The sequence below is a fragment of the Anabrus simplex genome, chromosome 1 (genome assembly GCF_040414725.1).
Source record: "Anabrus simplex isolate iqAnaSimp1 chromosome 1, ASM4041472v1, whole genome shotgun sequence".
In the NCBI taxonomy this organism is placed as follows: Eukaryota; Metazoa; Arthropoda; class Insecta; order Orthoptera; family Tettigoniidae; genus Anabrus; species Anabrus simplex.
Genome location: NC_090265.1, coordinates 1,090,491,929 through 1,090,564,017, shown reverse-complemented (window position 1 = coordinate 1,090,564,017; position 72,089 = coordinate 1,090,491,929).

The following is a 72,089-nucleotide window of genomic DNA, read 5'->3' as shown; positions in this document are numbered from 1 at the left end:
GACTCCCTCCCCTCTTAACTGCTGCCAGCGAAGTCATGCTCGGATTACGCAACAACATCCCCTCACCGACCGTAATAATAATAATGTTATTGGCTTTACATCCCACTAACTACTTTTACGGTCCTCGGAGACGCCGAGGTGCCGAAATTTTGTCCCGCAGGAGTTATGTTAAGTGCCAGTAAATCTACCAACACGATGCTGACGTAGTGCCACCGGACTGAGCTAGGATCGAACCTGCCAAGTCGGGGTCAGGAGGGCAGCGCCTCAACCGCCTGAGCCACTCAACCCGATTCTCTCCGACCTTGTCTTGCTCATAGCTACAGCTACAGCAGACTTAGTTTGCTACTGCTGTCGGAAGAGTTACTGAAAACCACAAAACATTGACTCCTTGTTATTTCATTTTAAATCTAAAGATAGCTGACAATCACTTCGCATAGGTTGTTTAGCATAGTATCTTCTATCACCTCCTAGACGCACATACCTCATTTCATTTACAACCTGTATAGATGCTCTTGCGTGATTAGCTGCCACCCCCGGAGGCCCGGGTTCGATTCCCGGCTCTGCCACGAAATTTGAAAAGTGGTACGAGGGCTGGAACGGGGTCCACTCAGCCTCGGGAGGTCAACTGAGTAAAGGTGGGTTCGATTCCCACCTCAGCCATCCTGGAAGTGGTTTTCCGTGGTTTCCCACTTCTCCTCCAGGCGAATGCCGGGATGGTACCTAACTTAAGGCCACGGCCGCTTCCTTCCCTCTTCCTTGCCTATCCCTTCCAATCTTCCCATCCCTCCACAAGGCCCCTGTTCAGCATAGCAGGTGAGGCCGCCTGGGCGAGGTACTGGTCATACTCCCCAGTTGTATCCCCGACCAAGAGTCTGAAGCTCCAGGACACTGCCCTTGAGGTGGTAGAGGTGGGATCCCTCGCTAAGTCCGAGGGAAAAGCCGAACCTGGAGGGTAAACAGATGATGATGATGATGATAGATGCTCTTGACTGTGCGTAATAGAAAAGTAGAAGTTTTCACTTTAGACGAAATCTTAGCAAAATGTTCTGGTTCCAAAAAGTATTTCTATCGAATTTTATATTAAAATTACTCAGTCACAATATTGGTATTGCTGTCACTCGTAGCAATTGTTTCATTACTGTAAATTGTTCTATAATATTAACAAAATTGTAACGTCCGAGCTTAATCTCTTGGTAGTTGATACTTGAGATAAGTGTAAGTTCCTCTATAAAATGACGGAAGTCAGGTAATAAAATATTATGAATAATTTTTCATTTACACGTTTGTTTTGTTTCATTCTTTTATGCAAAAAACGCATTCTACGCCTCGTGTTTACATGAAAACTGTTAACTTCTTTTCAGGTTTAAGTGTTTATGTAGTAGTAATGTTATTGTTCTTACGACCGAGATCGATAGCTGCAGTCGCTCAAGTGCGGCCAGTATCCAGTATTCGGGAGATAGTAGGTTCGAACCCCACTGTCGGCAGCCCTGAAAATGGTTTTCCGTGAATATGTGGTGTGCTCATACGACGAATCCGAGAAGACCAATTGCTATTATTGCATAAATTATTCCTAAAGTACCGAAAGCTTCCTTTTTTCCTCTTTCTTGACTAATAATATGAGAGACCATACCAAATCCTGGGAGAATTAGAATATAAACTTCAGGATTCCCAAAAAAATGGTTTTCCGTGGTTTCTCCATTTTCACACCAAGCAAATGCTGGGGCTGTACCTTAATCAAGGCCACGGCCACTTCCTTCCCACTCCTAGGCCCTTCCCGTCCCATCGTCGCCATAAGACCTATCTGTGTCGGTGTGACGTAAAGCAACTAACAAAAAAATGTTCTTACGTCCCAATAACTACTTTGGGCTGTTTTCAGAGACGCTGAGATGCCAAAACTTTGCCCCGCAGTAGTTCTGTTACGTGCCAGTAAATCTACCGACATGAGGCTGACGTATTTCAGCACCTTCAAATACCACCGTACTGAGCTAGTATCGAACCAGCCAAGTTGTGATCAGAAGGCCAGCATCTTAATCGTCTGAGCCACTCAACCTGGCTAATGTGGTGTAGATCTTCATATGTGGCCTCGCCTATAAATATGGTCCCTTCTCATATTGCATTTGCTAGGTGCTGAACTCTGGCGAAAAGTCTGAAACTAAACCACTTTGCTGTTATGAGTGAGTTGTGACCGTTTCAAAGACAAAGCTTCTCCTCTTTTAACATTGAAATTTCTTTGAAAAGGTGAGTTCTTTACACACATGAATTCATAACTACACAGTTAAAAAAATAGGGGAACATGTACTGTAACGTCTGGTATGTGAACGTTAATCTGGTAGATGGGGTTCCAAAGGTCGTACAGCATACCTTGAGACCTTAGCTACTCAGGGTATGTCAAGTCGAAGTTATACTCCATCTATAGGCGTAGCCATGGATTAAACTGTCAGGTGACCCCTCAAAACAAAGTGAATAGCGGTGCGTCCGTGTGCCGTTGTGATGTACACAGACTACTGCGGTCATTTGAGCACATTGTACGTCAACCAGCACATCCCATGAGACATCTTAACGAGGTTCAAGTCGCAAGGGCCGTCACTTTGATCCAGGAAGGATGGACATTTCGTCGTGTTGCTGTGGACCTCAATGTTTCTCCGTTAGTTATTCACCGCTTGTGGAATCGCTACAATGAGATAGGCCAGTTCACAAGGAGGGCTGGACAAGGTCGTGGACGCATGACAACCCCTAAGGATGACCGATATCTGACCATCCGTGCGTTGCGGCGTCGTTCAGCAACTGCCAGAGAACTGAAACAAGACCTCAGGAGGGTCACTGGAGTCACGGTGTCTGACCAGACAGTAAGGAACAAGTTAAGAGAAGTGTCCTTACGACCCAGACGTCATGTTCGAGTGCCCCGTTTAACGCAGGAACATCGCGCAGCTCGCCTTCTGTTTGCCCGTACCAACGTCAACTGGCAACTTCGCCAATGGAGACCTGTGTTGTTCACAGACGAGTCCAGATTTCCCCTGACACAGCTTGATGGACGTCAACGTGTATGGAGACGCCGTGGTGAGCAGTACATGCCAAATGTTGTCCAGGAAGGCGACTGATTCGGACAAGGTTCTGTGATCTTGTGGTGTGGCATCAGTATTGATGGCCGTACGAATCTTGTCGTCGTCCGTATTAATCTTACCGCTGCGGGGTACATCGAGCAGATACTGCTACAGCATGCGTTGGTTGCTCCATACGGTGGTGACCCTGAATTTGTATTCATGCACGACAATGCCAGGGCTCATGTAGCGCACATCACCAGAGCTGCCTTGCGAGAACTGGACATTCAAGAGATGGAATGACCAGCAGTGAGTCCCATCGAACATGTGTGGGATAGGCTTGACAGAAGTGTTCGTGGACGTCCTGTTCCACCACAGACTCTCCAAGACCTCGAACAGGCTCACTTTGAAAAATGGGACCTGATACCGCAACGTGACCTCCGTCGACTTATACGAAGCATGCCATTAGGTGCCAAGGTGTGGTAAATTTTCATGGAGGACATACACCATACTAAACCTCTCCAACTGTGATAAAAATCCACCCTGGAGGACTGTTATCACTTTGTTTTCGTTCCTATTTGGACATTACCGTTTGCTCTATGAAAATGAACGCGAATCCATCGATGTTCATTTGTATACTGTTCTTCAACGGTAAATAATATAGGTTTAGTTGGTTATATACCTTGGTGTGAGGTATTGTTTTGTGGAGCATGGCATACGTTCAAATACATGTTCCCCTAATTGTTTTGAACTGTGTATATTTCGGTATCTAGTTACTATGTTTTAAAGATGTAGTTTTATCTACAAGTACTCTCTGGTCTATCAGTTCAGATCATATTAAAGAAATGTGAAAACCGGTCGGGGTGGAGACATCTCGTCAAGGTTGCAACACGGAAATGATGGAGTTATGAGGTCACGACGCTCAGTAATGAGCATAACGACAAATGATGATGATGACTCTATGTACTGTATTTTCATATGATGTAGTAGTTTTCTTGTTGATATACACCATATGGTCGGTGCTATTTTCAGCCATATTGTAAAGTAAGTAATCCCCAGGTATAGCCCCCACCTACGCGCACCCAAGTACGGCCCCGGGGCGGTATTTGGGTACTGTACTGACCTCAGAATGCTGCGGGAGGAATGCTATTCATGTCATTCTCTTATCTTTCCTGATGTCGAAACGAAAATGTTGGGATAAACAAAACATGCCGAAACCTATTGAAAATGAAAACCTACAACCTGTTTTCCAGTCTTCGACCGGGTCAGGCATGTAATGAATGAGTCATATATAGGCCATAGTACAATGGGATCGCCACTCCCAAGGTGATTTATTAATGACTGATAGATGTTATGAAATGAGAATGGAAAGTGTCGCTTGAATCAAAGATGACAGGGGAAACCGGAGTACCTGTCCCGCCTCCGCTTAGTCCAGCACAAATCCCACATGGAGGGACCGGGATTTGAACCACGGTATCCAGCGGTGAGAGGCCGACGCGCTGCCGTCTGAGCCACGGAAGGTCGCCGAAAGCTATTAAGTGTATCAAATAAGACAAGATGTTAGTGAAGCAGGTTGTACTGGATTTAAACTACCTCACACAACTTTGAGGAACTGTTTAAGAAAAAAAAAAATCGCCCTAATGACCTGAACCACGAGGAATTGGTTAATGTCTCACTAGATCTAAAAACAGTTTTGCTGACTGAATTAGAACAGAAACTAGTAGAATATTGTCTACACATGGAAAGGAATTTCTACGGTTTGCATGCAAATGATTTAAGAAGAATGGCGTTTCAATTAGCCATAAGGAAAAATATTGTACATCCTTTTAAGAATTCTAAAGGGCAAGCAGGGAAGGAATTCCTGAAACTCTTCATGCGTCGTCATCCACATTTTTTCTTCAGAAAATCCCAACTGCTATCTGTAGCAAGAATTCAGGGGTTTACGCGAGAAAATGTTGCAATATTTTTCTCAATTATGAAGCCAGAAATAAGAAAAATTCATCATAATTTCACCAAAATATTTAACGTGGACGAAACGGGACTGACATTAGTTCAGCACAAGCATAGGAAAATAATTGCTTTGAAAGGTAAACGTCAGGTCCATCGATTGACATCAGCGGAGCGTGGGTCACTAGTGACTGCAGTAACATGCATGTCTGCTGATGGCCAGTGTGTTCCAGCCATGTTAGTGTTTCCGCGCAAGAATATGAAATCTGAACTGCTGGATGCAACGCCACCTGGAACAATTGCTGCAACTCATCCCTCTGGATTGGTTCAGCTAGATCTTTTCATAAGAAGGTTCGAACATCTTGTTGAGACCGTAAAACCTGCAAAAGAGGATCCAGTGGTCTTAATACTGGATGGACATTACATCCACGCCAGGAATATAGACATAACATGGTGTGCCGATAGTCTGCCTTCCTCCCCATTGTACTGATAGGATGCAACCATTGAATGTGGCTTTTATGTACCCCTTCAAAACATACTATGCACAAGAGGTCGGAAATTGGCTAGATCCCCACGAAAATAGAATTGTCAGCCATTATCAAATTGGTGACCTCAGTAATAATAATAATAATAATAGGCCTCAGCTACCGTGTGCAGGCATTTCAATTTGACGCCATCTGGCTGTCTGCTCGTCAATTTCGACGTTCCGTTTTACTCTAGGCCCACTAGATGGCAGACCGAGTAAACCGAAACTCTCTTGGACGTCTATGGCTGAGATTTAATGAATTTTGTCGGGTAAACACCAAATGTATCACCAGAAGATCTTTTACATGCCGACATCGTATGACATGGAGTGTCGAATGGATTTTTTTTCCGCCCTTCAAAAATCCGACTGCCTCTGCCGGGTTTGAACCCGCTATCTTCGGATCCGGAGGCCGACACTCTACCACTGATCCACAGAGGCAGCTGGCAACCTCAGCGGGACGTGTGTACGTTACAATGGCTACCATGACAACAGCCACCAATGTTTTATGGGCAACGTGGATTTACCCACTAAATGAGAACAATTTTACCCATGCAGACTGCTTAAAGAGATAGAGATAGAGAGTCCAACTATGGTAACGATGATTACGTGCTGCCTAGTGACATTCGACCCGAATATCATTGAACTCAGTACATCCATTTAGCGATGTTCAGCTGTTTTGGTCACTGGTTCACCATATAAATGTGCGGTTGAAACAACTATTTAGAAGAAACAGCAGAAGGAAGCAGCGGATGCGGCTAAGAAAGAAAAGAGAAACGCCAAACTAAAACTTCAGGTCAGTTCGTCTAGCAGTGGCGAAGAGGGTGAAGATGAAGTCGAATTTGCCTCAACCGACGATGACAATAGTGGTGAAGATGATGCTGGATGTCCCATCCGCATTAGACTGTACTCCGAGGGTCAGAAATGGATCCGGTGCACTGTTTTGTGTGGGGCCATGACAAGTGCAATGGCAAAGTTACAAAAACATTAAAATGCACTCTTTGTGAAAAACAATGGGACAATACCCGAAAGGAATACTTATCACAAGCAATGATTAATTTGTAACACTATGTATCTGTTTTAGGTGAAGTATTACACCAATATTTATTTTCCTTGAGTTAATTAAAATTGGGGCAATATTTGGAGCCATTATATGTTCAGCAAAACTTCTCTTTTCATGAAAACCCACTTTATTTATTTTTTCTTTCTTTCTTAATCTGCGTACCCTCCAGGGTTGGCTTTTCCCTCGGACTCAGCGAGGATCATACCTCTACCGCCTCAAGGGCAGTGTCCTGGAGCTTCAGACTCTGGGTCGGGGATTCAACTGGGGTGAATGACCAGTACCTCGACCAGGCGGCCTCATCTGCTATGCTGAACAGGGGCCTTGGTGGGGGATGGGAAGATTGGAAGGGATAGACAAGGAAGAGGGAAGGAAGCGGCCGTGGCCTTATGTTAGGTACCATCCCGGCATTTTCCTGGAGGAGAAGTGGAAAACCACGGAAAACCACTTCCAGGATGCCTGAGGTGGGAATCGAACCCACCCCTACTCAGTTGACCTCCCGAGGCTCAGTGGACCCCATTCCAGCCCTCGTACCACTTTTCAAATTTCGTGGCAGAGCTGGGAATCGAACCCGGGCCTCCAGGGGTGGCAGCTAATCACACTAACCACTACACCACAGAGGCGGACTTATTTGCTTATTAGTTAGTTACATCATGGAATTGATATAAGCTAGGGATAGAGAGATTTCTAGACTACATATGTTTTAATTTTCAAATTTTTATCGTGGATAGATCTTCACAAAGCTGCGAAGAACAAAATAGGGGCCATAATTGGGGACTTACCTTAATAGTAATGCTGTTCCTTTTCCAACAAGGTACTTTTATGAATGCTGTGAAAATGTCACTCATAGGGCCGATCGATGCGCGAATTTTAGTGGGCTTAGGAAAATATTACACAGGACCTTCTGTATCAGTCTGGAAAGCAACGGGAAACTACATCACTTCTTATTTTCCTAACACACCTCTTCAGTGATGCCTAGGGTACCTATAACGTAAGAGTAAAATAGTGAGAATTGTATATTGTAACAAGTAAAAGAAAAAGTATAAGTCATCTCCGTACAGATCATGCAGGCCCCTGGAGGAGTGAAAGATAAAGGCTTCCCCTATCCGTAACCTAGGCACTTGATGGGGTAGAGTGTTTACTCTACGCCCGGCCGCCTTTGACCCCAGAAATTAATCTGGACTCTTTTTTGGTGTAGGCTGAGTGAACCTCAGGACCGTATATATTTCCGGAAGTGGAAATCCAGTTTTTTAAATTTTCCAATTTCCTGCCGGGGAATCGAACCCACGTCCACTCGTGTGAACCGAACACTCCTTTACCGACTCAGCCAGGCAGCCCCTCTATTGTAACAAGTGTTGGTAACTGTATTCGTGGCAGGTTTATTGCGATAGGTTTATTTTCTGTTTTTTTGCATACAAAACAGGGTCACCACATTCACGTTGTTATGAATACAAACGGCGACATAACGAACTAGGATTTCTTCACTGTAACATTTGTACTGTAACTTAGGAGAGGATACATTTACATACATTTGTTTATCAAAACAACTGCTACCAAAATGAATTAAATAGGCAGGAAAACAAGAAAAGATAAAAGATCAGGAAGTTGGCTTGATCAGGCCATGTGAACGTAACGTTTATAGTGAGGTCTAAGAGGCAAGTAATCAGTTTTCTAAGAAACTCATTTATTATTACTTGAGAAAAAGTAACATTAATAAATGAAAATAAGGATTAAAGAAAAATTCCAAACAAACGCGTGAACGTTAAAATGTCTAGCCCCGGATCGAGTTTGGAGGTGGGGTGGGATGCGGAATGTACAGTGTCGAGTCCGTTATCCTCAAATTTACTGAAGTGTACTTGCGAGTACTTGTATACGCCACTGATCTCCACGATATTTGGTGTGCACATTCATAACTGCAAACGGCAGCATTTCAGATAGATTGATTTCACAATAATTTCTGAGGTTTTTTTAGGTAAATGTGTAGCAGGTTCAACAGTTAAATGAGGAGTAATATGCTTATACTTGTGATATTAAATATGTACCAAAAATACACAAAATTTAGTTTCAAAGACATCAAGCTTAGTATTTTTTTTTTTTTTGCTAGTTGTTTTACGTCGCACCGACACCGATAGGTCTTTGGTGACGATGGGACAGGGAAGGGCTAGGAGTGAGAAGGAAGCGGCCTTAATTTCAGAGCTGCCGACAGTGGGGTTCGAACCTACTATCTCCCGAATACTGGATACTGGCCGCACTTAAACGACTGCAGCTATCGAGCTCGGTAGCTTAGTATTTAAATCGACTGTTGATATTACGCTCATAGCCAGTTGAACATGCAATTCAAACCACGTGAATGTGGCTTTTCATTTCAAAAATCCCTCGAGCATTTAGCCGGGATTCGAACTACGATCGCGTTGCGTAGAAGCCAATGACTATGCCACTCGGCTATCGCTCCCTCACGAGTCATTATCATCAAATGAAATTGCAACCACCGAATTCTCATCAAACTGTATTACATTTGGACAGTTTCAAAGATAAGAGGGTGCCTAGGTAAGACTGTAAAGACATGTGCAGTTCACTTGGAAGGATAAGGTTTCGATCTCTCGTCCTAAAGTATAAAAAATTAGAAACGAGATTTCAACTTCTGGAGAGGCTACACTGTCTACACCAGAAATGATTACCCGATTAATTCCTCGGAGGAAGGGCGGCCAGACATAGAGCAAATTCCTCTATCCTACTTTCGACCGAGGTAATGAATAGTGGTAGCCTTTAACTTACATTCGTCCCAGGGTCTTCATCGCCTACACAAGGATGACTTTGGTTTGATTCTGGTGTGAGAGAAGGAGATAAAAGTATATACAGTATATCTGAGTCTTGAGCGTGAACATGCCTCATACAATAGTAAATTACATGTCAATTAGAACTACAGCATATCTCGATTAAAATATCTTAGGTAATTTATTAAATCTCAGAACACATTATTGAAGACTGATCAGTTCTGTTAATATTTCTTTACGACCACTATGTTGTCCAACGCACATTGAGTCGCTTTGAGTTTCAATGAGATACAACGTAACAATTCACTAGGTCAAATGGGTCATAACGTTTGCTTCAGTTATGGCAGCTGACACTGATTTTAAATATACGTTTGACTTCCTGGTTCGCAATGTTACCTTTCTTATCTTACTTTAAATAGCCAGGTCTGCATGCATATTTTTATTTTTGCATATTTCTTGACCTCAATGTGTATGCTTCTATCATTACCTTGGGATCTGCACCTAAAACAATGTACCACGTGATATAATGAGCATTTGGTTTCTCTTCCTGTTTGCCTTCACAAGAGTACGGTTTCCTTCCTAAATTTCGTATAACTCATTCAAAGACTTGTAAATTAATGGGACTTACCCGCCACGTAGCTAGTATTGTCTTCTCATGACCTGCTCGTACCACCTTAGTGCCTGTCTTTAATACTTTACTTCACATAAATATATCAGTGAGTTCTCTCAATGCTATTTAGCTTAGACACTCCGGAAAATGAATATTATTAATTGGTGAAGCCAAATAAGTCTGCGATTTTCTGTTTCTCATGGAAAGTTTTACCTGAGTTTTCTGACCGATCGGATCCCATGAATTCTCCGAAGTTAAGCAACAATGGGCGTTGTCCAGATTTGGATAGATTGCCACGCGCTGTTGGTGGGGGTAAGGGAATGGAGGAGCGGAAAGGAACTGGCCACACCACCGTACGTAAATTCCGGCTCAGGCACACCTCTGCGGAGGTTCGAATCTGCCTTCGGACAGAATACATGCTTATCGCACCTTCGGCCGATGGTCCGGTGTGGAAGTGAAACAAGTTATGGTTCTTGCATCATATAAACTCAGGATGCTATTTTATTGTTTAATGTTGAATGTTGAAATAAAATCTATAATATACATGTGATTTCAGTAGTTTTCCTCTTGTGCACACAGAAACTGCGTGATTTACTGAAGTGGTGGTGGTAGTGCGTGTGGAATGTGGTATGAGACGGTGAATGAATAGCATGCTAAGAAAGTTTCTCATGCACTCAGTGGATTGAAAGAAATAATATTCCTATTTTGAAAATGGACGTGTATTTTCAATAAATTAATCCATTGGTTAAAAAGTCCATTACTTCTAAAAAATAACGTATAACAATTACTCTGGTTTTTATAGATAATATCCTAGTAGCCATGCCTTTGCTGGCAAGATGTAGTGTTTACAGTGCGCTATGTCTTCTGGTATGGGCTAGAATAAATTTGTTACTTTCATTGCCCTGCCTCAGTCTCATCCTTGGTTTTGAAAATAAGAAAGTGACCGAGGTATGAGCGTTGCTAGTAATACCATTCCTCATGCAACCAGTCTCAGTTATGAATGGTATGAAAATATCGCTCATAACGTCGGTTGGTGCGTGCATTTCAGTGGGCTTGGCAGACTGCTATGTAATAGAAACTTCTGGCTCAGTGAGGAAAGCCACGTGGAACTACCTCACTCTTCATTTCCCTAGTATGCCTCTTCACTGACACCTAGGCTATCTGGCGGAGCTGTCGAGCATCAAACCAGCCTTCAGATTGAATACCCAACGTACAACACATCCTAGTAGTTTACTAATTACCGGGCGAGTTGGCCGTGCGCGTAGAGGCGTGCGGCTGTGAGCTTGCATCCGGGAGATAGTAGGTTCGAATCCCACTATCGGCAGCCCTGAAAATGGTTTTCCATGGTTTCCCATTTTCACACCAGGCGAATGCTGGGGCTGTACCTTAATTAAGGCCACGGCCGCTTCCTTCCAACTCCTAGGCCTTTCCTATCCCATCGTCGCCATAAGACCTATCTGTGTCGGTGCGACGTAAAGCCCCTAGCAAAAAAAAAAAAAAAGTTTACTAATCTACCAGAGAGGCTATGTGAAGAAAGAAGATTTGGAGGAGTCAAAAAGTGACCGAATAAGTGTCATGTGAAGCCAAATCGTTCGGCTAGAGACAGAATACGTTTTTACCAGCCATAATAAATATTTCAGGAAAAGTACGAGTAACATAAACTGGCTTAATGTCAAATTGGTATATATTACTTGTTTAGTTTTCACTAAATACAATATTTGGAGCCCCAAATACAGAACTTGTTAGTTTATTCTGAAGGTGATTTACATTTTCAAAACTAAATTAATCTATTTTCAAGGAATATCCTGTTTAATGAGAGAAACAACTCAGTGATTTTATATAACTAAGGTCTAACGGAGTTATCAAAATACGCTGCATTATAACACCCAGTTACGTATTTTGAGTTCTAGTCATCTCTTAGGGCAGTTTTGTTTGAAATTTAATATAACAAGATCAAAGAAAAATGGCCAAGTAAGAATATTTTAGGGCCTTTTGATGTTATATTGATGCACTTCAACTGAAAATAGGTTGGAGAATTTCCTGGTTTCCCACTTCAGTTTCATCGCTGATAATATTAAACGATTAGTAAAACTCTATTAGATATTCAGGACATAAATGTATTTATCAAAAGGATTAACTTCCCTCTTCCATAAGAAGTTGGAGAATTGCATCTACTCTTCTCATTCAGCCAACGGCCGTAGCCGTGTTGAAACACCGGATCCCGTGAGATCTCCGAAGTTAAGCAACATGGGGCGTGGTCAGGAGTTGGATGGGTTGCCACGCGCTGTTGGAGGGGGGTAAGAGAATGGAGGGGCGGAAAGGAATTGGCCAACCTACCGCACGTAAACTCCGGCTCAGGAACACCTCTGCGGAGGTTCGGACCTGCCTCCGGACAGAATACACCCTTACCTTACCTTCTCATTCATGATTTTAATGGCTTCACACCACGTAATCTGGTGATTAGAAATTGTATAATTATCACCATCTCTCTTACCCTGGCTGCCAACATTCTAATTATGAAAATGTTTTGCCCTGCCAACGGGATTCGAACCGCTAGCCACCGAGTCAGACCATAAATAATTGTTACATGGCCGCCTAACGGGGTGGACAGTTTTATGATATTCACACAGTGCATTCTAATGTTGCAGTCGCATTTTTCTACATATCCATTCCATAACCGTGACGTAATCTTATGGAATATTATGTGAAGTGCAGCTCATTAATTTCATTCAGATAATGACTAGACCTTCTAGAGTCACAATTTTATTTAAAGGGTGGCAAAAGGGCCGCCAATAGTAGGATTCAAGCCCACCACCTTCCGAATGCAAGGTAACAGCTTGACGGCGCGAACGCACAACCAATTCGCTCGCTAGACACTGATATCTTGGAAGTTTGTCTCTTCATGGCACAACAATTTGACGGGTTTTATGAACTCCGCAAGGTATTTCTAGGTCTTGAAGCAACTCTTTGCAAGCTTCACTCCGTGCTGAGGATACCACTTTCTTGGCTTCCACTCTAATTTTACGGTTATTCACCTCTCAAATCGGTTTTAGTTCCTGCGTCTGAACCTTCATACAATGAATGCGCCGTTCATGTTTTCTCAGGCCAATAGGTCATGGAATTAGTTGCAAGGCAAGTAAGCTAATCGAGGTATGAGATGGCCTATAGTTAGAATATAAGGAGGTACAGCAGAATGTTATCTGAAATGACATGACTTGAAATTTTAAAGAGAAGTTCAAACTTTAAACTTAATATTTGTCCGGCTCTTTGGATGAATGGTCATCAGTTCAGAGGGCCATGGGATCGGTTCCCCGTCGGACCGGGAATTTTATCAGGTATAGTTAATTCCTTTGACTCGGGACTGGGTATTTCTGTAAAATATAAATGTCTTCATCTACGAACAACACACCACTCTACCAACCATCACAAAAACATTGAATACATTCCTCCTCATAGGGTTGGTTTCAGGAAAGTAATCTGGCCGTAAAACTGGGCCAAATTCACGCTGAGTTCTGACATCAATAAATTGGGAAATGCCAAGAAGAAGGAGAAGAAGATGTTTTCGATGATGATATATGGATCTCAAAAAAAAAGAGATCAAAATCTTAAACATTCTATAATTGACTTGAGTCTCCAGCGCCTTAAAACTGGAACATCTTGACAAAGGTAAGGTAAATCTGACAGAAGAGTTACCTTACCTCTGTCAAGATATTCCAGAGACCCTGTGGGTCGGGGCGGTAGAATAACACTCACTGTATCCCCTGCCTGTCGTAAGAGGCGACTGAAAGGGGCCGTTTTGTAATAAAAGAGAATATCTAGCTCTTGGGAAGTTATTTTGTTTAGTTTTGTTAATTGATTCTTGCTAAATGTATAGGCATTTGGGAATGGTTAAATGTGCAGAAGAAAATGCGACAGATATCCTGAAAACAAAACAAAAAAGAAACTACCTCGTACGTCTGAAATCATGGCATAGCAGACACAACATTCACAGAGCTCTCTATCACGCTGGCATAGAAAAATAAGCAGAGACAACTTTCATAGAGCGATCTACCAGCGCATAGAGTGAACTGCAGTGACCTGATCATCGCATTATTTTAAGAAATTACTATTTTACGCAAACAAAGGACTTAATGAAATGAATAATATTTTTTTAGTAATCCTGAGTGGAAACCTTCCTTTTGATGTATATAATAGGCTTTAGTATTGCAGTTTTTTTTTTTTTTTTCAGAATATTGCGTTACACGTTTTTCGTCTTCACATCGATGACAGGCCATGAGGGCCCTTGGAGGGGTGGAAGGTAAAGACTTCCACTATCCGTAACCTCGGCACTTGGTGGGGTAGTGTGGTTTACACCCGGCCGCCTTTGCCATTGTTCAAAGACTGACGTACTAACCATTAGCCACGGAGGCGAGCCAGTTTCTTTGATGAACGGCGTGGAAGTGTAACTGATAAAGTCGGCTGGTGCGTGCATTTCATTAGGATTGGCAAATTGATGTTCAATTGCACATCCTGGCTTAGTGAGGAAAGCAGCGGGAAACTATCTCTCTTCTCATTTCCTTAGTTTGCTTCTTCAGTGATGCACAGAATAATGTGTCATCTGATGCTGAAGTTATTGAAGATTCGTCCAGCCTCCAGGCTGGGATCTCATAAGTTGCCCAAGCAAAGAAAAGAGCGAAGGAAAATAAAGAAGGAAGCAAGCAAACAAGCGAGTAAACATGTCTCAGTTTTGTGTAACTTCTTAAATATTGTGATCTTAAGTCATCGGCAAGAGTGGCATCACCTGAAAGTCAGAACCATTAGGACACATATTTCCATTTCTAAACAAAATCAGTGTCCCGATTGAAATTGTTTACCGGGTGAGTTGGCCGTGCGTTTAGGGGCGCGCAGCAGTGAGCTTGCATTCGGGAGGTAGTGGGTTCGATCCCCACTGTTAGCAGCCCTGAAGATGCTTTTCCGTGGTTTCCCATTTTCACACCAGGCAAATGCTGGGGCTGTACCTTAATTAAGGCCACGGCCGCTTCCTTCCCACTTCTAGGCCTTTCCTATCCCATCGTCGCCATAAGACCTATCTGTGTCGGTGCGACGTAAAGCATACGTGTAAAAAAATAAAAAAATAATGTTTACACAATCATATCAACTGGTTTTATTTTATTTATTTTTTTTGCTAGGGGCTTTACGTCGCACCGACACAGATAGGTCTTATGGCGACGATGGGATAGGAAAGGACAAGGAGTTGGAAGGAAGTGGCCGTGGCCTTAATTAAAGTACAGCCCCAGCATTTGCCTGGTGTGAAAATGGGAAACCACGGAAAACCATTTTCAGGGCTGCCGATAGTGGGATTCGAACCTACTATCTCCCGGATGCAAGCTCACAGCCGCGCGCCAACTGGTTTTAAGTTTAATACAGTACTCTATTTGGAATTCTCTGATATTTGCTTTTGAAGGAAAATAAATGCAGGCTTTTAATGTTTCAGTTAAAATTACCGGTACTGTTTTAATTATTCTTATTTTTAAAATTTTATTCAAGATCTGAAATAAGAATGCTTGATATATATTTTCTCTAAGTTTCACCTCAGGCTTTCGTCTGAGATGAGTACTCCGTCTCAGTCAGGTCTGTAAAGCGCTACCAAAGTAAGTTACATATCTACTAAATACGAGTAAACTGAGATACATCCATAAAATCCTCGTATAATGCGCTCCCAAGCATTACCGTTATCAAATAGTGACCACACAACGACGAAGATAATTAAAAAGCTTGTTGCGTGAGTTAATATGCATTTCTCACAGCCCTGTCTCGTAGAATTTGGACTGCGTATGTGCTCCTAATGGGGAACTTCCAATGTTCACTCTTTCATTCAATGGAGGCCTTTGGTAATATCCAGTCTTGTCTTTTGGAGCTAGTGGGAGAACACTGTCTTTTTCTCAATTGTTGGAATATGAAATGGCCATGTTCCAGTTCACTTATCTAACCGGATGAACATTGTTACCGTTCTTTGTGTGCGAAGCTTGGGAATATGAAAGCGATATCCTTATCCTGTCATTGTTCTTGACATTTAAACTCGCATCTCATCTGGATATTTGAGAGTATTCCAACAGTTAGAGCGTAAGTCCCCAGCTCCTGGAAGGAGAATTTTCAAGCAAGGGGACATACTGATATCGTTCCTGTCAATCTTAAATTTCTGACAGTACTCTTTGCGAGTAGAATAAACTCGATGAATGAATCTGTAAGCAGCTTCGGTGGTGGGATAATGGGAGAGGATAGGTTACCTAGGAGAATAATTGACTCGTCTCTAGAGAGTAAGAGAAGTAGAGGAAGACAAAGGTGACGATGATTATCCTTAATTTTCAATGATTTCAGAGATATGAAACTAAACGAGGACACCGGGTGAATAAGGCATCTGACAAGTATCAAAAAGAGGGAGTTATTCTACAATCCACAGCCTGTTTCCAGCCGTTCGACCGAGTCAGGAATTGAATGAATGAAGCCCCCATCTAGCGGTGAGGATAGGAATTGTGCCGGCTGCCGTACACTGTCGCACTCCTCTGAGGCAATGATTAATGAATGACAGATGTAATGAAATGATATTGGAGAGTGTTGCTGGAATGAAGTATTACGGGGGAAACCGGAGTACCCGGAGAAAAACCTGTCCCGCCTCCGCTTTGTCCAGCACAAATCTCACATGGAGTGACCGGGATTTGAACCATGGAACCAGCGCGGTGCCGCCTGAGCCACGGAGGCTCAGGGAGTTATTATCAACTGATTTTATAAGAGCCCGTTTACTAGGTCAATGTCTGGAGAAAGAAGAGGAGACTGCTTATATGGAATAGAAATTTCCGTGGGTCAGATGGTTTATGTCAGTAGCCGACATTACATAGGCAAAAACTCGCGCTTGAGTAAGGAACCAGAAGCCAGTTATTTAACCATTACTTGTGAAATGATTTCGTCAGGAAGAGTCTTGAACAGTTTCTGAGAGTATTGGTCATCTATTCAGCGCACTATTCAGCCTCTAATACCCGTGGATATGGCGCATACCAGATTGGAAAGGGGAATTTCTTTATATGATATTTGAGCACGGGAAGCATCACAGCTTCATTCTTCGCTTTTATCTCGTACGGGACAGACGTGTGAAGTTCCGAGTGTCAGTTCAGTACATGGAGGAATCTCTTAAAGTGGGTAAATAGGAGAAAGGACCTAACGCAAGTGATGTGGGAATAGAACTATGACTGAGAATATAATTGAGTGCGCGGTCGAATTATTTTGACGGTATTTGAACAATAAGTTTGAACTAACAGAATTATTATTATTGTTACCTTCCGTCACCCGAGGCAAAGAAGGGAGACGGTAATAGTATACGCGTCGCTATAATGAGCAGGGGTTAATTCGGAGTTGTGCTGTCAATAAGCTGTATGGATACTATTAAATATACCGTGTATTAATATTTGATTCCGGGACAGTGAATCAGAAATCGGGTCGGTTAGTGCGCGGTGACGCAAACGAACGGAAAGTGTATTAACTTCGTATGTATCTGTTCCATAGATACTGAAGATTTCAAGTGCCTAGGACTACGGAGTTTTGCAGTAGCATTTGCAACCAGCAAATGGAATCTAAAGCTATCAGTATGGACATGAGTCAACACTAAATCCAGGATGGACTCCCTGTTGCTGACCAAGGTTGTGTGGAGGAACAATAAGGCTGAGTAATACCATTCTATTATGGATGACGCATTTTAAAATGCTGTAGCTAGTAATTGATACTGATTGTTAGTTTGTTAAATTGTAAATGTGCAAAGGCATGGCACAAGTGTGAGTGAATTTATAGATACGTGAAGATTTGTTTGTGGGAAAGTTTTCCTTTTTCATTTTATTTGGAGAATACCGCTAGTATCCGGTTGGGATTTTCTTTGTAGTTTGATTTGGATAAAATGGCGAGTATCATTAATGCCTGGAATCGGTTTTGTAAGAGGGCTGGTACTCAACCGGCTGAGCTATCATGCTTGCCAAGTAATTTTAGTGTACATTATCCTATATAAAAGAAGAAATGTTGCAGTAAGACACCCAGAGAGCCAAACCGGTGACCTCCAATGAAATATAGAGCTAGATCCAATTACCTTTGAATTGTTAATGACTATAATGTGTGTTCTCGATAACAGTAGGATCCTAGTTACACTTAGAGTTGTGTGGAGTTACAATTGTGCTTGTTTGTAATTAGGGTGTGAATTTCTATCGTCATGCAGCAGGTGTAAAGTAAGGTATTGGTGACCATGTAAGCCACGTAAGCCCATCAGGTAGAGGTTAGGCCAATTTTGAAAATTAATAATAATATAAACCGGTGTATTGTTATTTAGATTTCTGTGTCTGCTGGGTTACCAGCGGTCCACCTGTGTGAAAATTGTGTTGAAAGAAGGAATGGTCTGTTGAAAAATGCGTCAGGCGAAGATGCCAAAATAGAATTGAAATCAGAACTCACTGTGCGAATTTTGGAAGTCAGATTGTGGATGCGAACGCTTATTGAATTGAGAAATAAGAAATGAATTATAAATCATCTCACTGAAATGAGTGCGTTATTATGTGAAGCGAATTGATGTTTGAAAATGATATTTAAAGGGAAGAAATTGGTCTTTCCTTGACAGCATAAAGTTCCTTGCCACACCTCCGGAAAAGAGAGGGAGTAAAGAAAGCTTGTCTCTAAGAGTGTGCTGTTTGTATTTTTGTGTGTCTGTGACCCCCACATCGTGAAATCGTGGTCCGTGTGTGACATGTAGAAGGTCTCTAGCATTGCTCCAGTGTGGAATGATAATTATTCATTTCCTCTGACGCCTTAATCAACGACATAAATCAATAACCCGTTCCTTTTTTAATTGTTTTCGTGCATCTAAAATCATTAGTAGAAACTTCAGCCCCTTTGGAAACGTCTAAGATCCCGGGTTCGGCTCTGGCTTGCAATCGACAGACTCACAAATGTTTGGACTAGGGTCAGTGTTCATCTGTGTTGTACACATCATTTCTTAATGAATTGAGTGTTTATGTGTTTATTGTATTGCGATGTCGTTCAGAGTCGATATTGTTTTCACAAATAGTGCGATCGGGTTCCTGTGTATATGGTGGGGTTCGGTTCGAAACTAGGGCTTCTGAAGTTTGTGTTTTTTACATTATATTACTTCAGATTATTCAAGTGGAAAATTTGTTAATGTTAGATTAGGTGTCACTCAGATTTTTTTTATATATTTGAGTATGATGATTTTGTTTTCCCAGTAAAAATGGGGAGTAGCTTGAGTGATTAATATTTAATCTTCCGTACTCGCAAAGTCATGAAATAGATTCGTCTTGAATAGTTATTCAGTCTTATTCCCAAAGCTTCAACAATGCCCAACGTATCCAGTGTTTAATGTTTGTGAACTTTGATTTTGTATTCGACATGTATATTTGTGTCATTTTCCATCATCATCAGAAATATAATAAACCCTTTTTATTTACAAATTTTAAATAATTTTCTCATTCGGTTTTAGTTAGGCCTAGATGGCACCCGAATTCTCCTACCATTTTAGGCGCTAATTTATACAGATATGTTTATTTATTTATTATCCCCATTAGATTAAAAGCCACTTTACGACCCTTTAGATATATCGCCGATGACCTATATGGGAAGAGCACGGGTGCAGTATGTATGTATGCATGATATTTTTGAGTCATGGCGCGTTAATGTTTGCTCACAAAACTGACCCTTTACTTGACATTTGAACTAAGGTCAAAGGACTTTTTCCACCTTCCAGTAGTTATGTTAATTTTAAAGCTAATGTTGTAAGTAAGAACATATTATATATTGACACAGTATTCAGGGGAATTATCCACCTCAGTCCACGGTAGAGCTGAACACTGGGTCCTCCACATCAAGTTGAACAAAGATGTGGTGATTAAATGTGGTCAGGAAGGTGTTTTTACGACAACCATTCATGTGGGACTTTCAAATATGTTAACATAACCGAAATATGAGAAAGCTTTTATCGGCCGACATGTAGTCATTTAAAGTGTTTTTACGTTTTGTGTATGTAGTACTTTAACGCGTTTTGATGTTTTAGATGCATTTTTTCTAGGTTTTAAATGTTTTGTATACTTGTATTAACTTGCCGATTTTAAATTACATGGCTAAAGATGACCATACGCAAGGGTCGAAACCGGTCCCATACATATGAAATGGTGTAATTTTTAGTTATTCCATTTAATTTTATATTGAAAGAAGAAGATGGATGATTCATCTCCTATTCTCCTGAATAACTAGTATACAAACATGTGTCAGCTTAAATTCTAACTAAACATTACAAGACTATGTTTCATTCCATTCTAGAACACCTTCAGCTTAAAAAAAGTACGTTAAGTACAATAATGAGAACATTAAAGGTGATAATGAAGTTAAAATGCTCTTCCGTTGAGAATTAAAACACAGAACACGTCATTGCTCGCACTGATGATATAGTTGGTTGTGGCATTCGTTTTTAAAGGGAAGAAGTTCTCCTTTCTTTTAAATATAAAAATGTTGTTGATATTATACAATATACATTCCATTAACTTCTTATATGTCTTGAATTTTTAAATATAACAATCGGGGAAAACTCCTTAAGATCAGAACCTTACTTGATTATAATTTTAGGAGCCGATGACCTTGCTGTTAGGCCTCTTTAAACAACAAATGATAATAATAATTATAATTATAATAATTTCTGTACATTGTACAATATCAATAACATTTTTATATTTACAAGAACCTCCTTCCTTTCCTCTTAAGGGTGAAAACATGTCAATCGTGTGTTCGGCACCGAACACACTTCCAATGAACAGCAATATGGTATTCAGTCACCAGTTCAGGCTACATCGTGTATTGCCTGAGGCTTAGACCATCAGTGAATAAAGCCAGCCGATATCAGTAATGTACAGTTCCCACTGAAAAAAAACACACTTCCGAGTCTTGAGGGAGAGGTAGAGGTCGGCCAAAGAACCCTGTTGCCCTACTAACGAGTTCTATATACAAGGAAGTCTGTATTGAAATATGAACTGAATAGGCCTACTGGAGAAGGCAAAGAAGCGAAACATGAAGGATGTTGAAGTAAGTAAAAAGACTCGTGTTCGAGAACACACGACAGGCAGAAGTACAATCAGAAACAGTCTTTTACTGTACAGCGTGTCTTCCCAACTCGTGTGGAATGTCTGAAATGTAACGTTCTGATGAAAGTAACGAAGATAGTTCTGAAAGAGATAATGATGCTTGTAATTTTACATAACTGATGATACCATGGTCATGCTACGGGACCTTCAGTTTTACGTGGAATCTGACCCTGAGAAAATAATACTTCGTTTCAAAAATACCTCATGTAATCACCGGAATTCGAACTGTAGTCGCCTTGTTGAGAAGTAAATGATTATGACATTAGGTTCTGTCCCCCCCATACTTTTGTGAATTTCCACAGAAACTAGCAGAAATCCAGAAAATGTGTCAGACTAGCATATCAGCCTCTCACCTGGAAGCCCTGGGTTCGATTCCCGGCCAGTGGACATATTTTAATCCGAGACTTAGGGTTGGAGAGGTCTTCGCTCAGCCTCTCAAGATCAACTGATACCAAAATAAGCTTCAAGTCGTCTGACAGAGCAGCAGTCGTAGTGGCAGGCTTCAATGGCCACAAGTGTGTTTGCTCTGAAACCTTCATCCGCATAATGTTGTCTAGCCTTTCAGATCGGTTCAGTGCATACTTGATGTGAAATAATACTGTATTTATTGAAAATAATTTCCGGAACATAACGTTTTTAATTTCCATCGTAATACATTTTAAGGCAGACGCATGCCAATACTGTGGTCTATCTACTATTTGTGGCAGACAGGTAGTGGCTGACTAAGAACACGTCCAGACTGATGAAACACTAAGTTTTGAATGAATGTAGTATTCTTTGTAATAAGCTTGGGGAGAGATAATAAAGTTGAGTTTTGATTAAAGAGAGGCTTTATACGGAAACAGAATACAAGGTGTACAACTTTGCTTCCGCCGTTTGCCGATGGATGGCGACAACGGTACGTAGCGGTCGAACGAAACAGATCGCAGACGTCAGGCAGTTAGCTTGGACCTCGGTCAACATAACCCCATTCAAACTTAGTCGATGTGTGTCTGCATCATAAAGTTGTTCTCGATTGAGCATGGCAGTGTACGAGCCAAATTCTCGGCATTTGCGGGAGGTGCTACTGTTTTATTTCAATATGAAGAAAACAGCGGCTGAGTCTCATCGAATGCTCTCACATACGTATGGTGTGGATGCTGTTAGTGGAAGAACGTGTCGTGAGTGGTTTCAACGCTTCAAGAACTGTGATTTTAACGTCGAAGAGCGCCATAGTGGTGGAAGAGAGAAAGTTTTCGAAGATACAGAATTGGAGACATTGCTGAGTGAAGACTCGCGTCAAACTCAAGAAGAATTGGCACGATCAGTGGGAGTGACATAGCAAACCATTTCAAAACGTCTCAAGACCATGGGCATGATTCAGAAAGAAGGAACTTGGGTCCCGTATGAGTTGAAACCAAGAGACGTTGAACGGGGACGAAAAATGGGTTCATTACGATAACCCTAAACGCAAAAAATCATGGGGATATTCCGGCCATGCTTCAATGTCGACTGCAAAACCGAATATTCACGGCTCCAAGATCATGTTCTGCATTTGATGGGACCAGCTCGGCGTCGTGTACTATGAGGTGTTAAAACCCGTTGAAACAATCACAGGTGCTCGTTATCGAACGCAATTAATGAGTTTGAGCAGAGCATTGAAAGACAAACGGCCGCAATACAGCGAGAGGCACGATAAAGTGATTTTGCAACACGACAACGCTCGACCCCACGTTGCAAAACAGGTCGAAACATCCCTGGGAATGTTAAAATGGGACGTCCTACCCCACCCGCTGTTTTCTCCAGCATTGTTCCCTCTGATTATCACCTGTTTTGATCAATGGCGCATGGCCTGGCTGACCGACACTTCCGATCTCATGAAGAAGTCACAAATTGGATCGATTCGTGGATCGCCTCAAAAGATGAATAATTTTTTCGACAAGGGATTCGAACACTGCCCGAAAGATGGGAGAAAGTCGTGGCCAACAATGGACACTACTTTGAATGATACATGTGCAAGTAATCTGTTTCATTAAAGCCTCCAATGTTGGGGACAAAACGGCGCAAGCAAAGTTGTACACCTTATAATAAGGGTTAAATAAACTACCGTTATTCATGTAAAATAATGTGTGAAATTAATAAGTACGAATAACGCGTATTTACTTAAATTAAAGCAATCAATTCGTAAATGAGTGAAGTAGAACAATTAAAGAATTGCGCTTCCTGGATAAATAAGACTGTGACCTGAATGTGGCCATTCATATATATATATATTTCAAATTCTGAAGTGTGAATAATGTCTTAATGGACATTGGATTGCTCTTTTGTAACAAAAATGAAGTTTAACATTGAGAAAGAAGTTACTACTTGAATATAGACACAAAGATTTTATGGAATCGGGAGTGAACCTAAGACCTTTTGCGACGTTTTTTATGGAGGCGGCGGAATTACTCTACAGAAGCCAGGGAACGAAGCTGTCCTACTGGTAATCTATTACTGGAAACGACAGTGTGCAATTCGTCGACTATAATGAACACTAAGCATATTCTACTCGTAATAATAATAATAATAATAATAATAATAATAATAATAATAATAATAATAATAATAATAATAATAATAATAATAATAATAATCGTATGGCCTCAGCTACCGTGTGCAGACATTTCAATTTGACACCATCTGGCTATGTGCTTGTCAATTTCGGCGTTCTATTTTACTCTAGACCTGCTAGATGGCAGACCGAGTAAACCGAAACTCTCTTGGGCGTCTATGGCTGAGATTTAATGAATTTTGTCGGGTAAACATCAAATGTTTCACCAGAGATCTGTTACATACCGACATCGTACGACATGGAGCGCCAAATTGACTTTTTCCCGCCCTTCAAAAATCCGACTGCCTCTGCCGGATTTTAACCCGCTATCTTAAGATCCGCAGGCCGACACTCTACTACTGATCCACAGAGGCAGCTATTCTATTCGTACCCTACGTTTGGAAGCGCAGTATACAGTTCGTAAACAGAAAATATATACCTACCCAGCATATTTTAAAGCAAGAGTTATCCGAGTAGAGTTTTGTGACTTCTTCTTCTTCTTAATCTGCTTACCCTCCAGGGTCAGTTTTCAGACTCAGCGAGGGATCACACCTCTGCCGCCTCAAGGGCAGTGTCCTGGAGCTTCAGACTCTGAGTCGGGGAATACAACTGGGGAGAATGACCAGTGCCTCGCCCAGTCGACCTCACCTGCTATGCTGAACAGGGGCCTTGGTGGAGGATGGGAAGATTGGAAGAAGATAGACAAGGAAGAGGGAAGGAAGCGGTCGTGGCCTTAAGTTAGGTACCATCCCGGCATTTGCCTGGAGGAGAAATGGGAAACCACGGAAAACCACTTCCAACATGGCTGAGGTGGGAATCGAACCCACATTACTCAGTTGACCTCCCGAGGCTGAGTGGACCCGTTCCAGCCCTCGTATCACTTTTCAAATTTCATGGCAGAGCCGGGTATCGAACCCGGGCCTCCGGGGGTGGCACCTAATCACACTAACCACTACACCACAGAGGTGGACTTCTGTGACTTCTTGTCGATAGAAAATACCAAAGGGCAGAATAAAGTGGAGGCAAAGAGAGCGAAAATTTATATACGCTTATGACACAGTTCGATTGCAGATTCGCAATAGTAATTTCAACAAGGTCCTACATTTACTCACAAACCTACTTCGAACTCCAGGCCTGTATTCTACTACAGAATCATTGAGCTGACGTTGCCATGGTTACTGCTGGTCATTTCTTCATCCAGTTTTTAGAGCGGGGTAGTGTGATGCCAATATTTTCAAAACGGCTGTTTTTAGGGCCTTAAAACATGGTTTTCGTGGCCCGTAGATCCCCGCCTAGTTTGGTTCTACGCGTCGTGAGGCTTAAAATAAGCTTTGCCTTGTCCTTGTACGACGTATTGAATATTTCGGCTATATTAGTCTATGTTAATGTGCCAAAGGGCCTAAATCTAAGGAATGGAGAGGGATGTTAAAATTTCTCGTAGATGGGGTTACCCGCAGGGTCCTTAAATGCAAGTATAGAAAAATTGGTTCAGATTGGTGGAACGGTATGGATTTGTATAAAGAACAGACAGACAGACAGACAGACAGACAGACAGACAGACAGACAGACAGACAGACAGACAGACAGACAGACAGACAGACAGACAGACAGACAGACAGACAGACAGACAGACAGACAGACCGACAGACAGACAGACAGACAGACAGACAGACAGACAGACAGACAGACAGACAGACAGACAGACAGACAGACAGACAGACATTCCGCTTTATATATATATATTAATTAGAAATGCCAGGGGCGCATAACTGAGTAATATCGTCTTCGGCATCTCAGCAGGCAGCCGTCAGTCAAATTCTGAACGATATATATATATATACTAGCACGATACCCGTGCATCGCCACGGTATTATACTGAAATTTAGAATTGAATGCTTATTGTATTATATATAATCCGCCCAAATTCACGATCGGCCTCGTTTTCTGAGAGAATGCGCCAAAATTCGTGATCTGACTCGTTTTCTAATAGATTATGGCAAGTTTCCCCCCAATGTTTCAATCTTTCTTTCCAGCAATCGATTTCGTACTTCCCGAGCTCAGTCCAGGTATTCCACCCGGTCAGTTAGGTCCCTAAATCTTTGCCATCTTTTCCTATAAGCATTTTAAATATGGATCAAATCCTTCAGGAGATCCAGCGTGGTGTAGCCTTGGGTACCTTGGCGATACTGAACCCGCGGCCGGACTGCATTCTTAGTCATTACCCATCCAGGACCCGTTTCCAGCGCGGTCCGCACATTTGACGACGGTCCAGAACATTATTATTATTATTATTATTATTATTATTATTATTATTATTATTATTATTATTATTATTATTATTTCCGTGCATTATTGACCTCATTATGGAGGTGAAAATTGGACGGTCAATCTCATTCCTATCGTGTATTTCAAATGTGTTTAAATTTTTATTTATATGCCAGGAGAATCTACTGCAATCTAAGAACGTTCTCCGAAGGAAAAGATGGCCCTTGAAACCGAACCCAGGAAAGATTAAAAATGATCGGTTTATGATCAGAATAAGTACATCGAAAAACTACAGCCTGTTTCCAGTCATTCGGCAGGGTCAGGAATGAAATGAATATGGCCCCCATCTAGCGGCGACAATAGGAATTGTGCCGGCAGCCAATACCTGTCGCACTCCTCTGGGGCAAAGATTAATGGATGACAAATGAAATGAAATTCTATTGGACAGTGTTGCTGGAATGAATGATGACGGGGAAAACCGGAGGATCCGGAGAAAAACCTGTCCCGCCTCCGTTTTGTCCAGAACGAATGTCACATGGAGAGACCGGGATTTGAACCACGGAACCCAGCTGTGAGAGGCCGGCGCGCTGCCACCTGAGCAACGGAGGCTCCTTATAAATACATTATGAACAGTAAAATCAATTGGTCTCACCTCCTTTTACACCCCACCGCCGTTCAGTTTATTTACACCCCCCCCCCACCAAAAAAACCTAAAAGAAGGCGTGTTTCTTTATGTTAAAGGAGATTCCAAACACTAATATTCACGTCTATTACCTTCAGTTTTGAGATTAAAATAATTCACTTTGTTTCACTTTCACACTCCTCCCCCTCCCCCCCCCAAGTGAATTTGCTGCCAAAAAATACGCGTTCCTTTAATAGTAAAGGATCTTATAAATACCAATTATCACGACTCTAACTTCTTCAGTTTTTGATTTATGTGCCCTCATGAAAAGAATTCAACTCTTTTTCACTCCCGACCCCCAAGATGATTTGCCCCCCAAAACGCGTTTTTCTTTGTTTTTAAAGGAGATCAAATATCAATTTTCACGTCTGTAGGCCCTATCAACTTTAGTTTTTAATAAATGTAAGTATTCTCATACAATTAAGTCAATTAATTTTTCAATTCTTTCACCCCCCCCCCCCTTCATTGGTTTTTCCGAGAATACGTGTCTTTTTACTTTTAAAGCAGATTCCAAATATCAAATTTCACGTCTGTAACATCTCAACTTTTGAAGCAACAGTAGCCTAATTAAAATAATTCAACACCATTTTCAGTCTCTTTTACCCCCCCCCTCTCCACCCAAGTGGTATTTCCGAAAACTAAAAATACACGTTTCTTTATTTTTAATAGAGATAAACAATACCATTTTTCACTTCTGTAACATGTTCAGTTTTTGAGATATACAGTATAAATTCTCATTTTAAAATTTCACTCCCTTTTTAGTTCCCCTTAAAAGGAGTTTCCAAAAACAACTCACCTATGTTTCTTTACATTTACAGGAGATTCCAAATACCACTTTTTACGTCTGTATCATTCTACGTTTCTCAGATATTCTGTAGATATAGTCTTTCAAAAAAATCACCCCAGTATGTCACTCTTGTTTAAACGCCATTAATTGGAATTTCCAAAAACTAAAATACGTGTTTCTTTATTTTTTAAAGGAGATCCCATATACAAATTTTCAGTTCTGTAATGTCTTCAGTTTCTGAGATATATGTACCCTGATTAAAGGCATTCAACCCCTTTTTCACCCTTTTTCACCCGTCCTATTGGGATTTTCTGAAAACAAAAAAATACGTGTTTCTTTATTTTTAATGATGATTTTAAATACCAATTTTTACATCTGTAAAGTTTCAAAGTTTTGAGATATAGATGCACTCATTTTAAAAATTCATCCCCTTTTCACCCCCCCGATTAATTGGATTTTCCAAAAACAAAATAATACGTGTTTCTTTATTTTTAATGGAGATCGAAAACACCAATTTTCAGGTCTGTAATATCTTCAGTTTCTGAGATATAAGTATCCCCACTAAATGCATTCAACCCCTTTCTCACCCCTTTCCACCCCTCCTATTGGGATATTCCGAAAACAAAAAATACGCGTTTCTTTATTTTTAATAAAGATTCTAAATACCAATTTTTACATCTGTGAACTTTCTAAGTTTTCAGATATAGATACACTCATTTTAAACATTCATCCCCATTTTCCCCCTTCCATTAATTGGATGTTCCAAAAACAAAAAATACATGTTTCTTTATTTTTAAAAGAGATCAAAAGTACCAATTTTCAGGTCTGTAATATCTTCAGTTTCTGAGATATAAGTACCGGTATCCTGATTAAAGGCATTCAACCCCTTTTTCACCCTTTTTCACCTGTCCTATTGGGATTTTGTGAAAACAAAAAAATATGTGTTTCCTTATTTTCGAAGAAGATTCTAAATACCAATTTTTACATTTGTAAACTTTTAAAGTTTTGAGATATAGATACACTCATTTTAAAATTTCACCCCCTTAGCAACGGAATATCCAAAAATTCTCTCTTAGTGAGCACTTACATCTTAATATGAATGTATCCCCAAAATTTCATTTCGTTATGTCCAGTAGTTTTGGCTCGGCGATGATGAGTCAGTCAGTCAGTCAGTCAGTCAGTCAGTCAGTCAGTCAGTCAGTCAGTCAGTCAGTCAGTCAGTCAGTCAGTCAGTCAGTCAGTCAGTCAGTCAGTCAGTCAGTCAGTCAGTCAGTCAGTCAGTCAGGACAAGCTATTTTATATATATATACGGGATTTTCTTGAATTCCAACTTTATCTTCATATTGTGATCTTTCATACGTTTAAAGGCACCACTCACACTTATTCGTCTACTAATGTCATTCCACGTCATCTCTCCACTGACAGCTTGGAACATACCACTTAGTGGAGCAACTCGCCTTCTTTCGTCTAAGTCTTCGCAGCCCAAACTTAGCAACATTTTTGTAACGCTACTCTCATGTCGGAAATCACCCAGAACAAAACGAGCTGCTTTTCTATGGATATTTTCAAGATCTTGAAACAAGTAATCCTGGTGAGGGTCCCATACACAGGAACCATACTCTAGTTGGGGTCTTACCAGGGACCTGTATGGCCTTTCTTTATATCCTAACTACACCACCTAAACACCCTCATAACCATGTGCAGAAATCTCTAACATTTATTTACAATTCCATTTATGTGATTACCCCCCCTCCCCCCAATGAAGATCTTTCGTTATATTAACACCTAGGTACCTACAGTGATCCCAATAAGGAATTTTCTTTTCCTATTTGTGTGAACTCACTACCTGAGTTTTAACCCCGTTTATCATCATACCATTGCCTGCTATCCATCTTACAACATTATCGAGGTCATTTTGCAGTTGCTCACAATCTTGTAACTTACGTATTACTCTATACAGAATAACATCATCCGCCAAAAGCCTTATCTCTGATTCCACTTCTTTACTCATATCATTTATGTATATAAGAAAATGTAAAGGTCCAATAATACTGCCTTGAGGAATTCCCTTCTTTATGACTACAGTATCAGATAAAGCTTCACCTACTCTAATTTTCTGAGTTCTGTTTTCTAGAAATATAGCAACGCATTCATTCACAATTTTGTCTAGTCCTATTGCACTCAATTTTACCAGTAGTCTCCCATGATCCGCCCTATCAAATGCCTTCCACAGGTCAATCGCCGCGATACAGTATATTTGACCTCGTGAATCCAAGATATCTGCTATATCTTGCTGGAATCCTACAAGTTGAGCTTCAGTGGAATAAGAATTCCTAAACCCGAAATGCCTTCTATCGAACCAGTTATTAATCTCGCAAACATGTCTAATATAATCAGAAAGAATGATTCCCCAAAGCTTACATGCAATGCATGCCAAACTGATTGGCCTGTAATTTTCAGCTTTATGTCCATTACCCTTTCCTTTATACACAGAGGCTACTATAGAAACTCTCCATTCATTTGGTTTAGCTCCTTCATTCAAACAATAATCATATCTGTGCTTCAGGTATGGTACTATATCCCAACCCATTATATTTAGTATATCCCAGAAATCATATCAATTTCAGCCGCTTTTCTAGTTTTCAACTTTTGTATCTTATAGTGAATCTCATTGTTTTCACAGGTAAATTTTTATACTTCTTTAGCATTAGTCACCTCTTCTATCTGGTCATTAGCCATGAAACCTACAATCTTTAATCGAAATCGACTTTCAGCCTATTAGGTCGTGATACGTACATTTAGTACGGGTTGAAGATATGTTAAATACAGAACAAAAATGTTCAACCGGACAACAGTGGGATCCGGTTGGCCATTTTTGTTCTCCCCCCGATTTAGCGTTGGTTGTTGATTCGGATCCCACTGGTGTCCAGTTGGCTATTTTTGTTCTATACTTAACATATCTTCAACACGTAATAAATATACGTAACACGATCTAATAGGTTGAAAGTTGATTTCGATTACAATGCGGTCGTGAAATTTCAATATTCATCAACAATCTTTACGTACTGCTGAGTGAATACTTCTGCCTTTTGAAGATCCTCACATACACATACTTCCCTTGTTCATCAATGATTCCTGGAATGTTATTCTTGGAACCTGTTTCTGCCTGAGAGTTACCTATACATACCCTTCCATTTTTCACTAACATTTGTATGACTGCCAGTTATGCTTGCCATCATGTTAACCTTAGCTGACTTCTTTGCTAGATTCAATTTCCTAGTAAGTTCCTTCGATTTCTCCTTACTTCCACAGCCATTTCTAACTGTATTTCTTTGCAGTATTCGCCTCCTCCTTAGTCTCTTTATTTCTCTGTTGTAATAAAGTGTGTCTGTACCATTCCTTACCACCTTTAAAGGTACAAACCTATTTTCACATTCCTTAACAATTGCTTTAAATCCATCCCAGAGTCTGTTTACATTTTTATTTACCGTTTTCCACCGATCATAGTTACTTTTTAAAAACTGCCTCATGCCTGCTTTATCAGCCATATGGTACTGCCTAATAGTTCTACTTTTAAGACCTTTCTTTCTATCAAATGTATTGTTAACTACGACAAAAATAGCTTCGTGATCACTAATACCATATATTACTACCGTTTCTGTATAGAGCTCATCTGACTTTATCGGCACCATGTCCAGAATATTCTTCCCTCTAGTTGGTTCCATCACTTCCTGAATCACCTGTCCTTACCACATTAACTTATTTGCTATTTGTTGGTCATGCTTCCTGTCGTTCGCATTACTTTACTAATTGACATTTAACAAATTGCGATCTCCCGTTACAATCACATTTCTTTCCATGTCATTTCCCACATAGCTGATTATCTTAACAAATAAATCTGAATCACCGTCAGCTATGCCCTTTCCCTGTCTGTACACTCCAAACATCAAGTTGCCTATTATCTTTAGATATGAGCCTTGCACCGAGAATTTCATGTTTATAATCTTTAACTTTTTTGTAGCTTACAAATTCTTTTTTCACCATAATGAATACTCCCCCTCCCCATCATTCCTATCCTATCTCTACTATACACACTCCAGTTCCGTGAGAAAATTTCTGCACCCATTATATCGTTTCTCAATCATGATTCAACTCTTATTACGATATCTTGTAAGTATATATCTATTAAATTACTTAATTCCATTCCTTTCTTTACAGTACTTTTACAGTTCAACACTAACTATTTTAGTTCATCCCTACTTGACTTCATGTTCCCTGTACCCTTATCACCCAGGATAGAAGCTCAACACTCAACAACTGCACTAGGTGCTCAGACGAACACGTCAAACGAATTCCGAAACACACCATTATACTATACACAGTTTTCTGTAACAGAATAACACAGATTTAAAGTTTTCCTGCTAGACACATTCCTTATAAATAATGGATTAGGAAGGTTAGCTTTATTCTCGGCATTCTCCCAGGAAGTATCCAGGTACTCGGTTTCGTTACACACGAAGCGAACGTTTCTCCAAAAGTTAGTAGTGTGTTTCTAAACGAAGTTGGGACACTTGCACAAATATGGAATGTACTGACATTTGTACGGATCGCCAAATATTTCAGGAAATTACTGAGCATGGGTAGATATATAGATAGATAGATAGATAGATAGAAGCCTTTAGCATTCATTGCCACAGTTGCTACCTGGTGACAAATACAGTAGTGTTCCATACTGAACTGGTGATAGTTGTTCTGCAGCTATGGAGGCTATGGGGAAGCCTTTGTTAAATTACAACGGACCTCAGTACATTGTAGACTATATCAATAAAGTTCAACTGAATTTTTGGCGATGCATAGATTTTAAAAAATTAAACTTAAAGGAAGAATAACACAAAACCAGTTATATAGTATTAGGCGAGGCAAGTCATGTTTGCATTCCGGATGAAGCGGCAAAAGAAGTGAGATAAAGTGTAGTAAAAAAGAAAAGGTGCGAGGGAAACAGAGAATATAATTTGAACAATTTACACGAAAGAGTAAGAGCCTCAGTCAAGGCTATGAGAAGTAGTACGTGTCTATTACTACCGGATAATATGAAAACCGGAGCTCTGCACAAGTATCACTCCGTAAAAATGTCACCAACCTACTTCTGACCTGTTAGGTAGCATGAAGGACTACGTGCAAGTGTCACTCTGTGCAAATGTCACTCCGTGCGAGTGTTCCAAACCCTTTTTAAACTTCTCGACTACCTAAATGGGAAATGAACTCACCTTCCTGCGGGTGAGCGAACCACGCCTTTGTTCTCAGTTAAACAGCTCTCTTAAGAATATTATTATTACTGTGCTATCTACTCACCTAGAATATTGGTGCAGTGGATGAGTTGTAAATATTTGAGTAAACTAAAAGCGATGCAATTTCCAGAGTACTTACGTGAGAAGTAAAGAAAAACAAAGCGCACTTAGCCAGGGGAAAGGGCACTCCACTTGGCAGTGGCACGGCACGGACTGAGAAGCCCTGTCGTGTCCAAACGCTGATCCTCTTAGCTAAAACTGAATTACAAATGCTTATTCAATAAGACCAAGAAGGTATGTTGCACCGCACAGCACTACACTACATCCCCGCGCAGCGTTATTTAGCTCTCTCTGCCTCTCTAATACTGCATCCTGCTGGAGACGGTAGAGCTCGCTGTCGGAAGCCCTGAAGATGGTTTTCCGTGGTTTCCCATTTTACACCAGGAAAATGTTAGGGCTGTACCTTAATTAAGGACACGACCGCTTCCTTCCTACTTCTATCCCTTTCCTATACAGTCGCCGCCATAAGAACTGTCTGTGTCGGTACGACGTAAAACCAATTGTAAAAAATAATAAAATGATACGCTGCCAATAAGTCTTCGAAGGCTTGCCATTGGTGATATTCGACTTTTTTGAATTTTGGCAAGCTGCGCTATTCTCTCAAATGCGTTTCTGGTGATTTTGAAGCCATTTATTGTCCATATATCGCGCTAATTTTGCTTCTTCTTCTTCTTCTTCTATTTTATCTGCTACCCTCCAGGGTTGGTTTTCCCTCGGACTCAGCGAGGGATCCCACCTCTACCGCCTCAAGGGCAATGTCCTGGAGGTTAAGACTCTGGGTCGAGGGATACAACTGGGGAGGATGACCAGTACCTCGCCCGGGCGGCCTCACCTGCTATGCTGAACAGGGGCCTTGTGGGGGGATGGGAAGTTTGGAAGGAATAGATAAGGAAGAAGGAAGGAAGCAGCCGTGGCTTTAAGTTAGGTACCATCCCGGCATTTGCCTGGAGGAGAAGTGGGAAACCACAGAAAACCATTTCCTGGATGCCTGAGGAGGGAATCGAGCCCCCCTCTACTCAGTTAACCTCTCGAGGCTGAGTGGACCCAGCCCTCGTACCACCTTTCAAATTTGTTGTCAGGGCCGGGAATCGAACCCGGGCCTTCGGAGGTGGCAGCTAATCACACTAACCACTGCACCACAGAGGCGGATGAGGTAATTTTGCGAAATAAATTATTCACATTTCTTCACAGTATTTTTCTCAAATGTTCAGTATTTGATGTTTATTTGTCGTACACGTATAGAACTCACTGAGACGAATAAAACGACACGCTACCTGAGTCCAGAACTACACTGTTAGCCGCGTTGCATGACGATTTTAGTACCGCAAGAAGGCGGGCAATTGTATCATTCGATGACGAAATACCAACGTCAGACTCTTTTTACTAGACACTGTTGTCTTTTACCACTTTAAAATGAGATATCAGCATTGTCGTCGCAGATGTCTGGAAAATATTGCGATTTTAAAACCTCCCTTTTCTTGTAACGCTGGCCCCGCGGTGTAGGGTTAGCGTGCCCGCCTGTTACTGGAGGCCCTGTGTTCGATTTCCAGCTAGGTCAGGGATTTTTACGTGGATCTGAGGGCTGGTTCGAGGTCCACTCAGCCTACGTGTTTACAATTAATGAGCTATCTGACGGTGAGATGGCGGCCCCGGTTTAGACAGCCAAGAATAGCGGGCGAGAAGATTCGTCATGCTGACCACATGACACCTCGTAATCTTTAGGCCTTCGGCGTGGGCAGCGGTCAATTTGTAGGCCATGGCCTTTTGGGGCTGTTACGCTATGGGTTTTTTTTTTGGTATTTTTTTCGTTTCTTGTAACGTTCACCGGCCTTAGTACAGTTCCGAAAATATAGGCGTACCCTACGTGAAAATGCAAGGTCATTGTCCTCGTACAAGTTATATTGAAAGTGAGATTACATATTTTTAACTATTCATAACTAAATGTTGAACAGGATATAACATTGAATAAAATGTTACTCGTCAAGGATGGATGTCTTAACTGGTATATGTCCAGTCACGATTACAAGCAGCGGTCTGTTAAAAACTCTTCTCTTTTCATTAAATACCCATTTATGGCACTATGTCAGGTAAAGGGAAAGTAGAGGTGTCCGTGAGCACATAAAATAATTTTGAAAGGTGTAAACTGAGATGAAATATCAGGGAAAGAAGGAACATATGGTTTGGCGTTAAAATGGACGCTGGGTCTTACTGGGTTAAGGCAACTTTAGTCTATCTGAAATGTCCATACGCATTTCAGGTCGACGTAATACCTACATTAAAGCCCGTGATTGCCTTCCCAAGACTATATTCGTGAGTATTTACTTCATGACTCCAAAGACCAATCCGGTATAAGAATATCAGGAACTTCAACCCATCGTCAGCTGCCTATAGCCACATTTTTGTGGTTTTCGTATTATCCCTCCCATATTATCGCACCTAGGTGATCTTGCTTTTATGTAAACACGTCAAATGGAGCACTAAAATATGTTTATAGCTTCGTTTCTCTACTACCATGCTTCACTTGTCTTCAATATTACGTAACTGTGTTGTTCTGAGGAAGCTGACAGCAGATATATTTGTAGACTGCGGCCCAAAGAATCTAAATGCAAAATTAAACAGTATAGGCTATTTCCGTGCTGAAAGTTTTGTTCTATCTATAGGTTATAAATACTTGTGTGTAACATAGGTAATCACATTTATAGTCATTCCTTATATACAGTGGAACGTCGATATCCCGAATCACTTCTTCTTCTTCTTCTTCTTCTTCTTCTTCTTCTTCTTCTTCTTCTTCTCCTTCTTAATCTGCTTAGCCTCCAGGGTCGGTTTTTCCCTCGGACTCAGCGAGGGATTCCACTTCTACCGCCTCAAGGGCAGTGTTCTGGAGCTTCAGACTTTAGGTCGGAGATACAACTGGGGAGGATGACCAGTACCTCGCCCAGGTGGCCTCACCTGCTGTGCTGAACAGGGGCCGTGCGGGGGGATGGGAAGATTGGAAGGGATAGACAAGGAAGAGGGAAGGAAGCGACCGTGGCCTTAAGTTAGGTACCATCCCGGCATTTGCCTGGAGGAGAGGTAGGAAACCACGGAAAACCACTTCCAGGATGGCTGAGATGGTAATCGAACTCACCTCTACTCAGTTGACCTCCCGAGGCTGAGTGGACCCCGTTCCAGCACTCGTACTACTTTTCAAATTTCGTGACAGAGCCGGGAATCGAACCCGGGTCTCTGGGGGTGGCAGCTAATCACACTAACCCCTACACCACAGAGGCGGACTCTCGAATCACTTCGGAAGCTACATTTTATTTCGAGATATAGAGAATGCCATTTTTGTGCATGTGTGGCACATAAATGAATCATATGTATTACGGGCTTACACTGAATGAAATATTTTAGCAGTACTTAAAAATATACGAGCAAACTCTATTTTACGGCATCACTTTAATTACAACCCTTATTATAATAACTTTTAGAAGGCAGAATACAGTACAAACAGAAGTTATCTCTTCTGACTTTTACTGTTAACCTTCCCCCCCCCCCCCCCTTCACGTTGAAGCTTCTTGTCTATACAATGCAGCTGAGATCCGTAAATGGAGCTTGTCATTCGCGACTTCGTGGGTTGCTCTCGTACGTGACCGCTAATTAATTCACAGGCGAGAAACAGCGAGGCTTCACCGATTTTCCGACCACTAGATGTTTTAGTTCTTCGGTTCCCGTCATATTAGCTCCCAGCATCAATGCAACCCTCCCCTTACTTACTAAGTGTTCCTCATAAACCACAAATGCCGTATTGCACAGTTAATGTTGCACAAAATTCGAGTTACAGAGTATTTTTTTTTTGCTTCAAGGGAGGAAATGCTTACTTCGAGAAATCGAGAACTTCGGGAAATCGAATTTCGAGTAATAGAGAAATAAAATGTCTTTGCTGGCGAGATGTAGTATTTACAGTGCACTATGTCTTCTGGTATGGACTATATCAAATTTGTTATTTTCATTGACCTGTCTCAGTCTCATCCTTGGATTTGACAATGTGCAAGTGACTGAGGTATGAGTGATGCTAGTAATACCATTCCTTATGCAGCCAGTCCCTGTTATGGTAAGGTAAGGGTAAAGTAAAACTCGTGTCCTCATTCCGAGGCGATGCAGCTCTTTTCAGGCACACCCCCAATGGAGGTGAGGTGCATGTACCATTTCAACCACATACCAGCCCTCCTGTCATTCTTAAATTTCTGGCAATACCGGGAATCGAACCCGGGCCCCTGAGGACGGCAGCTAATAACACTAACCGTTACGCTACGGAGGCGGACAAGGTAAGGGTTATTCTGCCCGAAGGCAGGTCTGAACCTCCGCAGAGGTGTTCCTGAGCCGTGCGGTAGGGTGGCCAGTTCCTTTCCGCTCCTCCATTCCCTACCGAGCTCGTTAGCTGCAGTCGCTTAAGTGCGGCCAGTATCCAGTATTCAGGAGATAGTGTGTTCGAATCCCACTGTCGGCAGCCCTGAAGATGGTTTTTCGTGGTTTCCCATTTTCACACCAGGCAAATGCTGGGGCTGTACCTTAATTAAGGCCACGGCTGCTTCCTTCCCAGTCCTAGCCCTTTTCTGTCCCGTCGTCACCATAAGACCTATCTGTGTCGGTGTGACGTAAAGCCAATAGCAAATAGCCTCCATTCCCTTACCCCCCACCACCAACAGCGCGTGGCAACCCATCCAACTCCTGACCACGCCCAATGTTTCTTAACTTCGGAAATCTCACGGGATCCGGTATTTCAACACGGCTACGGCCGTTGGCTCCCTGTTATGAATGGTGTGAAAATATCGCTCATAGGGTCGGCTGGTGCATGCATTTCAGTGGACTTGGCCGACTGATATGTAATAGTAACGGCTGGCTCGGTGAGGAAAGCAACGGGAAACAACCTCACTCCTCATTTCCCTAGTACGCCTCTTTAGTGACGCCTAGGTTATTTATGACAGCTGTTGGCGGAGCTGCAGAGGATCAAACCAGCCTTCGGGATGAATACCCAACATACAACAGAGAAATAAATGCACGTGAAGAATAGAACAAACGGTCGGGAAATTTAAGTTACTTCGAGATACTGAAAGTTCGAGTAATCGAGATTCGGCATTCCGAGGTTCGACTGTACTTATTACTTATTTTTACTCATTGCTTATTTTGATGATATCTCATCTTTTGAATGATATACCGCACACATTGCTAATGTGTGTAGAAACGTCTGTCATTATGTCTAGATTATACAGAGTAAGTTTTAAGTCCACCGACAAACCTCATGGGGTGACTTCTGACTGAAAATGCATAAAAGTTCATATCACCTTGTGCCCGGAGATGCATAGTTTTCACGGCAGATAGCACTGAAGAACGACATCAAACAAAAAGCCCTGTCAAACAGTACATGGCTTGAATCCCATCCATGTCACAACAGATGTTCAAAGTGGCCTCCATGGGATGCAATATACGCGTCCATACGTCGCATCAGGCATTGCCTCACTCTTTCCAATGTTCCGGCGTATGTCCGAATAGCGCCACATGCTGTTCAAGAGTCTCAACATCGGGAACAGGTTCAGCGTACAAGAAGCCTTTCAAATGCCCCCACAAGTAAAAATCCAGGGGTTTAAGTCCGGTGATCGAGCAGGCCATGCATCAGGACCTCGACATCCTATCCATTGTCTGGGGAAGATGTTTTTGAGGTGTCGGCGAACAGTAATGCGGAAGTGGACTGCCGCTCCATCGTGCAGCAGCCGCATTGCCGAAGGTATATTTATTTTTTACAAGTTGCTTTACGTCGCACCGACATATATAGGTCTTATGGGAACGATGGGATAGGAAAGGGCTAGGTTTGGGAAGCAAGTCACCATGGCCTTAATTAAGGTACAGCCCCAGCATTTGCCTGGTGTGAAAATGGGAAACTACGGAAAACCATCTTCAGTGCTGCCGACAGTGGGGTTCGAACCCACTATCTCCTGAATACTGGACACTGGCCGCATTGAAGCGACTGCAGCTATCGAGCTCGGTCAAAGGCACATCATCCAGCAATGGAGGCAGAGTGTTTTTCAGGAATACCAGATACGTTTCTCTGTAGTGGAAGAAGAAGTAGTCCAAGTAGGTGGTCACTAATTATTCCAGCCCAAACATTAATGCGGAACTGCTGCTGATGAGACGCTTCAACCATTCCGTGAGGACTTTCTGTAGCCTACAGATGACGATTATGTACAGTAGGTTAATTATGCCATCTCTACCAAAGATCGCTTCATCGGTGAAGAGGATTGAAGATAGAAATCACGTAATAGTGATGGTCTGTTGCGGACACCAGCGACAGAATTATTCCCGCGGTGCTAATTCCGCAGATAACCGTACTTTGGCTTACACTATGTTGACGGGCCACTTGCCTGGAACTTGTACCAGGGTTGTTCTGAAAATCATGGAGAACATATTCCTCCACATCTGATGTACGCACATTCTGCGGCCGCCTAGCTCGTTCTTCTGTCACAAAGGACCCGTGCTCACACAAACGTTGAAAAATGGCTCCAAATGTTGTGTAATGTGGGTGGTGCTGTCTGTCAGGGTACATGGCTCGGTACATCCGTGCTGATATTCGGCAGCTTCCACTTGCTTGGCCATACATGAGCACCACCTTGGCTTGTTCCTGGAATGAATACTGGACCATTGTGCTTCTGCGTTGCTTAAGTCACACTATTTTCCACACACAAAACGCACACAGCAAGTTATGGGAGAATGTCAGTGCCATCTACTATGCATTTCCGGGCAAAAGATGATGTGAACGTTTGTGCTCCATTTTTAGTCAGGAATCACCCTCTGAAGATTGTCGGTGGTTTTAAAACTCACCCTGTAGAAAGCTTAATTATAAAGTCAATTTTGGTCTTTTCTGGTTTTTAATTTCGATATCATTTTTTAACGTTTTGTGTCACAATTGTCATTTTCAGGTGCATTTTTCGTTGACACTATACTTTTAGGTCGTCTTTCCTTTTTACTACGTTTTAAGCAGTGATTTTGGTATCGATTCATTTCAGTATAATTGCAGCGTTGATTTAAACTCAACTTCGTTCCAGCAAAGAGTCGAGGCACTGAGTAAATATCTTTGTACAACCCTTAAAGCTTTCTTGAAAATCCCACATTACTGAAGTGACGAGATGCTGGATCTAATCTTGGCGACTGAGAAGGTGAATGATAGGAGGTAGGTCTCAGTGATGAATCAGGTGTAGTGTATGTATTTATAAACCAAGTACCACAGTTGCACAGTGCTGAGTATCGTTATTCAATATTGCGTTACGTTAGCCAGTAACAATCCTTCTTTTTTAAGACCGTTTCTATTATACAGTTCTACTGTAACAATCGCATGCAGACATTGTGGTTGTTGCTGGAAGAAATACACTAGAAATACATACGCAACCCAAAAGACCAGGAATATATTATAAGTATTTTGTTTATGTTTATTTATCGTCGATTTAACTTAGAAAATCGTATCGCGACATTCATAATTATACATCTATCTATATAAATAAAGTTGTAGCGGGTCCGCTGTCTGTAATTCCTTTTGCTTTGCCAATTTTTCAGATATTTATCCGTTTTAGGTTAACTCAAGACCGAATCGGTGGTTTTTACTTTTCATGTCTGTTTGTCTGTTTGTCTGTTCCACCATCACGTCGAAACGGCTGGATAGATATCAACCAAACTTCATATTTAGAGTATACTCATCCCGGGGAAGGTTTCGATATTCATATCGTTTTAAAATCTTTGAACAGATGGGGGGTTTATAGGAAAATCAGAACGGTTTTCTTCCATTTTCTCTTATAATATTGATTTTCTGTAAACTCTGTGGACCGTATGTGAAATGTCTCTTCATTGTAAAGAACTTTCGTTATGTTCATAATTTACCTTACTCTTCAAATTACGGAGAAATTTACTGTTTTCTGCGGGTATCATGCTCTGCATTCAGTGACCCACAGACCGACAACGAACTTACTGGTTAACATGGCAACATCTCTGGCTGTTTGCCAGCAGGGAAGTAACGTAATGCCATTTTCGTCAACATTCCTGTAAACTCGTGGTTGTTCCTTGCGTGGAATGTGAGAGAACGGTCAAGCTACCATTCTGCGAGATATTTGCGGAATACGGTTGGTGGTTACAATCGTCTTCGAATAGCACTAAGGGATCTGTTAATATTTGAACATAGAGGCCGTTGACCTTCGATGTTAGGCCCCTTAAAACAACAAGCATCATCATCATCATATTTGAACAGTACCGCCGAGTATAGCCCATTATTTTACACCGTAAGGTGTTTTGTGGCATTTCTGGCATTTGTTTTTCTCTTCTACTTCTGTTTTCCGCATTAATTTCTTGCCTCTGCCTTGCCTCTTTAGGCTTAAGTAATAACACCATAAGTAATCTCCTTATCATTTCACCTAAGAATCCCTGCGCCTAAATTTCTTCTATGTGACCGCCTTCTTATATCCGTAATTCATATCATCACAATTTAGTGAGGGATATTTCAAATACATCCATTTCGTATTTACATATTTGTCCTATCCGGCTGTCCTCAGTTATAATCCTATTTTCTATTAATTTCAACTTTCTTAACTGTATTACTTCTTTAATTATTCGGTATAGATGTGAGTGCTTATCCAGAAACCCGGACACTATTTCCTTTGAGGAAATTTATAACATTTTGGCCCCGAGATTTAATGAAATATGGAGACAATTTCCATGACGGTGCAGACATTTTCTTTGGGTTAGTTGGCGGCTAAACGGTATGTCGTACCACAAAACAGATAGCACAATCGCCATTCAATTTGGAGAGATCTACAAGCTTGGTCCTATGACATTTTGACGTATCTCTCAATTTTAAGTTATTTTTTTTATTTTCTACTAGTATATGTTATCGTTTGAGACAATTATAGGAAAGTTAGAATCATCAAATTCGGTAAGCACATTGATACGACCAGTGGTCATATATTACCCAAATTTTATGATTCCAGTTGGAATCCGAAAAATAATGCAATGTGTGAAACTTGTACCGAAATTTCATCCTTTTCAATATTTCTAACTCAATCTAGCCCATAAATATAGAAGACAGGAGAAAATATCATAGTGCCAGCCACGTACAACACTAAAAGGGATGTCTGATGGCATAATCCGTTTCTCGACATGACGTACCGTTTAAAAGCAGTAACCCTCGAAATTAAGTCTGCGCCTACCCCCAGTGCCCATGCTTATCTATACTGTACTGGGATTGACCGCACATCAAGTATCTCTTAAATAAAATACGCCATAAAGAGTTTATAAAGTATTGGCGAGTGCATTTTTAAGCGCTCACACGACAAAGTCTCACAGGAGCTAGTAGTCAGCCCGCACAATACTATTTGCGTCATCACCCAGCCAGCACTATGTCAAGAACAGGTTGCGTCATACGGTCTCGAAACACCCATCCAACAAAATTTTCTATATCCTAAACCAACTGAGGTATCGATTCAGAAACAACGGCAACTTATAATGCACATTTCAAACGTCTCCTCATGTTATATTCTCCAAAAACTATCCAGGGATTACGAAGATATTCAAGATTTTATAAAACATTACGTCAGAGCTAGATCTATATCGAAAGGACACCTCTCTCGGTAGTGACAGCAGTTAACAACTGCAGTTCACACCGGAAAGATGACGATGTTGGTTTGCTGCACGTTAAGAAGTCAGCCTGCAGGGCGAAATTATGCCTAAGTATCGCGCGAGTGTGGAATATAGAATAATTCCCGAGTTAGGGTACTTACAAACTTTCAGAAAGTAGAACCTCCTTGAGAGATTTATAAATATTATAGAAGGTAATTCTAAGACTTGTATAACTAACATTTACGTGCGTGCTAGAAGTCATAGTAGTGGTTTTTCAAGTGAAATTGACTTAAACTTTAACATTACGGTGTGAATAACAGAACCTTCAGAGACTTTATTTTTCGTACACATGTTTAACCATTCACTTAGACATTATATCTAGTGCAGTGGTGAAAGTGATATGTTATTTTTCTCCGAACAGACTTTTCGAAATAATAATAGTAATAGTTATTGCTTCGCACGGAATGCAGTAGTTAGGAATGGTAGGTGACTTTTCCTAGTGACTTACGCGACATAGGCACAAGTGCATTCATAGACATTCATGAATTGCAAGTGAAATTTCAAATTGAATTGCGCTTCTCGTAGATTGCTACAAACATTCCGTTTCCTTAGAGTTGTAGTTTGTTCTAAGAGTACAGTTATTCCATCAGACATTTTATTTCTCGACGTGAATAGGAATAAACTGTGTTGTGATGAGCTCCTATGAACAGTGCAAATGTTAATTTAGCACAAAGACTCTATGCAAGTGATAGGAGTCAAACTTTGTGGAAAGCTATCGCAAGTATCACAAGTGCAACTTATTTTTCTAATTTTACGTTTGGGTTCTAAGTTAGAACCGAGTCAACAATTATCAATAACAAAGTGCTGTGGTTTATATGAATCATTCCGATATTCGGAGGACAGTTAAATGTGGACACTCGCGTCACATAATCAGTGAGCGGTTACCCCGCGCCGGGACCTTCAAGAATCAACGACGGCCCATTGCTGCTTAAAACGGATCGTGGTTCCATGGTTTGATTGCTGAACACGAGAGATCGTATTTCCATGGTTCGGTCGCTGTTCATCAAGGAGGATCTTCATTGTAACCAGCACAATTGTAAGGTGAACCTTATGTGAATAAATTCAGTTTATAAAAACATGGAACTCGTTGTAGTTAGGACCTCTCTCTGTACACAGCTCCATGTCTACACGCAGTGTGCCCCGTGATTGCAAATATCTTTACTCTCCGAAATATCTATTGGTGGCCTAATATTAATAATTTCCTGGTAGAATATTGTACCAGTAAAATAGCCCAATTTTATGAATTAATTTTAAAGTTAGCACGAAGTATATCTCAGGGCAATGCTGGGTGATTTCTAGCTAGTGCTTGGTACAGGACGCAGGGTCCTATCTATAAGAAATTTTTTAAATAGATTGAATAAATTTTTTTATTCAGAAAATGTATTTTAAGTGCACATCACCTTACTGTTGATAGTCGCTGTCTTCAACATCACCTTTTGATGGCCCTTGCTCCCAGTGCACCAGGCTGAACGGTACTGGAACACGTTCTGCGGGTTGCCAATATTACGTTGAGATAAGGCCGGAACACCCAGGTCGGTTTGATGTGGGTTTGAGTCTCGATCTTTCGACGTTCTGGACGGTCTCCGACGCTCTCCGAGTTCTCCGACGATCTCCGACGATGTTACGGGGTAACCACTCGTCACATAACTTACATGGGTGTCCAAAGTTAAACAGTCCACCGACACTTTGGTTTAACAGCACTGTTTCATTTAATGTGGTTGTGATACGCTGTCGAATTCACTCTTAATGTTGTAGATAGAATTTATAAGTTCACTAAAGATGAAGATGCGGGTAGCATCGAAATTGGAGGAAAATAAAGCACAGTTCATGAATAGAAATGTATGTATGTTTAGTCATCAGCCCGAAGGCTGGTTGGCTCCTCAACAGCTCCGCCATCAGTTGTCATAGATGGCCTAGGCATCACTGAAGAGGCATACGAGGGAAATGAGGAGTGAGGTAGTTTCCCGTTGCTTTCCTCACCGAGCAAGAAGTTGCTATTACATATCAGTCTGCCAAGCCCACTGAAATGTATGCACCAACCAACCCTATGAGCAACAGTTTCACACCATTCATAGCAGGGACTGGCTGCATAAGGAATGACATTACTATCATCGCTCATACCTCAGTCACTTTTATATTGTCAAAGCCAAGTATAAGACAGAGACAGATCAATGAAAGTAACAAAATTGCTCTAGCCTATACCAGAAGGCATAGTGCACTGTAAACACTAGGTCCCACCAGAGTGAAACTGAAAATTGTTCACGCACTTGGAACATTTCATCGTGATTTTCCACTAAATTAAGGAGCACTTGACACAGAAATAAATGTATGACTGCTCTAGAGTTTATCAAAGACAATGCTGTCAGTCATGCGATAATACTAAACACTTTGACGAAGAACTAAGGTTGAAATGAAAAGCACAGTTCGTTGCTAGGCCACTTGACATAAAAAAATACGTGACTGCTCGAGAGTTTATCAAAGACACTGCTGTCAGTCATACACAAATAATTTGCACACTGTTCAGAAGAAATAATACACAATTTTGTTTGAATTGGATAAAGAAAACAGTTTGAATTCGGAGTGAAACACTGGTGTCATAGCACACGATTATGGTAATCACTTGCATTAACATTCATGTGAAAGTTCGAACACTTTCATGAATATCCTTGTTTATTGATGAAATTATGCTGACTGAAATTTAACGAAAATGTCACAGTCAATAGTATAACGTAGTAGTGTCACACTGAAGTTAATGATGTGTGTTCAGAGATTAAGTTCTGCTGACTGAGATTTAAAAAGAAATATCACAGTTCCTAGTATATCGCAGTAGTGTCACATTGTAATTAATAATGTTTGTTCAGAGGCTAAGTTTCACACAGGTAACGTGGTAATAAACTCAGTTCCACATGAACGAAAGTAAATTTTATCGAGAAGTTCCTACATTCGCACAGAATATAAGTTCAACTTGACTGTTGTCACTTAAGTCCAATACATGACTTGTCATAATCAGAGTTCCAACACACGCAAAATTTATAAGTTCAACTTGACGGATATAATCCAAGTCTACCATATATAAAGACTTTGAATAATTTGATCTTCATCACACGCAAAAATTACAAGTTCTACTTGACTGATAGACTCAATGTCCATTATAAAGACTTTGTTATACATTAGAGGTCACACGCGCACAATTTATAAGTTCAACACGCCTGTCAGAGTTTGACTTTGAATCATTCGAAGTTAGACTCTGTCAGCACTTCGACGAACATTGCAGCATGGAGAGTCAGGCTGGACACCCAGCTATGACTGTCTGATCAGAGTCAAGTGTGCTCAGCCTATATTCAGTTTGGGGCACCTACCTCATCATATAACGTGATCTCTTTGAGGCTGATTATCTCGCGAATCCCTAGATCTATTTACTTGAGATTCAGAATTTGAGACGTTTATGTTATCCTCTTCAAAATGCCGTATCGCTCAAGTCGCTGCGATTTATAGGAGTTTTAAAATGTTTCCACATCAAATGTTCGCGAAAGCGTGACGTTCATATCCAGAGCATACCAGGCCATGCAGGCTACACGTGGCGTCAGGCGGGTAGTCTATCCTGTCCCTGCAGCTATGTCACACACACAGCTGTCGCTGGCTCGCCTGCTCGCTCCTCCGAACGTAAACAAACCAAGTTCGCTCTGAACGCCTTGCGTGATGATGAAGTACAATAAATAGTCAAAAATACGGCATGTACAGGTCGTAACCGGTACGATATAAATAAAGTTGTAGGGAGTCCGCTGCCTGTAATTTCGCTTGTTTCACCTATTTTTCAGATCTTTATCCGATTTAGGTCAACTCAAGGACGGATCAGCGGTTTTTAGCTTTCGTGTCTCTTTGTACGTCTGTTCCACCATCACGGCGAAGCGGCTAGATTGATCTCGACCAAACTTCATATTTAAAGTATACTCATCAAGTGAAAGGCTTAAATAAGCATATGATTTAAAAATCACTGAATAGACTGTGGGTTAACCGGAAAACCACAACAGTTTTCTTCCATTTTCTCTTACACTATTGATTTTATAAAAAATCTGTGGACTATATGTGAACCGTCCCTTCATTTTAAATAACTTTTGGTATGAGCATAATTTCACTTACTCTTTAAAATGACGGAGAAAATTACTGCTTTCTTCGGGTTGCACGTATCCTTGTATTACGAAATAAACGTGTAACTTTACTTATCAGGAAACGATGACCGCTTTTTAATTATTGCGTGGGGGGGGGGGCGAGTTTCTTAGCGCCGCTACTGTCAAGCTGTCATTCTGCGGGATATTTGCGGAATACGGTTGGTGTACAATCGTCTTCGAATAGCGCTAACGGGTCTGTTAATATTTGAACAGTACCGCGAAGTGCAACCCATGATTTCAAATTGTAACGTGCTTTCTGGCATTTACTAAAATTTGGAACTGCATTTCTCTTCTACTTACGTGTTCCGCTTTAATTTCTTACCTCTGCCATGCCTCTTTAGGCTTGTGTAATAACACCGTAAGTCATCTTATCTGTTTACCTAAGAATCCCTGCTCCTAAATTTCTCGTATGTGGCCGTCTTCTTATATCCGTAACTCATACCATCACAATTTAGTGAGGAACATTTCATTTTCCAATACATCCACTTGGTATTTACATATTTGTCTTATCCGGCTGTCCTCAGTTTTAATCCTATTTTATATTAATTTCAACATTCTTAACTGTAATACTTTCTTCCTTAATTACCCCGTACGTATGCGAGTGCTAATCCAGAAACCTGGACACTCTTTCCTTTGAGGAAAAATTCCAGGCTGTACAAATGTATAACTTTTTGGCCCCAGAACGTTTCGAAATATGGAGGCAGTTTCAACGACTATGCAGACCTCGGTTTCGGAGTAATTGGTGGCTAAACGGTAAGTCGTATCACAAAGCAGATTACACAATACTTGCTCAATTTGAAGAGAACTTCAGATTTGGTCCTATGACTTATTGTTGTATCTCGATTCTTTATACGTTAGATAGCACTTAATTTCTCGATTATAATCAAATTTCTCCAATTCGATTGTGACTGGCATTAGGAAATAGGGCCTCTCATTATTATGAAAACCTTCCATATTTATTGTGAACCGAAGTTGGCAAGTTATAATAGAAAATCCCGAACTCGATTGTGAAAGGCAGTAGGAAATGTGGCCTGCCTTTACCATCAAAACTTCCCCAACGCGCACCTTACATCGGAAACAACGTATGGGGTCCTCCCCGTTCTGTTTCTCAGAAGCGCTGAGAGACACGCAATTTAATATAATCTTACTCCATGCGTGTACAGTAATTTACGTAGAAATCCGCATACAAGTTAGAATACCGTAGCGAACTACGGGTACATAAGCTAGTACACTAATAATTTTTCTTCGAGCTATTGGAACTATCTTCCGTGAGCGTGGAGTCAAAGGATGAATTTTTCACAATTGGCTTTACGTCGCACCGACACAGATAGGTGTTATGGCGACGATGGTGTAAGAAAAGCCCAGGAGTGGGAAGTAAGAGGCCGTGGCCTTAATTAAGGTACAGCCCCAACATTTTCCCATGGGAAACCACGGATAACCATTTTCAGGGCTGCCGACAGTGGGGCTTGAACCCACTATCTCCCGGATGCAAGCTCACAGCTGCGCGCCTCTAACCGCACGGCCATTTCGCCCAGTAGGACGAATTATCTGTACCCTTTGTGTCGTAAGAGACTACTAAGAAGCGAGCTCGATAGCTGCAGTCCCTTAAGTGCGGCTAGTATCCAGTATTCGGGAGATAGTGGGTTCGAACCCCACTGTCGTGGCCCTGAAGATGGTTTTCCGTGGTTTCCCATTTTCAAATCAGGCAAATGCTGGAGCTGTACCTTAATTAAGGCCACGGCCGCTTCCTTCCCAGTCCTAGCCCTTTCCTGTCCCATCGTCTCCGTAAGACCTATCTGTGTCGGTGCTACGTAAAGCCAATAGCAAAAAAGAAGACTACTAAGAGGGGTGCGACTAAAGAGTCTGTACTTACTCCCTCGCCTTCGAAGCCATTTCCATTATTTTTCTATGCTTTTCTGTGTAGCGGAGAAAATTCACAAGTTTGAAGTTTATGCTATCTGACCTCCCTTGGGAAATTATTTTTCTCCTCTGACTCTGAAGATGCTATATTTACAGGCAGTCATTCATTTTCACACCTTTTATGGCCCTTTCCTTTTTGGTCGATATAGTAATTATCTGGAGAAACACATAACTTTCTCTTCTCTCCTGACTAGAGTTAAAAGGGGATGATTACCGCGCTGTACTTACCCTTCAAACAATAATCGCCATCAGTCACCGAAGATTCTTTTCACAGAATTAATTTCACTCAGAGAAGTTTTAAAAGGTCAATACTTGGTAATTACTTTGTCGAATCTCTGAAACTTCCTTCAATAAATCGAGAGGACTTGCGTTCGTGTCCCATAGGTGTTGACAATTGGTGGTTCGCTTCTATTCAGAGATAACTGTATAAATCTGTGATGTCATAAATACTGATCTTTATACCACTGTGCAATGCAGATTAGTCATTTCCATTGGCCAGCAACATGGTATTCGTGCATTTCGTCTGCTAGTCACACACGAAATATTTTGATCCCCCAGGCCTATTAATCATTAATTTCTCCTTCGCACTCTGCACACCACTGTGCTCCAGGGGTCTGCATAGTAAATTCCCTCCTGTTTGGACCGGGTTCTGTTTCCGGTTCTCCCATGGAATGTTTAAGTCCTAGTATCAGGCCTGGCCAGCATACAGTCACCCGCTGATGAGACGAGAAGGTTTACATTGTAATTTCGGGGATTGTAGATACGGCCTTCCATGGCTTGTTCTTACTATTCCATGCAACTATGTGGATAGGACCTGAATACTGGCTACGACACCTCCATCTCAGACAATTTTCAGAACAGACTCGCAAAGTCCAGTAAGCCTACTTGATTAATAGAGCCCGGAAGTTAGGCAAAATGCCTTTTTTCTGCTGGGAATCGAACCCGGGACCCCTGTGACCAAAGGCCATCACGCTAACCATTTGGCTATGGAGCCGGACATCAAAGTGATAAATAGAGATAAATACGTTTCCGTATATTTGGGAACGGTGGAACCAGTTATTATTTTGTCTTTCTGTGGCTATTTTAGCTTCCGTTGGCTATTTGAAAGTTTAATGCCTTTTCTGAGTTGATATGAACGTCTTCTGCTATTATTTACATATTACAAATACTAAGTGGAAATAAAATAAAATGTCATTCCAATGTAAACAACCTCCGTAGCTCAGACGAAAGCGCGCCGGCCACTCACTATTGGGTTCCGTCGTCCAAATCGCGATCACTCCATCTGAGATTTGAACTGCATAAAACGGAGGTGGGACAGGGTTTTCTCCGGGTAATCCGGTTTTCACTGTCATCTTTCATTCCAGCAATACTCACTCATTAATCATTGCCCCGGAGGAGTGCGACAGGCTTCGGCAGCCGGCACAATTCCTATCCTTGCCTCTAGATGGGGATTCATTCCATTCCTGACACGGTCGAAAGACTGGAGACAGGCTGTGGATAAAGAAATACAGATAGCAATGCTATTTTAATTCCAAAGCATTTGTACAAATAATATTTTCGTAGTATACAAATATCTACTGAAAATTTCACTCCACAGGCCAACTGGTTAAGAAGGTTACTAGGTCCCGTACCTGTTATGCAAGATTAAGTACCTATAAATGTGATGCATATGTGTAGTAAGTAGTTTACATTAAACTATTTGATTATGCTAGTGACCATTTTTGTCATTTTCAAATGCCTATATTCATTATTTCACTGCCTACATTTTAAGTGATTATTTGCCTGTCTATTTTAGCCAAAATATTTGCCTGAAATTCTAGGATGTACTGATTGCAATCGGGGAACCAACTGACGGTGAAACAGCGGCCCCGGACTAGAAAGTTAAGATACAACCAGGAGGATTTGTCGCTCCACTCAGTCATGGGATTTGTATGTTTCTGTTTAAGAAAACTCCTATCGGACGAACTGCTTACCATTTCTTCCACTGCCAAGCCCATGCCGTAGAGGTGTGCTCGACTCACCCGAAAGGGCATGGGTTAGACAAATGTGAAACAAGACTCCTGCATGACTCATGCAGGTAAGGTAAGGGTGTATTCTGCCTGGAGGCAGGTCCGAACCTCCGCAGGTGTGCCCGAGCCGGAGTTTACGTACGGTAGGGTGGCCAGTTCCTTTCCGCTCCTCCATTTCCTTACCCCCCCACCAACAGCGCGTGGCAACCCATCCATATCTTGACCACGCCCATTGTTGCTTAACTTCGGAGATCTCACGGGATCCGGTGTTTCAACACGACTATGGCCGTTAGGAGACCTGTAAAATCGTATGCTTAATGTGTGTGAAGTCTGTCTGATGACCTGTGTGATTGGGGTGTCTGTACTGGTGTATGCAATTGGAGTTCATGAGAATGGAAGGAAGCTACGATGCTCAGAATGTTATGTGCTATAGTGGCTTTCAAGTAGAGTTGAAGTGAACTACAAAACACCTATCAGACTGTGGGATATGGGATTTTAATCCACTTCCCTTCATACACTTGTTCCCACGGTGGAAAGAACATCACTGTGCACCCTCAAATCAGGAATTGAGCAGTGACCAGCTGGATTGGAAACTAACGCGTACGTCGATTTTTAATGCATTCTTATAGTACAGTCAAACAAGTGCAGAATGCTCTTTCTTTCTTAATCTGCTTACTCTCCAGGGTTGGTTTTTCCCTCGGACTCAGCGAGGGATCCCACCTCTACCACCTCAACGGTAGTGACCTGGAGCTTGAGACTTTGGGTCTGGGGATACAACTGGGGAGAATGGCCAGTACCTCGCCCAAACTGCCTCACCTGCTGTGCTGAACAGGGGCCTTGTGAGGTGGGTGGAAAGAATGGAAGGGATAAACAAGGAAGAGGGAAGGTAGCGGCCGTGGCCTTAAGTTAGGTACCATCCCGGCATTTGCCTGGAGAAGTGGAAAACCACGGAAAACCACTTCCAGGATAGCTGAGGAGGGAATCGAATCCCCCTCTACTCAGTTGACCTCCCGAGGCTGAGTAGACCCCGTTCCAGCCCTCTTACCACTTTTCAAATTTCGTGGCAGAGCAGGGAATCGAACCCGGACCTCCGGGGGGTGGCAGCTAATCACACTAACCACTACACCACAGAGGCGGATGTGCAAAATGTTATTGGCAATAACTTGTTAAATTTTCTTCACGAGAGAACTCGCGAGTGAGAGAAGATGTGCTTGAGGCAGGTACGTTGCGATTAAGTAATTAAGCTCCATTAAGCTACCATAATGTTTAGCCGTATGACTATAAATTTACACATTCTCATTAGCACGAGAGAAAATTCCGGCGTAATAAATGGCTTTATAAGAGGCCCTAGATGAATATTCGCTTAGGGAAAGAAGATATGAGGATCACACCCTGCATAGACTGCACAACAAAAACATAGCATCAGTTATCTAACAGTGGACATAGCCGCACTGTATAATACTCTTTTGAGAATATCACATTAACACACCACTGATTACTAGCTGTAGCCGAATTTACTGAGCTAGAAATCCATATCGACCACGACTTACAAGCCCGGACAATATACAGGTTGAACCGAAATTCGCGCACTCGGGTGTCGCAGCGCGAATCCTCACATGCCAGCAATAAAAAAATGTATCTCACAAAAGTTCGTCCTGCGAGTAAATCCGACAGAACAAGGGCGTTGAAGAGTGGCAGTCTGGCAACACTGTAACCACATGTAGGGTAACTACCTCTGTCAACACTTTTTCGTCGTGCTGTACGTTCGGTGCACTGGGTGGAGTTTTGGGTTTGCATGCAGGAGGTCGAGGGGTCGATCCGGGGTTGAGGCGTATGTTTTTTCAGTTCGTAACAGGTGGTATGGTATCTGGCATCTTAATCCTCAACGGCGAATGCAGCGGGTTCCTCTAGAAACCATTTGCACTTACTACGATCCTAGAAATCCGCCTCTGTGGTGTAGTGGTTAGCGTGATTAGCTGCCACCCCCGGAGGCCCGGGTTCGATTCCCGGCTCTGCCACGAAATTTGAAAAGTGGTACGAGGGCTGGAACGGGGTCCACTCAGCCTCGGGAGGTCAACTGAGTAGAGGTGGGTTCGATTCCCACCTCAGCCATCCTGGAAGTGGTTTTCCGTGGTTTCCCACTTCTCCTCCAGGCAAATGCCGGGATGGTACCTAACTTAAGGCCACGGCCCCTTCCTTCCCTCTTCCCTGCCTATCCCTTCCAATCTTCCCATCCCTCCACAAGGCCCCTGTTCAGCATAGCAGGTGAGGCCGCCTGGGCGAGGTACTGGTCATACTCCCCAGTTGTATCCCCGACCAAGAGTCTGAAGCTCCAGGACACTGCCCTTGCGGCGGTAGAGGTGGGATCCCTCGCTAAGTCCGAAGAAACAACCGAACCTGGAGGGGAAACAGATGATGATGATGATGATGACGATCCTAGAAATGGACGAAAAATCGTTTTCATTGGTCAGCTTTGAAAGACGCCCTTTCCACGTCGTGGGCGTGAATTTATTCGCTGTTTACGATTAAGATGCCAGATACCATACCACCTGGACTATATTTACGAAATAAAACACATAAGCCTCAACCCAGGATCGACACCTCGACCGACTGCATGCTAACCCAAAATTCTATCCACTGCTCCAACTGTACAGCACGACTAGTATGTGCTGACAGAGGTAGTTACCCTAAATGTGGTTACAGTGTTGCGAGATTGCCACTCTTCAACGTCGTTTTCCTGTCGGATGTACTCGCAGGACGAAATGTTGTGAGAGACAATTTTTTTTACTGCTGGCATGTGAGGAGTCGCGCTGCGACGCCCGAGCGCGCGAATTTCGGTTCACCCTGTATATTTATGTATATACGCGCATCACGGGAAATGGCTGAAGGGTATTTAATGAAAATCGGTATGTAAAGTCGGGGAATGAGGCACTACAACGCATAAGGTTATAAGTAATTTTATTCACGCTGAGTGAAATGGTAGTTTAGGGCAAGGCCTAAAATCGAATTCGCAAATATTTATGTTATTAGTGGTCCTGTCGGTAAATACCACATAACTAAAGTTATATAGAATTAAATTTCCAATCATTTATTTTTCATACTGCACCCGACAGGGGCATGATCCAAACACCTCTGGTTAACACTGGTCTTTGAAATTACAGACGCAATGATCTTTGAGGGAATAAAAACCAAAATAAATTAATATTCATATTATTAAGACAGGTAAAATGAGTCTTTTAAATTTATTCTACAGGATTTCATTACTTGCGATCTATTGCGCAGTACCTTCCTTTGTGTAGCGGGAACCCGTGGCAGAAGTCAAGCCCACCTAGACTCGGGCGGGGCTGCAATCGGAGGTTCACCATGACGTAACTCGAGAGAAGACATCCCTTCCCCACGACTAGGAGAATGAGGTGAAGCAAACTTTTTCGAAACGAAATATGGGAACCATCTTTATTTCAGACTAGCCAACTTAATTATCTACGATGTAAGAATTAATGAAATCCGAATTCTGGAGTCATCTCCCTATTTAAAGGAGATAACTATAACTGGGACATTTATTTAGAGTGTCTAATGTCCTCTTACTCGATAACTTTCAGATGAAAAAAGAATGCTGTGTTGTTTCTGTGTGGAAAAGTACCAGGGCCATCTGGTTATTTTCAAAACGCCTCCTTGACAAGGGAGTTCACCCTCCCGTGGAAGGGGAAGCAGGACAAACTTTAATTAATTATAGGAGATCCTACGAAGAATAATCGTACGGATATATCTCAATCACATCAGATGAATACTGGTCACCCGATGGTCGTACTATTTGACCTCTAGTGGGCTGTGGATAGGCTATATGCAGATTTGAATTAGGGGAAAATGGCTCCTTGTAAAAAGCACTGCCGAGTTCGATGCGCGTCATTCGGGACTCTCAGCTTACCAAGGGCGGAGCTATGTTTAGCTAAGCTCCCATTGATCCTTTGTTTAAGTGACTTTAAAGTTAAATTTCAAGTGAAATAGTTTAATTCATGTAAATATTACATAGATTTGGTGTACATGACGCCAGTGATTAAACTTTTAAAAAACTGTGACGTGTCGCGAACATCCAGCGCGAATCGTAATGTTATTATTGTTATTATTACTACGTCACTACTGTGTCGTGTAGTAACAAAGGTAGAGTAGCTGAGAGGTACACGGAATCCGATACCGAACCGCGGATTACGAAGTAATATCCGAAATTCTGGCCGGACGTTCACGCAGAACGCAATTAAACAGATTTTGAAATAAGTAGTGACATGTTGTGTGCTCAGGATTACTGCCAGCGGCTTCATCGACCAGGAACTAAGGACTTCCAGTTTGAAGGAGGGATGGAACTACCAGTGATCGCCTTGGTGCCAATGGGTCAACAATAAAACCTGAAATGGATTTCCCGAGCTGACAACGTGTCACCAAGTGATGGAGATGAGTATTTTTCATATTATATAGCCTGATTAGAGGGGACGGGAATTATTTACCATAAGCTGACGCTATCATGTTAGTTAAATGTAGAAGTGCCGAAATGGGGCACGTAGCTTTTATTTCTTATTTAATTTAATTAATAACAGGTCTGAGTGATTTAATTGTAAATAAGGGAAACAATGGTCTAATAGGTTTGTATGCAGTAGAAGACTTACTTACTTACTTTATTTTGCGTCAGGAGACCAGTATTCAGGGTAATTCAAGCTAGGTTGTAGCTGATCTAGTATTAATAAATGCATGACTGGTAAGTAATGTAAGTATGCTACGTGAGGTCCCAGAGTCACGAGAAATGTAGACGGAACTGATACCCCAGGCCTCCTTTGAAATATTTAGTTAGGGAGTGTTACAATTTAAGCTGGATTTTTTGATCAGATTTATCATAATTTAATTACAATTTGATTGAGTTAATTACCGTGTGAATATTTAATTGGGATAATCAATGCGTGAATATTTAATTAGAAGTTAATTACAGTGTGAATATTTGATTGAGCTGATTAGCGTGTGAATATTTAATTCATTATTGTATTACCGTGTGACGATTTAATTAGAAATTAATTATGTGTTAATCATAAATTGATTAGGGTTTAATTATGACTTAATTGCCGTTGGGTTATTTCATTACATCGTAATTACGAGGAAGTTTCGGTGTGATGACTCAGTATGATTTAATTACCAGGTAAATCACGTGGGAAGATAGTGTAATGATGAATCCAGCAATAATAATAATAATAAAATTTCAGTAATCATGCGAATATTGGCATCATAAAAACCGGTGTCGTGTTGTAAGATAGGTGAGATATCTGAAGTCATGATTAGGCCATGAAAAATATATGTGTTGAATCGAGGTGATTTATTGGAAACCGATGCAATTTGCTTAATGAGAAATATACCTCAGTTTATTGTGAACGAACCTCGGGACGAGGTGACTTTGTTAAAGAAATGGCTTGTTACGCCTGTGGAGGGCAAGGCTATTGACCGCCCTGGTAGGGAGTGGATACGTCTGACCTTGCAAACAGACGTGTTTTCTTGTGTGTGTCCGCTTCTGTAGGAAGGGGCCCTGAGCTAAGAAAAGAAGACCTGTATGGATCGACTAATAATGGGAAATATTCAACACGCCAGAATGAAACATTCGCTTATAAATGACACGGTAATTGGTACTAGTATTTGTTAGTTTACTGTTGTTACTCATTTGAGTATAATTTAGGTAAGGATTTCATAGCCATATTTTCATCCTGAGGGTCGTCAGTTCAGTTCCCTACGCCGGCATTTGTATTCTACAATGCTAAAATGAAGAATGGGGTGCCTCACGTGTTTATTGTATAAAATATGTGATTCTTTATGTTGTTTTATGTGACATGTTGTGACTATAATTGGGCGTCGGCGATGGTTCTGCCCCATCGGTGCGGCGAATTATATCCCAGTGAGGATCGGTTCAAACCCGGGTGTTTGTTCCACATTTGTATAATTTCTTTCCTGGTATATCGTTGGGAAATAATTGTGTGCTTTTAGAATAGGGATCGCTCAGACTAGTTGCATGAATGTTAATTTCGTTTGTCAATAATGTCATATAGCCTCAGTATTTATGGTAAATGTTTCCGTTCATATCACGTCATAGCAAATCGCTTTGCGATAAACAGTACTCGGATCTATCACACACGACTACAAATCGATAAATAATCCAAAACAATTGTTAATAATTAATGTAATTCGTTTGTGAATATAGATGCGTCATTCCCATCGTCATCAAGGTCTAATAAACCGCTTGTATTAATTTAAACTTTAATTTGAATGTGTTCTCATTGTAGTTTCTCCTACCCCGTATGCCATTAAGGTAATGTTAGATAAGCGCCTATTTTATTATATTTCAACCCGTTAACGCCCTGTAGATATTTTGCCGGAGCCTTTTGGGTAGGGGGCGGGTACAATACGTTTTTACCGTACGGGCGATGATAACGGAATATAGACTTTTCTTGCTTAGTCCATATCAACGCCGAGTATTGCTGATATGGAAATATGGTTCAATAGTGTTAACTGACGATGGTTTTTTGTCATGATTGTTTTAAGATGTAAAACCGCGTAGTTATCGGTCCATATCAACAAGGAAATTGTGAAGATGATTATAAAAAATGAGAAAAACTGTAAAAGAACAATCACTTAGAGAATAAGACAGTAGGGTGTCATGAAAGAAGGAAGGAATGTGAAGGCCTACAATATCGAAAGCTCATAAAACCGATAACAATACATTGACCGTTGTTGTGATTTGTCTCTTCTGCTGCCACTCATCACCGATATATTGGATTACTGTTTATTCGACATTCATGGGTATTACAGTATTATTCTGGGTTCATTAGTTGTCCCCTATGGCAATGGGAGGTATCAGTGACTTCATGTGAAATACCTACCAAAATGCATCACCGACCCTCCCTCCCCCTTTCTGTCCTCGCTGTATGTCATGTGCCCTATGACATCAAAATGTAATAACTGACTTCACAATGGCCGTCCTGAGTGAAAACTGTCACCAAAGGAACTCTTCTAACAGGTTGCCAGTCATACGATGTCCTGTACCCACTGCGCCCAAGCCATATGTTTCAAGATGTACGGCTAGGTGCAGATTTGTTGATATTTACAGGCAATTTGAGATAATACTTTGATGACGTTATATAATATGGATACCTAACACTGAAGACTACCTTGCAAGTTGACTGTGGAAATGGCCGCATATGTGTACTTTTACAATCATGAGATGGTTGGTTCGAACCCCTCAATCGGCAGCCCAGGAGATGACTTTCTGTGGTTTCCTGAGACATATGCTGGAGGTGTACCTCAATTGAGGCCACGGCCACTTCCTTCCCAATACTAGTCCCTTCCTATCCTATAGCCATCGAAAGCCTATCTGAGCTAGCGTGACGTTAAACAAAGAAGAACATTGAACATTGCTGATCTTCCGTCATCACCAGTTGATCTTCCTAGCTACGGACCGTAGAGTTACACAACTTAAGCAATATTATAGAGGATGAGCCTTACGTCAACAAATCTTGAGAGGTTATAGTGAACTGTTGACTAAATTATAGGAAGTTGGCTTCACACGGTACTTATGTTAATGGTTTATTTGTGAACTACCACATCCTTCTCAATAAAATTAACCGAAGCATAGTCCAGCTTGTCCGCCTCTGTGGTGTAGTGGTTAGTGTGATTAGCTGCCACCCCCGGAGGCCGGGTTCGATTCCCGGCTCTGCCGCGAAATTTGAAAAGTGGTAAGAGGGCTGGAACGGGGTCCACTCAGCCTCGGGAGGTCAACTGAGTAGAGGTGTGTTCGATTCCCACCTCAGCCATCCTGAAAGTGGTTTTCCGTGGTTTCCCACTTCCCTTCCAGGCAAATGCCGGGATGGTAGTTAACTTCAGGCCACGGCCGCTTCCTTCCCACTTCCTTGTCTATCCCTTCCAATCTTCCCATCCCCGCCCCCCCACAGGCCCCTGTTCAGCATAGCAGGTGAGGCCACCTGGGCGAGGTACTGGTCATCCTCCCCCCGACCCAGAGTCTGAAGCCCCAGGACACTGCCCTTGAGGCGGTAGAGGTGGGATCCCTCGCTGAGTCCGAGGGAAAAACCGACCCTGGAGGATAAACAGATTACGACGATACGATACGATAGTCCAGCTTTTTCACTGACTGGTTATTGTCTGGGCTTTCGGGACTCGGGATTATGGATTCCTCACTGGGTCATGGGATTTTAATTGTGAATGAGGGCTGGTTGTTTGTGCTATTCCCAACATTCTTGTAACTCCATACAAATCACTAACTTCCACAACACTAACACGCAATTTCCTATACACAGTAGACTCCACCCACCTTTATCAGTAGGTCTGCCTTACCAGGGCTGCACCTGGCTGCTAATAACCATACCAATGTATTATTATTATTATTATTATTATTATTATTATTATTATTATTATTATTATTGGATTCACTGTTTACTGTAATGTTAGCCAAATCTTAGATATGTAATTATTTCTAAGTCATATTAGTTGCAGTAATATCAGTCGTGACATTTCAAGAAGCTACTTGAGTAATTAAATCAGTTATGCAGTGTACTATACAGCTTAAGAAGCAACCTCGGAGTTCCAAAACAACTCTGTAAGACTTAAGGCGACTGTCGTTGTTACTACAGCACCGTAAATCTCCTCGACAGACAGGCGAACCCTGGGGGCCGAATCAAAAATCTAGGATCGCATTTATCACGTGATCATTCCGTGGGGATTCACGCGTTGTGACACAAAGCTCCTGGAAGGCAAACACTGATGGCTGGTAAATCCGGCAGTGACGCATGCGCTTTCGCTAACATTTGTCATAGTGGAAATGGGGTGGCCTGGAAGATTGTCAAGGGTGTCATAGTTTTGTAGACCAGCCTCGTGCGAGCTCAATCTGTTTGACAGGGAGGATTACTACTAAGATGCCCGCTGTTCCTTGCTAACAAGATACCGGTAAAGAATTTGTCCTCATGACTTGAGACCAAACAATAATTAATAATAATAATAATAATAATAATAATAATAATAATAATAATAGGAACCTCCGTGGCTCAGTCAGCAATGCGTCGGCCTCTCACCGCTGGATACCGTGGTTCAAATCCCGGTCCCTCCATGTGAGATTTGTGCTGGACAAAGCGGAGGCGGTACAGGTTTTTCTCCGGGTACTCCGGTTTTCCCTGCCATCTTTCATTCCAGCAACACTCTCCATTCTCATTTCATAGCATCTATCAGTCATTAATAAATCACTTTCGGAGTGGCGACCCCATCGTACTACTAGCATATACATGGTACATTCATTACATCCCTGACTCGGTCAAAGACTGGAAAACAGGTTGTATGTTTTCATTTCAATAAAATAATAATAATAATAATAATAATAATAATAATAATAATAATAATAATAAATTCTATTACATTTACGATAGACTCATATCGTTCCGTGTTCGGTTTACGAAACACCGTGAAAGTGCATATAAAAGTTACTAGATTCGCAACTGGCACGCTGCCATCATCTGTTTCAACATCCTCTCACCTTGAAATTATTCATTGCTATGTTTAACTACCGTCTCATATGTCTGTCTCTGTCCCTTTTACTCTTCTTGGCCGATACCATTAGAATCCTGTGTCACCTACCAACCTCCACGCGCCTCACATTACCCCGCCGCACACAGGTTCATTGGATGTGTTTATTACTTTTTTTCTTTTGGTAGTGGTTTAACGTTGCACTGACACATCGAAGGTTTTCGACGATACAAGGATGGGAAGGGCTAGGATTGGAAAGGTAGTAGCCGTGGCAATAATTAAGATACAGGCTCAGCATTTGTTTGGTTGTGAAAATAAGAAACCATGGAAAACAATCTTCAGGGCTGAAACGGTAGGATTCGAACCTACCATTTCCCGAATGCAAGCTCATAGCTATGCGTCTCTAACGGCACGACCAACTTGCTCGGCTGTTTATTACTAACTGTACCTCATCTATTCATTATCACGAGTACCTTTCTGCCGTTGTTCCCATGAAATGTCGTATGGCTTTTAGTGCCGGGATATCCCAGGACGGGTTCGGGTCGCCAGGTGCAGGTTTTTCTATTTGACTCCCGTAGGCGACCTGCGCGTCGTGATGAGGATGAAATGATGATGAAGACAGCACATACCCCCAGCCCCCGTGCCATTGGAATTAACCAATTAAGGTTAAAACCCCCGACCCGGCCGGGTATCGAACCCGTGACCCTCTGAACCGAAGCCCAGTACGCTGACCGTTCAGCCATCGAGTCGGACGTTGTTCCCATATTTTAATACTAGCAATTATTAATTGTCCGCCTGTGAGGTGTAGTGGTTGGTGTGATTAGCTGCCACCCTACGAGGCCTGGGTTCGATTCCCGGCTCTACCACGAAATTTGAAAAGTGGTACGAGAGCCACGGGAGGTCAATTGAGTAGAGGGGGTTCGATTCCCACCTCAAGTCACAGTGCAGCGACTTAGTGGACAACTAATGCCAAATCAAAATCTCACAGTGCGTCTAAAACATGATTTAATTCACGACACTCCCCGAAAATGCACCAATTAATTAGGCAGATGCATGCACATAATGTCACGTACTGTAGCTGATGACCATAGTCTAAACTCAGAATTAAAAACACGAAACAAACAGTTCCACTGTAGGTAGAAGTACGCCTTTCTTTCAATGTCACTATTCTCAGGCTCAGTAACGGTTTTGGGCAGATAATAATAATAATAATAATAATAATAATAATAATAATAATAATAATAATAATAATAATAATAATAATTTCGTGTGGCTATTTCTAGCCGAGTGCAGCGCTTGTATGACAGACCCTCCGATTAGGGTGGGCGGCATCAGCCATGTGTAGGTAACTGCGTGTTATTGTCGTGGAGGATAGTGTCATGTGTGGTGTGTGAGTTGCAGGGATGTTGGGGACAGCACAAACACCCAGCCCCCGGGCAATTGGAATCAACCATTGGAGGTTGAAATCCCCGACCCGGCCGGGAATCGAACCCAGGACCCTCTGAACCGAAGGCCAGTACGCTGACCATTCAGCCAACGAGTCGGACTTGGGCAGATATTTACGGCCGAATGCCTTTCCTGATGCTGTGTGAAAATTCCATTAATGGATCAACTGGAATTCGAACTTCGACCATCTGGATGGCAAGCAAGTAACTCAGCCACATCCTACTTATTATTCTTTTACAACTTGCTTTACGTCGTACTGAAACAGATAGGTCTTATGGCGACGATGGAACGGGAAATGCCTAGGAGTGGGAAGGAAGTGGCCGTAACCTTAACTAAGGCACAGCCCCAGCATTTGCCTGGAGTAAAAATTGGACACCACGGAAACCATCTTCAGGGCTGCCGATAGTGGGGTTTGAACCCACTATCTCCCGGCTGCGAGCTCACAGCTAACCGCACGGCCAACTCTTCCGGTCATCCTACTTATTAACCACTCTTCTTCCCTGAAAGAAATATGACAAACTTTACATACTTTACCCAAATCTGAAACTGAAAATATTCCTACGAGAGGTACGCAGCGAACCACCATCGCTAATACTATGCTCTACTCAACCGATGATAGCTGCATGTTCACCACCGGTGTTTCAATTTGCTCGATGTTCTAACTGCACAAGGTGTGGGAGATATTACAACAACGCCATGTTCATTTTGCGACATGATCGAACATGGGCGAACTAATTAAAACTAATGGTGATGAGTACTGGTCAGTAGGCAGAACAACTGGGACTCATCAACGAGCACGAGCTGGCTGAGAGAATTACATCGCCTCAAATTACTCTCGCCACAGTGACGAATGTCATAGGGTTGTTGTTGCTACACTTGAGGAGAGAAGATCACCTGTACCAGCCTTTTAGCCACGAATGGTGAACAGAGTGCTCTATGAGGTTTTTCTTTCTTTCCTTCGAACTTATTTAAATTTAAAATAGTAAACATTTTATACATTAACTCTCAGAATTGTCCATTCTTAGAGTGGAGATCTTCTGTCTGACGCAATACATGTCAAGAGAATATAATAATAATAATAATAATAATAATAATAATAATAATAATAATAATAATAAGATTGGTTGTACGTCTCACTAACTACTTCTACGGTTTTTGGAGACGCTGAGGACCTAAAATTTTGTCCCGCAAGAGTTCTTTTGCGTGCCAGTAAATCTGTCGACACGATGCTGGCGTATTTGAGCACTTTCAAATACCATCAGACTAACAGTGATCGAACCACCCTACTTGAACTCAGAAGGCAAGCACTTCGGCGTCTGATCTACTCAGCCGGTGGAAGGAGATCAAATCGCTGTCATATGGCATAAATGTTACGTATCATAACAGCCCCCGTTCCGAAACATCGCCCATGTTCGTGTTTTATGCCCTTATTTCTACCCTTTAAAGGTTGCATTTTTTTCAAGAGAGTATCATCATCGTTACTTATAACCCATCTAGCAAGTTGATCATGCGGTTAACGGGGGGGGGGGGGGGTGGCAGCTGTGAGCATGTGTCCGGGAGATAGTGGGTTCGAACGACACTGTTGGGAGCCCTGAAGATGGTTTCCCATGGTTTCCCATTTCCACACCAGGCAAATGCTGCAGGCTGTACCATATTTAAGGCCACAGTCGCTCTCTTCCCATTTCTAGTCCTTTTCTATTCCATTGTCGCCATAAAACCTATCTGTGTCGGTGCGACGTAAAGAAGCTTGTAAAAAAAAAACTTATATCCCAAGAGTAAATTTCAGTCCGAGTTTTACTCTCATCGTAATTATATAATGTAATTGAATAAGACGGAATCTGCCAAGGAAATTTACATGAGGTTAGACTTTAGAAAAATGAGCATTTATGTGTACTGTAGGTTTGTATAGTACTGTTAGGAATAATAATGTGTTATTTACTTTACGTCCCACTACTTTTACGGTTTTTGGAGACGCTGAAGTGTTGGAATTTAGTCCCGCAGGAGTTCTTTTACATGCCAGTAAATATACCGACACGAGTCTGACGTATTTAAGCACCTTCAAATACCACCGGACTGAGCCAGGATGGAACCTGCGACGTTGGTGTCAGAAGGCCGCCTCCAGCGTCTGAGCCACTCAGCCCTGCGCTGTTACGAATAAAACACCGTCTGTTGTGTTACTCTAATTTACTTCAGAATGATCCAATAAATACACACACACGCATATACTCAAGTACACAATTCTATTCAGCCATGAATGGCCTCATTTACTAATTGCTGTCTATCTTCATGCCTCTGTACTTTTCACACAGCAGAGAGTCGCTGCTCGTTAGAAGATGGCTATAATCCTATTCACAGGTTCGCCTTACTTTCACTTCTCCAAGTCCAGTCACCCCACACAGCAACTGCATGCAGACAGCTAGGTTTGAACACAGGGCTACTCGTCATGCAACACACGATGACTGTTCCTTGGTTCGAATCCAGAGACCGTCCAGTCATTCACACAGTCAAACACAGTGAACAACTAAACAGCAACAACTCAGCTGTGTTAAACAGCAGGACAATACTCCTCACAACAACGACCGTTAACACTGTCCCAATTACACTCACGATAGCACCTCCTGTTGCGGACTCTACGGCGGTCCTCAGTCCACACACACAAACACAGAGAGAGAGAGTACTCTACGGCAGTACACAGTCTTCCGTTCCGTACTCTGTCTTTGATCCAGCTACTCACTAGACTCTCTGACGTAACAACAACACTCAGACTCAGATGGGACACTAGCGACAGATAACTCCTCTGCCATCCTCAGCCCAGCCACCGAACCTCAACACACCGAGTCCAACTCCGACTTCAACACTCATTTCAACACTGAGTCCATCTCTGAGTCCCACACTGACTCTAACACTGACGGACTGCCCGCAGCTAGCCTCCTGTGTAACGCAATATTCGCGATGTGGGTAGAGACGGGAACATTCTTGTCACATCTCCCTGAGGCTCACGGAGAAATCAGCCGAAGAGAACAATACACGGATAGGCCGGCTCCGCCCTCCAGGACGGCTGGGAGCTCCCCGGTCGTCTGACTCATTAGACCCATCCAGGAAGTACCGAAAGGGACTACCACAAGGATGGCACGTTACAGTACGTTATTTCAACATTTTTCTCTTCCGTCAAATGAAGAATTTGCCCACTGTCCATCCAAACATTATAAATAAAAGTGAAGTAACAGGTAGATAGGCACTGTTTCGAAGATGGAAGGGTATGGGGCAGCTGTAAACATTTCCCATCGTGCAAGTGGTTTTACTACAAAGTTCCTGCGAAGAATAATGAGCTAGCGTGTAACTTCATTTCACTGTCATATCTCTCAGTGTTACCTTGTTGCAGTTAACTTGGATTTTTCAGTCAGACAACACGCGCTCAATTCCTTTCTTAAAAAAGTGCTATAGATCATTCTATGTTAAGAAAACAGTATTGCTCTTATGACAACAGGCTTGTCATATCGAGCGGCTCTGCTCAACACCATCACAGGAAAACGGCGGCACATACATTTGTGGAAATTAGTATTTAAGTTCAAAACCAAAAATCGGAATGAACTAAGCTACAATTTTTTTTATGAACTAAACGCGACGAGGGGATTTACAGGGGCTATTTTTGGTTTGTACAGAATGGAGGAAGGCACCGAAGCGATGGCTGTTTCCGCCATTGGGCTTCCTCCCTACAATTGTATTTATGAAAAAGAAAGTGTTATGTAGTCATCTTAAGAACTCACGGGAAAACCGCCTCATCCTTTTTATCTATCTTTCATAATACATTACAAAGTACAGTATAATATCCCTTAATCACGAGGAATTATGGGTGCCTCAGAGGGGGTGTGTTAACTCCTTGTAGGTCCATAAGAGCAGTACTGTTTCTTAACGTGGAATGAGCTATATTGTAACACCCTACATTGATAATGCTCATTTTGATGTAGAGTTGTACATCACGAATAATTGTTACTTCACTCGGTTGATTTTGAACACATTCTATACAAAATAGCTTTCGTCTGTAGTCTAAACTTTGAGATTTAATCCCACCCATCTCTGGTGAGACAGTGGGTACTGAATTTCAGACTGATGTGAAGCAGCACATTCTGGCTCATTTCCTCCTCAGTGTCTGGCTCCATGGCTAAATGGTTAACGGGCTGGCATTTAATCCAAGGGGCCCTGGGTTCCATTTCCAGACGGGCCTTGAATTTTAACCTTTATTTGTTAATTTCGTTAGTTCGGGAGCTGGGAATGTGTGCCATCTTCATCATTATAATTCGCCATAAGTAAGGGCCCCATTCTCACAGGCGCGCAGATCGTGTATCAGGCGTCAACTCGAAGGACCTACACCAGACATCTCCGGAGGCCATACGCTATTATTATTATTATTATTATTATTATTATTATTATTGTCATGGTTAAAGCGTCCTCCATGCCAAGTCGCTACCCGCCCTGGGCGTCATCGTATCGGCCCCACCCCCCTTAACGCTCGAGTGCGCCAATCACGAGCAACACTTGGTGCTAGGCCGGCCCTCTCGCCTCCGTCCGCGGTCTCACAGCAGAGGACGACGGAAATTACTTGACTATTAATCTGGAGTCTTCTATTTCTCGAGGTTCCTGGATACATCTAGCATCCGGACTGTTCTGGAAGACCCAGAGCAGATATATAAGGAGAGGAGTAACTTGGAGAGTCAGTCAGTCAGTCAGTGAGAGTGAGTAAGAGTTAGTTAGAGAGTGAGTGAGCGAAGAGCGCAGTCAGTGATAACCTGGGCTGAGATGTCAGCCTGATCGAGTATCTGCCTGTTGGAGCCGAGGACTCGTTCCTGTTTTCCTGATGTCGTGTGTGTGTGTCCCTTGAGGCTGGCTGCTGGAGGAGAACCTGGAGTGTTCTGGATCAGCGCGAAGGGAACACTGGGTGCTGACGTGTGCGGACTGCGAACGGGGTTCAACGGATTGAGTGAACAGCGGATACTAACCCGACCTGCGAGACTGACGTGTAGGCTGTGGACCGTGACAGCGCTAGCAAGTGTGACTGAGTGGCCGAGTGAGTGTAGTGTACATAATCCATGACTCTGTGTATGTGTGTCATTGTAGATGGAACATGAGAAACTAAGAGGGAGAACGCGAACCGTGTGAGTGTACTTGCGTAAGTTGTAATCTCGGCTATCATCTGTGTGTATTTGTAAATCTGTAATTGTAGTGCTAAGTTAATAAATCTTAGAAATAGGACGCTACCAGGTTCTGCACTCATTTATTCATTTATTTACCCCGCAAACACGTTAAATTATTATTATTATTATTATTATTATTATTATTATTATTATTATTATTATTTCCTCAGTAACACCTAGGCTTTCTATAGTAGCTGATAGACTGCCGGGGGGAGCAATTATCCCTTTATACCAATTGACTACTACCTTCGTGAGTAGCCTCACGAATCTTTGGCAATTCTTCAGACTCCAGCCAGCAGTCTGCACTGCAGGGGGGAGCAATTATCTCTCTATACCAAACCCCTATCATATTCGCGAGTAGCCTCGTGAATCTCCGATAATCATCGAATAGCGGGTGAATGCCACGACCCTCCGCGCAGTGATCATCATGGGGATGGGCCACTATTGCATTAGCTTATCTGTTAGTTAACTTAATTGTTGTTTTGCTTATTCGAGTATTCTTATCTATTATTATGCTCATTATCATCACATTATTATTTTATCTCGAGTATAGTTGAATATGTTCGCCTAGGTTGGGCAATGTTATTTCTCTCCATTAAGGATCACTAAGGTAGGAAATACTGTAGATCTGGAGGAAAATAATTATTTAGCTGATAGAATATCTGTTGAGGATCAAACTAGCTTTTGATCTGAGGGACTAACATACATACTTCTCTTTTATCTCGAACTAGGCCAATATACGTTAAGAAAAACAACGTTTAGTTGCATTTTGTCTGTCTCATAGGGTTCTGTTTTTGGCTGTTTTGTCTACTTGTGTAACAAATTGATAGAGATGACTTTATGAATGTAAATTGAGGGAGAAGGGGCTAGAACTTAATGTATGCATCATTTTATTCGTGTAAAACGAAGAGCTAGTTCAGAAGATGTCTGAAAGTGAATACAAATTTCATGAAATTAGTACAATTATTTATGAACCCTTATGATTTTTAAATGCTTGATGGATGGCAGTGTGTTTTGGGGGTTTAATTAATTATTTGTTAGTCTGAAACGTTAGCTGAATGTTCAATGTCGAGATCTTCGGTTCAGAGGTTTGGGGGTTATATTCCCGGCCAGGTCGGAGGTTTTAGACACTTCTGGTTGGTTTCACTGATTCCCAAGATACACCTCCAGGTATACACACAACACAACACACTACCAACCAACACTGGAACACGCAACAGTGAATACAATCATGAACAAAATTTTGGAGTCTGGAAGGACATCCAGTCGCTAAACCGGGCCACATTCACATATGCGAGGCTGCTCGCTCCCGTCATCCGACCAGAGTGTGGGAAAGGCGGTGGGAGGATAACTTATTTTGAAAAAAACACTCTTTGCCTAGTTCTGGATCACCAGAATTGTATGGCACATGCTTAAGACTATCCTTATGACATTTAGTTTGCCCGTAACTACATTAAACATTATAGATTTTACGTGAGTTCTATATACATTTTACATATTGTTAGATTTTTAAGTCATAGATTTTAAATGGTGTTACGTATTCTTGGACACACATGTATCCTACACATTATTGTTAACATTCGTACTTACATTATGTTCTTTCATTCTAATTTGCCACAAATTTTATAGCACAAATTAAAGTTGCTATCTTTCACGGTGAGATCCACCCTCTGTGCCCTATACACTCATAACAGATGTTCGTTTTTCTTTGTTTCACCACACATCAAAGGGCGATTCTCGTCGCTTTTCTCTCTCTGACATTCATTCTTGCACATATCCAACAACAACCATCACATCATAACTGTTCTTTATTTGCCTTTCTGTATTGTCATCCTTTTGCAAATTTTTTAACCTTCTATATTTCTATTTGTAAATATTTATTTATTGCCATTCTATTGTTAATTTTAGTTAAATTGTTAGCTGATAGTGAGGGGGATAATAACTTTCTGGAGAATGAAAGTGATCGTGAATATGATGTTGAGATATTGTGATAAAAGGTGGCAGTGAAGATACGGACAATGACTATGACATCAGTGAGGAAGACGAAGGGAGAAAGAGTCGACGTCCACCGGTAAAACGGAAATAAATAAGCCATCATAATTATCTTGGATTGCTGGTCAGTTTACTCCAATATTTTACATTTCCTCTTCACGCAACTACGGTTTTGTAGACTATGATATGATGATTCTCCGGAATTAAATTTCTTTCTGTGTTTGTTAAGTTCTGTATTAGTACAGGTTACTGTAGAGACTATCAAAGAATAGTACAAGAAGGTCATAACAGTGTACCAAATTTATACAAATGGCAGATTTCAGAAATGGATTGATACGAATTTGAACGAAAATTTGTGCGATTTTTGCACTTACAATGCTCATGACAAGCAGAAGGAACGTATTTGTGTCCACTGCATGATGTAGATTTGTGTGTTATACCTTGATTTGAACAATACGACAGTAATGTCCATTTTTAGACTTTGAACACCATCACCATTATGAAATTATGCTTAATTTAAATTTATTATTGTACAATGTCAGTTAAATTACTTGTAAAATTATTTCTAAATAATCGCATATTTTTGGGGAAGAACTCAGCACAGAGGGAGTAAGTACAACTAAAGAACCTAGCATTGAAAGGGATATGCAAAACAAAAGTACCTTCGTCATTTAAATCGCCAGTTACAAAAGTTTGATCCAACATTCACAATGCACCACATCCAACATCATATCAAAATGACCACAGTCCGTTTATCCATTTGAATATTTCGTCATGAGCCCTTTCAGAACATAATTGCCCCACGTCTTTTGTAGTCGAAATAGTCATCATCCAAGATCACGTTATAAACCTGCCGGAGTGACATCTAGTTGTATCTCTTTCAGTACTGCATGCAGTGTTATGCATGAGCTTCACAATCAGTACTTTCTCGGATCGTGACGAATCAACGGGGGCGGCTATACAGTCATTCAATTTGTTCTGTGATCTATTATATAGCGCAAAAGGTAGCTCTCACTTACAGACTCACGTGCTATGAATCCTGAAAATATAATGAGCATAATCGTTAGTCATTACAAATGCAAAAATGAAATCTACAGGAATAACAGCACAGGAGAGAAAGGCTGAAGAACTCATAATCAACGTGATTAAATACACAGTGACAACACATGTAACGAACATGCAATAGACTACGTCGAAGAATATCAATACGCAGAAGAAGATCTGCCAGAAGAAACTGATGAAAATCCAAATGTCGATCCAGAACTTGACGAAGAGGTGTTAGTAAGTGATGGGAAACAGTAGTCCGATTTTCTGCCAAGTCCACTGAAGAGGAAGAACTGGGGTGGCATTCCACTTGAAATAGCAAAGCAGATAATTGCGTTTTAGGATTCTGGGGAAACGAAACAATTGAGCTTCAAAACAGTTCATAAATGCTATCGTATCGTGCAATACATACATCGTCTACGATACCTCCGTCACTTGTTCGGGAAAGGTGAGTAAGACCGGCGCTAGAAACTTCCCATGATTGACGATTATGTGGCTGAAAAATTCAGGATCGCGAGATCTACTTTAGGCACAAACATTCACGACAACAATCTCTGAAACTGGGATCTAGAAGAAGCTCGAGACACTGCCATTTTAAGTCCATGGCATAGCAAGTTATTTTCAATCAGTCCATCATATCCGTAATTGTTTACCTGTGCGATATGCCCAGCTAAATCAATGCGACGCAGAAATCTGAAATATTTAACACAGCATTTCAACGAACACACATAGCTGTCTCAGAGAGCAATTTTTGCTCCAAGAAATGAAACTGTCAATGTCATCAACAAGCAATTTTGCAAGAATTACCCGGTGTTCTACAAATTTACAAGTCTTATCGACACGACATGTAACGCAGATATGAGGCTGTCAACTGCACGACAGGGCTTTTGAACAACTTGGAGTCAAGTCACCTGGAGTACCCTCGAACATCTGCGAGCGAACGATTATGGCACCGATTATCCTTCTAAGGTATATAAATCCTGCTTCCCTCTGAAACGGAATACGACTTATAGTCAAGAAACTGATGCCGATTATTATTGAAGCCACCATCATGACTGGACATGTCACGGGCGAAGTGGTACTCATTCCTCGGATTCAGATCATCGCTTTGGATACACCGTTTCAATTTAGACGCCTACATTTTCCCGTTTGTCTGAGTTTCGCTATGTGCGTCAGAAAAGCACAACGGCAACATTTTAAAGTTGTGGGAATAGACCTTCGGAAACGGTGCTTCTCCCATCGTCAACTATATGTGTGTTGTTCAAGAGTTGGAAAGGCAAACACTCTATAAATTTTAGTTCTAAATTGAAGTTTATCCGGAAGCTCAATAAGAAAAAAATGATCTTTTATATTGTTTTGATATTATTGCTGCCGTCCATCAACTAGATATTTTACGCATTGAAAGAAACAATAGGATTAAAAATAGAATAATGTTTTTCATGCAATTTATGTAAAAATGGTGAATGTTAATAAATATATGGTTTGTGTTTTCTTTTAAATTAACGGTTTATAAACATCAAACGCGGTTGAAGCCCCGGGCACATGCTAATTTTTTTTTCTATTTGTTTTACGTCGCACCGACACAGATATGTCTTATGGCGGCGATGGGACAGGAAAGGGCTAGGAATGGGAAGGAAGCGTCCGTGGCCTTAGTTAAGGTACAGCCCCAGAATTTGCCTGATGTAAAAATGGGAAACCACGGAAAACCATCCTCAGGGCTGCCGACAGTGGGGTTCGAACCCACTATCTCCCGAATACTGGATACTGGCCGCACTTAAACGACTGCAGCTATCGAGCTCGGTACTAATAAAATATAAAATTTAGTTTGTTAAAAGGAAATATGGTTCACATTTTATTACTCGTTTCCCCCCCCCCCCCCAAATTGTAATTGAATTACGGTATATAAATAACGGGTAAATATGAAATAAGTAATTAGAACGGTTAAAAGAAGTAATGAAAAAGGGTTTTTAAGTGTGTGTAAAGTTCCATCCGAGAATACGCTTATGTGCTGTAGATTTGCCTAGCGACAGTGAATCTGTGCATTTAATCCTGGTGACAGCACGATACATTATAATATCGCCACACATGTTTTCAGCCTGTTTTTCGTCCGTAACTCACCAACGAAAGCGAAAATTTAAAACCAAGCTTCAAGATGCATTTGGATCCCCTTCCGTCTATCTATGCGTTCTGTGGATTTGGTTGGGCATCACGCACAGGCTGGCAGAAAGACTGAAAGACGGACATTTCCTTTTATTATTATAGATTACGTCATTATCCCAGAGTACAAGCCGAGGCCCTGTTTAATGTCCG